This window comes from Notolabrus celidotus, chromosome 7 (assembly GCF_009762535.1).
Source record: "Notolabrus celidotus isolate fNotCel1 chromosome 7, fNotCel1.pri, whole genome shotgun sequence".
Taxonomy (NCBI): domain Eukaryota; kingdom Metazoa; phylum Chordata; class Actinopteri; order Labriformes; family Labridae; genus Notolabrus; species Notolabrus celidotus.
The window spans coordinates 8,858,181-8,930,269 of record NC_048278.1 but is presented as its reverse complement, the minus strand read 5'-3'; the positions used below and the strand labels follow the sequence as shown (position 1 = coordinate 8,930,269).

Genomic DNA, 72,089 nt, shown 5'->3' with positions numbered 1-72,089 from the left:
GCCCCTCACCACACAGATACTCACTGCACTGTTAATTGTATTTCTTGTCATTACTGTTGTTATTATTACTGTTAATTTATTTTTTTAATTATATTGCTCTCTTACCACTCCTCTTTCCCTCTCTCTCCATCTGTTTGTGTGGTTTTTATTTTTCCATTTTCTCTTTGTGTTCCTCATTTTCTGTTGTAAAGCACTTTGGATCAACTGTGTTGTGTGTAAAGTGCTATATAAATAAAGTTGATTTGATTTGATTAGATAAAAATAAATAAAACTTTTACTCATTTGATGTCCTAAATCGCCATTCATAAAACATTCAGCTTCTATCTTCAGGACATTGGTACACACTTGCCTGTGCAAAGAAAAATATTTCTTAAAAAAAAAAAAAGTATCCCAGTTGCCATAAATGTCTCAATCAGTACTGCCCTTCAAAGTCAGCACTTTATAGAGTTACTCTAATAGCATGGTGCCCTCCCCTGTGGCTATATTGTGTCTGTTTTTATGTTGCTTGTTACCTTATGATTTTAGCCACACCATTCTGACTATCACAAAAAACTCACAACATACACCTGCAAATATGCATTTTCTGAACCCATACTGTAACCACTCCCTTTGGACCTCTGTCTGAAAATAACAGCACACAGAATATTAAGGAACCATGCTTCATTTTCAGTGCAGCAATTTTTAAGAACAAAATGGGATAAGTTGCAATAGTTGTATTATCACCTGGTGGAATTTGAGTTTTTAATTTATTTTTCTATATTTTAAAGAATAAAACATATTCAAAAACCTAAATAATGGGTGACTTTAGGTTGTGCTTCTCCTGCTTCATGCTGTTCCTACAGTGTCTCATTAAAGGAAGAATCAGAGGACACAGGCTGAGATTTGGCAACTGACACGTCCCCCCCCCTGCTCCTGTCCCCCCCCTGCTCCTGCTTCTGTATTTCCCTTCTCCTCTCTCCTCTTCCCGCTAAGGGCCTCCAGTTGGCAGGTGACAGCTCGGTGGACGGGCCCCTTAGCTAGCTCCTGGATGTCCTGGGGGGAGGGTTTGGGGGTTTGCACTGAGGCGAGGGGCAGGATCGAGGGAGCTTCCCCAGCTCCCCTCACCCTAGCCCGGCCTAATGGTGTGGAGCGAGCCCCTTCACTCCCGCTGCTCTACAAGCATCAAAAGTGTGGACAGAGAGGCAGCGAGGAGCCTGTTCTCAGTTCCACTCTGCTACACAGGTGCAGGGTGTGAGCCCACGGAAAGTTTTACAACACACACACACACACACACACACACACACACACACACACACACACACACACACACACACACACACACACACACACACACACAAACACACGCACATGGGACTGCCACTTCTTGTCAAGTACATCCTGGAAGCTCTGCATGAGTTTTAGCTCCTCTGAGGGAAACACATTGTACTGTAGAGGTTGTGTTTTATGCAACTGAGTGTGTACTCACAGAGGTTTTGCGTGTTTTATGTATGTATGTGTGTGTGTGAGTGTGTTTCATATGTGTGTGTGTGTGTGTCCCTCAGAGCAGGACAAGGTTGTGATGACAGAAGTTTAATCCCTGCGGTTTTCTGGGTTTGAGTTTAAACAAGTCGAAGCAGAGTCGACCCCCTCTTACAAGTCTTTACTCGAGTGGAACTGCTGTCAAATAAAACTGTCCCAAAAAAACACACAGAGGAAGGAAGCCTGTGGCAGCGTTTCCCCCCTGCTGGGAGAAGTTTCTGAGAGGGAGCGCGGGGCTTAGAGCGGGCATCAGGCCGATGCTCCGAGCTGATATTGGCCTTTGATAAAAAATCTGTTTGGTCCAGCCGGTGTGGTCCGTCTCTGATATGATGGAGGTTCCTGCCTGACCACAGATAGTCATTTCTTTCTTATTATTTTTATATCAGATGTCAGAGCAAAAATGAAATCCAGTGTGTGTGTGTGTGTGTGTGTGTGTGTGTGTGTGTGTGTGTGTGTGTGTGTGTGTGTGTGTGTGTGTGTGTGTGTGTGTGTGTGTGTGTGTGTGTGTGTGTGTGAGGATTTAACACCACTTTCTGTGGAGAGACCTGCAGCATGCTGCTCATACCTCCTCTCCAATCCCTCTCTGACCCAGACCTCAAGGGTTGCTTTTTAGGTGGACGGTGCTACAAAACATGATTTAAGACCGGTGACAATTCAGAGCCAGAAAAAACATGTGACAGGTGTGTAGAGAGAGAGAGGGACAGAAAGTGAGTGTAGAGCTCGGGTAACACATTCAGCTTTTGTGTCACAGTGTTTGACGAAGATTGTAAGCTAAATCAGGTGTATTGTTGCCAAAGAAAGTACCTAAACTGCTGATTATTTCAAATAAAAATGATATTTCCCCTTAAGATCTCTGTTTGCAGACCTTGTTTGATAAAGATGGATCTGAGAGTTAAACTGAAATGAATTCTGAAAGCTTGCTTGGAGTAAGTTGTGACATTAGCCAAAGAAATTAATACACAGTTAGAAAACTTGCAGGAATTGTAGATCTTTCCTGATTCAAACTCCATCCAGCTCTTTTTAGGACAACCTTTTCTCAGTTTTCCATCAGATACAGAGGCCCTCACTTTTGGAACAGTTTACCCGGTCATATAACAGGTAACACAAATTTCAACTCATTCAAGAAACAAACCATACACTTTCTATTAGGTGAAATGCAAAACAACATGATACTCATTTTAATCCATATTTACAAACAAATACTCTCCCTACTTTCCTAGCTTATATATATTTTTTTTTCTTTTCTTTTCTTTTCTTTTCATCATTGTATTTAATATTATCCATCTTATTACCCTTTTTGGTTTGTTTTCAGTTGTATGTAGATATTATGTTTGAAATTGATGCTTTGTCTTTGTGTTGATGGTTTTCTTTAGGAGGGTCACTCAACAAGCCTGTTAGGGATTTTTTTGCTCCTCCTGCACATTACATGTCACTAAAGTTAGTGGTCAGTATTATTATTTTTGCAGTTTTGCAAAATAAACAGTTAACAAGTTAGTTTTGTAAAAGTATTTTAAATGACGTCAACAGAGTATTTTTTTAAACTTCAGAAGTGACTTGAAGTCTTAAAAATCCTGTGGTTAATTTTTTGAAATATGCCTACTTTTAGAGCAGATTGCAAAGCAGTTCTCACAGTGTCTTCACTTCTGTTTTTCTTTGTGATTATGTCATTTTTTGAGTGTTTAAAAAAACATTATTTCCCAGAGATCCATGCAAACAAAGTTTATATAATGCACCCAGATAATCCAGCTATTGTCTTTGCAGTTGTATTTGATTTAAATCAATGCAAAACAACTATACCCTCAAGACCTTGGAGGACAGAGCCTTGGCTGTCGCTGCCCCAACTCTCCGGAACTCTCTCCCTCCAAACATCCGCGACTCTGACTCACTTCCCTCATTTAAAAATCAACTCAAAACCTACCTCTGCGAAAAAAGCCTACAAGTGACCTCTACTCCCTCCCTATTTATCATCTCTCTTTCTGTATACCTTTATGTTTTTAGCATACCACAAAAATAATCAATCAGTTCAGTCTTATTGGTTGTCTTCTGTTATGTCTGCTTCTTGTTGTGGGAAAAAAAAAAGTTTGTGTAGTGAAATGAGACACTGAAGGATAAGGACTCACTGAGAGAGAGTAGGAGTGTGTGTCAGGCTGTGGATGGACCTTTGGCCTGATGTTGTTGTGATGTTACTGCCCCCCAGAGGCAGACATTCACAGGATCTTCACACTTTGGTGTGGGCGTTGCAATCCTTACATTCCCACTTGTCTAATTGTTATAAAATATTTCATTGGACACCAATAAGTTTGTAGTGCTGAAGTACTTTGTTGTTGATGTTGTATAAGCTCCTGTCATTTTTTCTTTTCTTACAAAAAAAATGCATTTTCTACTAATTTCAAGAAACCTTTTATTTATAAGGAATTTGCATATGTTTGTTTTTTTGAACATGTCATTTATTGAAGTTATTTTAACCAGAGCTTTTTCAGTTTACAGAAAATAAAAAAAAACAGTATTTTGAAAGCACAGTTCATCTTACTTTGTAAAAGATGAACATCACTTATTCAGAATACTCAGAATCACAGCAGTGACTCAAATAATAGAGTAGTAAACACTTGTGTCCAAGCGTTTTTTAAAAATATAAAAAAAACATGACAGGTTATAAAACTTACAGAAGAAGAAACTCACAGAATGAGGAATATGAAAGATATTTTTTACAAGAGCTGGACTGTGATAGAACGGAAAAAGCGTTCATACATCCATGATTAGAAGATGTCGAAACTACAGGCTTGACTTCTCCAGTTTCAGACAGACTAATATCACTGATCACCTAGCTGTGATTAAAAAGACACACTTTGGCTTGCAAACATAGGAATATACTGTACAAAGTTGTAGATAAATGCCCACACAACATGTTATTTGCGTCTTTATATCATGTGAAGTTTGAATTAATACAAAATAAATTAAATACAAGGAGAACATTTTTTATCACACAGGCAAACACATGAGGATATTCAATGATAATATGTTGTCCTCATTCATAGAAAAAGCCACAGGTTAAAAGCTCTCATAAACTGGATGTACACCAGCGCCTCTCAGCTTTTGATTCAGTGAACTGAAATGATCCCACCCTTCAGCTGAAGCACCTCATAAACAGTAACTCTCTGCTCAACGCAAAGAACCCTGCACTCACTCCTTACCCTCCCCGCCTGTGTCAGTGACTCTGCAGACATCCCATGAGGTCCTATGAGACGGAGACATAATGGAGTCATGCAGTAAGAATGATTTGCTCTTGATAATCAACATGACTCCTCCTCCCTCCCTCCCTCCTCCTCCTCCTTTCTGTGTCTGAGCTCGCTGTAATGACTCTGCTTAATTTCTCAGGGGACGAACAGTAATAAGTGATCATTGACAAAAGGATTTCTATGGAGACGTTCACATTATCTCTGCATGGCTGCCCGGCTCTGCACATCTGTCTGTCTCATGGTCTTCCTGTCTGTGTGTGTCTGTCTGCACTTCTTGACTAGCCACGCAGCCTCTTGATTCTGTATGTGTTGTAAATGTGTATGTTAATCCAAGTATTTCTTAACATTTGCAAAAAGATTAACCGAGGAGGCAAAAAAAGGCAGTATGAACTAAAAGTTGACTTACTGTAGACTAAAAAGTGAGTTACACCTCTTCTGAATATTGAGAATAACAGCACTCAAGCAAATCACAAGGAACTGGGAAAAAAAGGAACCTCCAAATGTATACAAGTGGTTAGAAACAGTGGAGAACTTTTACTCGATGGAAAAATTAACTTATAGATTAAATAAAAATGAAAAGCTGTTTGAAAAAATATGGATGTCTTTCAAAGCAAGGACAGGATATTAATAAATGGAATGTTATGTACCTGTATAAGTATATAAACATATAGAAGCCTATGCCTTTCTTTTTTCTTTTTGGTTATTTATGCATTTATTTTTTATCTTAGTTTTGATTATTTTTATGTTTAATTTTCTTATTTTGATTTTTTATTTAATTTTCCATCTCTTTCGATCTTAATTTTATATCTTATCTATCTTATCATCTATCCTGTCGTATTTTATATAATTTACTTTCTGATTTTGTATGGGTGGAGGGTCACAAAATTTCAGACAAAATGTTATGACAAAAAGGTTTGAACCTGTAAGAAATATACCTCATGTATGTATAATATTGACAAATTACAGTATATATGTATATATTTTTAAAAAGTTAACAAAGGCCTACTGTTAGAATGGCATATTCCTTCAGTCTGAAATTAATATTGATGTTCCTATGTATCTTAAAAAAGCAAAAAAACACCACAAGCATAAAGAGTGTTTGTTTTTATAAAGTTATCTTAATGCTAAAAAATGCTAAAGTGTGGTCGGTATCAGACAAGTGACTCACAGAACTCTGCACAAACATTTACATACACATACATTATCCACCACTACGATTTCAAAGGTTCGCAGTAAGTAAAAAATGTGATTGTTAATGTAAAGACTTTATTTTACACCACACAATTGAAAACTACTGACTCGTTTACAGGACAGGACAGCAAAAGACTTAACAGGTTCATTTTTATCAGAGGTCGCCACAATTAACACAAAGTGTAAGTTCCTCACCAGAGCTTTGTTAAAAGTCAAGTGAAGATTTACAAAAACATTATTGATTGATCCTGTAAATGTCTGTAAATTAGTCGTACATAAAAATCAGCTTGATAATACCCAAATGTAGGTTTTTTTTTTCCAGCATGGATAACATTATCATGTGAATGGTATAAAATAACAAGCAACTCAAGTTAAAAGGCATTTGTTGGTGATAAACACAGCAAGACAGAAAAATGATGGGAAAGCGCAGCCTGAACCACTGACCTTCGCCCCCACAGCCGGGGACGCCTGACCCTCACCGAGTATTAAATTACCACAAAAATACAATAAAAATTCTGCTCTGGACCTGGAAGGCCTCTCTGGACTCGTTTCTAACTCCACACTGAAGAAAAGTGACTCTCTGAGGATTTACAGACCTTTGTATTCAAAGCACAGCGGTCACAATATTACAGGATTTAGCTGCCTGTATAAACTGGGACCACTGCAGGTCCTGCTAATAGGGTCTCCCTGCAGTCCTACCAGGAGGTCTTGGGTGTGTCATGTTTACTGTTGTCAGACTGCAGCTTCACATCAGCGAGGGTCAGGATGTCGTTACTGGGAAAAAACAAGATCCAATAAATAATTTTTTGAAAGTAATGGCACTGTCAAAAAAGAAAAATCGGACACTCTTTGGCTCTTTGGATACATGTGTGTCATTCCTCATGGAGGGGATTTGGCAGAAGAAGTGAAAATTTAACAGAATAATGTGAGGTCTGTTTAAAGAGAATTCTAACTTTATTTGCAGAGGAAGAAAAAGAACCTGGCTATGAAACTCAGAGACATTATCCATAACCATAATAATATTCATCATGTTGTAGACTTTAGCCTGATGTGCAGGGGCATATACATATTTAACCCTCCTGTTATGTTGTGGGTCAAATTGACCCTTTTTAAAGTTCAAAAATCCCCCAAAAATTGTTAAAAGTATTTTTTGGTATGAAACTTCTTCTGCTTGGCTTAACAGGTGAAACCAACATATTAAAATGATTGATTTCACATATTTGCAACCGCCCCCCCCCCCCCCCCCCCCCCCCCCACCGCATGTTTATTGATATACTGTTTGTGGGCCAATTTGACCTGACAGTCAAAGTGGAGGCTAAAAGGGGTCAGAAGTGTCAAATACTAGTTGTTTCTTTGCAACTGTGTGACATATTTCACCCCACTCATACACACACACACACACACACACACACACACACACACACACACACACACACACACACACACACACATTGCACTAAATATTGATTTAAGTGGTTAGTAATGGAGTTAATAATGAGATAAAAAAAATGTTTATTGGGATTTTTTGGGGTTCTGACACTTTTGGATAATTAAATATGCCCTGCGTTAAATTGACCCAGGAACATTATTGCTGTTCCTGAGAAACGAACATAACAGCAGGGTTAAAAAATGTGCCGTTAATTCCCGTATCCACATATCCTGGACTTTTCCCAGTCTAAAAAATCTGAAGAGAAGTAGTTCAAACCTGATCCCAAAGTCTTGGCATCACCACAGAGACCTTTGACAGGACTGGAGAAGCTGACGTGTGCCCAACTTTATTTATTTAGTGCTTTGTCCTTTGCTTGCTTCTGTGTCTGACCGCCTATCAGTAGCTGAGGTACAATTTGTCCTGTTTAGGCCTTGGACAGATTCGGTCTTCAGTCACTGGCTGCAAAGAACACTTGATAAAGTGTCTTTTTTTTTATCTGGGACACTTTCAGAACCTAAAGTGACAACCATCCTCTATATTTGATGTTAAACTGTCTCTTTGTTCAGAGCCGCACAATTTGTTCTGCCTTGTTTATTTTACTGTTATTATTTATTTGAATTTTTTTATATTTAATTATTTGTTATCATCAATAACACAGTTTTTTTTCTATTACTGCTTTTATTCTAATAAATAATATAACCTGACTTCCATAATTTTATTATTTCTCACTGCAGGGTTGTTTTATTAGACTTATACAATATAGATTTCTAGCCTGTAGGTGATGATGATAATTTGGGGATGATTGAGGGGGTCACTGATGTATCATATTTCCAATGTTGATCAAGTAGTTTTCTCTGTACATTTCGTATATTTCTGATGAATACTAAAATATTCCTGAGGAAAAAAATGGCCTTTAAAAAGGCCTCCATTTTTCTTTTAAGAACTATCAAATATGTTTTTGTAACTAAGTAAGTAAAATATCAAATCCAGAGGCGCTAGTAGGCCTAGCAGTTAAAGCAGACACCACATACATAATCTATAATCTATCTATCTCCAGTTGGCTTATCAGGAATAAATAAATAAAACAATGAATTCATAAATAAAATGTCAAATCAAGCAACATCAAACTGCAAAGAAGATAGGCCTTTTTTTTCTTCCTATGGTGTATTCTTCCCAAGGTAGATTCACCTTTAATTATCTGATACTGAAGTAAAAGTCTCACTGTGTTGAGTGGCTTCCCACTCAGCTGCTCAGTAAACCCATGTGAAGAAGTGTAATGATCACACAGCAGTGTCCAACCACCTCTGCATCTGTTTGTTTCTAACAGAGGGCCAGAAAAGAGCTGCAATTTAACCCGAGCAGCTCTCACCATTAGTGGGAGTTTTCAGGTCCTTTATATCCAGACAAACTGTGAAAAGAGCTCTCATTTTCTCGATCTCATTTCTCCCCACTGTCACCGCTAATACTGAAGAGGAAGCTGCAGCTGCGCACGCACATACACACACGCTCTCCCGGTCACTCTCTGTACTTTGTGACCTGATGTGGGCTGACCCTGACATTTCCCTCTCCTCTAATGTTCTTTAAATGGGCTGCAGGGCAACTGATGTCTTGTATGGCTCCACAGGCAGCCATTATGAGGCAGAGAGCAGAACCAGAGGGCAGGCCAAGACATTACCTCTGCAGGTTTCTTCTCACATCGCTTTTTTCTCTCTCAAACACACACTCACACTCAAAGGACTGCTCATGTAATGTATGCTATTATGTAGCTCGAATTATCGAGACAGGTAGAGGTGGGAGAGGTGTTAATGTCATCATTAGAGGTCCAGACACTACAGGAGATAAAACAACCTGTTAGTCATTATGGTCAACCTTCTCTGGTCTGTTTCATACCTGCTCTTTTGCTTTGTTTGCTTGCTTCTTGCTGATGGTAAACCTTCTTAATTGCAGGTAGAAACATGTGTTTTGTATCACAGTCTGCTTATGAGTTTGATTTTTAGGCTGCTTGGTGGAAATTTGTCAACTTAAAATAATTTATAGTTTGAGCTCTGCAATAGTCTTCAGTCTGCCAGTGACTACAGTTGGGCTTTTCAAATGCTTTATGGAAAGCGTCAACTGTGTTAGCTTTTGTTACTTTTCCTCTCACCATTCGTCTTCTTCTCTGATTAGCCAAGATCTGCAGGATCCTTATTGGTCAACAGAGCTGTCAATCATGGCGTTATACCTCTTTTTATAGCATCAATAAACTCATTAAAAACTGTTTGAAATATCAGTTTCATGATTTATTTGCGCCTGTTCCTCTTTATAGATTTCTATATAAAAATAAAATGGAAAATAAGATACAGTATTTTCAGACAGCAGCTTTAAATCTTTAAAGTTTGATCAGTTTTTGTTGATATAAAATATGACATAAAAGAAAAAGTAACTCAACAGTATTTTCCTTTGCTGTTAAATTGTGATGCATTACATTAAGTAGGCGGTGTTCATCTTTTGTTGCACTGCTGAGAAAGTTAAATACATAAACAGACTTCCTGAGGTGTAGAGTAATTACGGCTTAATTGACTGATTTGCATTGCGGTGCTTTGCAGTAAGGTGGGAGGATTTTCCAGCCTCTTAGATTCAATTTGTTCTTTTTTTCTGACTGATATTTGCATTACACTTCCGTCTTTTCGATCAGATACATAATTATATATATCATAATTCTCCGTTTGCTAAATTTGAAATTAAATGACCTTTTTCAGTCTGCCTTCCTGTCGTCTCTTGATGAACTTTTACAAAACACATATTTTAATTTCACTCAGAATGATTAAAAGTGATTTTGTTTTACACTCATTTAACTGAGACAGTATTGTGGCTTAAACTACAAAACTTGGCAGCACAAAAATCCTAGCAGTCTTTTTAGCATAGAAGAAAGCAGAGGAAATGTAAAACCCTAATTCCAAAACGGTTGGGATGCCACATCCTTAGGATGGGATGTCCAACTTGTTATCAGTACACAGTTCAAAGGCCATATATATGATATTACTCATGATACTTCGTCCCCATTGAATACAAATACTTGGTGGCTATTTTTTATGAGGCTGTTGCTTGCAGTTTCTTAGCTGTCTGTCTCTCTCTTCTTTGTTCCTTCAAATAGCACTATTTGCAGCTACAAAAAGTTTTTATTTCATGTAAATAATCAATATGCATTGGTCCTGTAATGCTTCCTGTGAAGTGATATGTCCAATGGCAGGTCAGACTCTTCAATCAGACACTCATGTGCTGAGATTTTATCATTTAAGTGTCCCACTGTAACCAAAGAATATTACAGAGATATTAATAGCACAATATTTAAACACTCTGTGGGACAAAGAGAATGTGAGAGTGCATTTTTGTGAAACAAAAATCTGGTCTTTTTTATCATGTAACCTGATGTCACTCCCTTTAACTTTGTGTTGTCTATGAATAGGAAGCACTCTGCCTTCTACCGTGTGTTGAAAGTAGCAGCTTTCTCATATCAAGGACTCCTCTCAAAGTTCACATTGCTTCAGTAGATCCTCTTATTTATGGGCTACGGTTTATAAAGTTGTGCACACTGACTGAAAATAACAGCAACGTTTCTCCACATTAAGCTCCAAAACGTCGTAACATGTAGTTAAAATTTTAAAAGTCACTTTTTTTTATTACACTTAGAGGATAATTTGTAATCTTTTCTCTTTATTTTTGTTCTGACAAATATATTTAAGTTAAAATCACTGTAAAATTGAAATACTAAATATAAATTCAAATTTTAAATTTTAAATCTAAATGTTAAATCTAAAATTTAAATGCTAAATCTAAATGTTAAATTTTATATCGTAGTGTTAAATTTTGATCTGCGATCCTAAATATTTAGCTGATATTCAAATTCACACTGCCGACTAGCAGAGGTACCAAAATAAAAGCTTCATAAAGCGATGTTGCTGTCACTTTTGGTGCATTTTGTAGAGCTAGTGTTTATGTTGCTGTATAAGTCTGATACATGTGCAGATTTTTGGAAAATGTTTGTCATGGAAAATGTGCTGAAAAGTTTTAACGCTGGGAAACTCGGTCAGTGTCTTCAGAAGTAACTAACTAACCAGCCAGAGAGACACACTCCTGTTTTGAGTAAGTGATGTGTCATCACACAAAACTGCTTACCAGGGTTTTGTGGCTTCTGTGCTGTTTTCTGCTCCTGGTCAAATGTTTCAAAGTTAGTGTAATTCCACATATCGCTCTCATCACTCTCAAACTTTTAATACTGCCAGGGGATCAACTGCAACTTTCCACATCAGTGTCATTAATCCCATCTCATCCCAACTCATATCACATCCTCTTTTTTCCCAAACCCCTTTACATCCATCCATCAAACATCCATCCATCTATCCTTCGCTCTCCTCTCTCCATCAAAGTGGTGCCAGGGGTCGTGGTAATAAAAGCCAGGAGTCATGATGTAATTATTATTACATACATTCCAATTTAAATGCTAATGTATCCAGTAATTATTGGGTATATTAGACAAAACACACACACATGTACGCTCACACATACATGGGGTGTGAAAAGCCGGCAGTGCACACCCACAAATGGATGGACGGCTACACTGATTCACTCTCTCACACACACACACACACACACACACACACACACACACACACACACACACACACTTACACACACTTATTAATAATAAGATGAAATTCCCTAATTATAATGAAGTCTGTGATAGCTAGCTAGCCCTCCCAGTCATTAGTGTGAATACATTTCCCTTAGGTAATTACCAACATATTTCAACCCCGTGATTAAAAGATGATTCCTGATTTTTTTTCTTCTTCTCTTTAAGATAATGGGGCTAAAGAACAGAGTCTCAGGGGATTTACTCACTTACACTCACTGACACAACTTTATCAAGGTGAGACTGGCCCGGTGTACCTCCTGATTCACTGACCCCCCCGGTGTGGGTGTATCTCTGTCCTACATAAGAGCTCCCGCGGTTGTGAAGTACATTAGTACCTCAAGTCTGTGAGACCCTCCAGGGCCTTGAGAAGCTCATCACCAGGCTCAGATGTGCTTCAGGCTGCAGATATCTGAGTGACAGGCACTGGGGGTGAGGGAGGGTGAGTGTGTATGTGTGTGTGTGACAGTTTTGGTTTCTTCCCCAGAGGCACAGCACCTCCATCCATCACACAGAGGAGCCAATCAGAGGCCTTGATAAAACGTCAGATTGCACCTTGAAGGACATGAGACATCTATCCATGAAGTGTTGAAGTCCCTGGCGGTATCTGTGAAACTTTGGGGACCAAAAGAGGGAGCGAAGGTGCAGTAAAAGTGTTATAATTTCCCTTTTACTTATGTCCAAAGCAACATATGTCTGAGTGTAAGTAAAACAGGCAAAGATGTAGACAGGAAGGAACAAAACAAGTGCCACAAATGAGACAGCATGAACCTTGAAGGTAAGCAAATCATAGATTATGACACCCAGGCTCAGGGCAGACTTAGTGGGCATGGGAGGGGAGGTTTTGGAGGACATAGTCTGATTGCTTTACACATTAGTTTGGTCATGTTATAGTCGGCAGGTGAGGGGAAATATTGTGCACAAACCAGAAAGTCTGAGAATTTGGAAACTTTTAGAAACACAAGAAGGCATAATCAGAGGGTATTTATTAAACTCCAGTATCTTTAGATCTTAATAAGCAAGTCTGTGGGACGAAAAGGCGTGACTGTTTTACTGAAAGAATTGGATCATTCACTAAAGCATGTGTTCAAATAACACCAGTTGTAATCCCTTAAAAAGACTCTGCAGAGTCTTTAGTTTGTTTAGAGTGTAATTAACAATGTTGACTTTGAATGCACAGTTGCCAACGACATGGCCCTTTTTCTTCCAATACATGTCTATTAATGTTCTCATTACTTCCATCTTGTGCTCTGGATTCAGCTGATGAATTTTCTTCCCTTTTCTTAAAATTTGACCCAAAGACAATAAACTGTGATTGTGCAGGGGCTGACGCGGACATGAGCACCACGTACTTGTGCGTTGATGTGTCTGTGTCGCGCAGCAATTCTCTGCCAAAATGCTTGAAGGCAGTGCAGCCTCTCTGATAGCCGGTCGTCTGTTCCCAGCCCTGCTACGATCTCTGTTTACTTTTCCACAGCGATTCAGAGCGTCTAATGTTCAACTAAAGCTGATACATGTTCCTGTTTATCATACAGACATGATTACAGGGAAGAGTAGAGAGGAGGAGATGAAATTCACAGCCAATGTGTGGCTGATAAGCAGGGATCCTGGAAGTGCTCTGAATGCGGGAAATACAATGTCGCCAAGCGGACCAATCACAGGGCTTGCGGTCTGTGTCTGTTCAACGCATAGTTACATTTTGGAGGCGGTGTGTGTCAGCTAGGTGCGTAGGCCTCTGCGTAGGTACAGGAGCTACGCGGACCTCCAGCGTAGGGTACGCTGTCGATTCAACGCAGAAGTATAAATCAGGTTTAAAGGTGACATATCATGCAAAATCGACTTTTAATGGTTCTCTACCTGAAATATGTGTCCCTGGCATGTCTACAAACCCCTCGAAAATGAAAAAAAAAACATTCTGCCCTGTTCTGTTTTCTCCACCTTTCTGTAAATGTGTGCTGAAACGAGCCGTTTCTGTTTTCAGTGTTTTTCATACGTCATAACGCCATCCGGTCTGTAACGGAAGTCAGAACTCAGAGCTTGTTCAGCCCATAGACTGTATAAAATACAACTCAACTCCTCCTCCGCAAACGTGTGCTAACAAGGAGCTTAGGACGGAGGCATGCTAGTTGTAGGCTGTCTTAATAAACACAAAGGTCGGTTTTACTCCCCGCGTCTTCAGATTTGAAGATCTAGTGGAGGATTTTTATTTTTCATGGAAAAGTGCTAGCACTAGTTAGCATAGCCACATAGCTACATGTTTGTAGCTGTGTACCAAGACACACGTCAACATACTGACAAATAAAACAACAAGAAACACAAAATCTGTGACCAATCATTCAGAAAGGTCCTGCTGCAGGCGCCTCTCCGTCAGGATCAGATTCTGGATCAAATTCAGAGGGTTGAAGTAACACGGGTCTGTGAGCAGCCGTGTATATTCAGCCAACATGTAAACCTTAGATCAACGTGCTAGAGAGCCAAGGCCTCATCCACTTCCTGAGGGGGCGTGGTCAGAGAGCTCATTCTCATTTAAAGGCACAGACACAGAAAACAGCCTGTTCTGAGCAGGGCTGAAAAAGAGAGGTTTACAGGCATGCCAGAATCTGATTTCAAAGTGTTTTTTGAGCAATAAACTTTAAAGACATGTTTTGGGGACCTCTTAGATAGATAGATATTTTGATGAAAAAGAGCATAATATGTCACCGTTAAGATTCCACCAGGAGGATCTATACTGTGTCTCAATTAATAAAGTTGTGGACTTTTTCGAAACTGCAAGTGGTCAATAAAGATAGTATGAATCAGAAACTAATGGGGACATTGACACTCACAAACTGACATGTATTTAACAGTAGAGAAAATTAAAATTCACTCTGTTTTATGTGCTGTTTGAAAATTTAACAAATGAAACAGAAAATTAGCAACAAGCCTTATAAGCTGCTACATGAGTGCTCTGGGATCTGCCGTTAGAGCTAAACGAGTTCCTTTAAACTCATTTTGTCAAACAAGGTGTTAGCCTTCACAGTTGCTCACACAAACATGTTCATATATTTAGATAATATTTTGACATTATTTGAGTCAAAAACTATTGTGTTTTGTTGCCACTTTTGCTGCAACAGCAGCACACTGTGTTGCATAAAAACACACCAAAGGATAAGATTTTCATCTGATTTCTGCAAAGCAATCATGATCCTCAGCTAGAGCTCAAGTCAGCCAGACAATACCAAGCAGACTGGTGAGTATTTGTTCTGGTTATTACAGAATATCAAACACAAATTGAAAATATTGAAGTCTGATATTTTCACCATCTGCTGAACTCTGACCATGACATGCTCCAAACTCTGATGCTTTACAAATCAAAATCAAATGATTTTTTTTTTTTTTTTGAAAAATGAAAGTTTGAGTGCTCTGTAGAAAATACAAAAAGAATCAAGTTCCTTCAATTTTTCTTTGACTGATGATGAAAGCATACACACACACACACACACACACACACACACACACACACACACACACACACACACACACATAGCTGACAGCAGCCGTAATCAACTCTGGTATGTCCAGGATGAATGGTTGTTGAGGGAACAGGTAGAAAATAGAGAAGGTGGCCAGGGAACAAAGGGGATAAAGTGACCACATGTTTCTAAAAGAGGAATGTGTGTGTGTGTGTGTGTGTGTGTGTGTGTGTGTGTGTGTGTGTGTGTGTGTGTGTGTGTGTGTGTGTGTGTGTGTGTGTGTCAGTCATCTCCAGAGAGCTACTACTACGTTTCTTTGCAGCCCTGAATTGATTGAGAAAATACAGAAAGTGTTTCCAATAACCAGAAAGTCCAAACTCTGGCAAAATATTCCCAAACACGATCCATTCTGCACCTTCCAATCACACAGAACTTTCACATCTCAGCGATCAATGCTCATCCTTTACTGTAAATGCATCAATAGTATGAGGAGCCAGCTACTCCAGCGTGTATGATTCTGTATGTCTACGTGTCTGTGTGCCACACCGGGTAATATGAACCTGATCCACACTTTCACCCTGTGAGTTTGCTGCCTACACTTTGTTTGATGTGGAGTGCAAACCGTGCGCTGCAATTTCATCAAGGATTTGGGTTGAGTTAGTTTGTGTGTATATTTATTTGTAGTTTATTTTTCATGTCCATTTGATTTACCTATTGTATGAATTTGGTCAGCCCAATCCACAATTTGTTCCTGGGTCATTCATTGGTACAAAGTCTGCTGCTATGTTTAATAAAGAAGCAGCATGGGCTTGTTTTTATTCTAATGTTAGTGATACATTTGCATAGGTGCATATTGTTGATTTGAGGGTTTGTATCTAGATAGATTTTTATGAACACATGCTCTGCACGTCTCCTGTTTTTCTCCATTTCTCCCGTCTAATGAAGAGAAAACTCAAAGCTGAGTTGCAGAAATTGAAATTCAAAGATGACTTTGGGCTTTTTTCCTTTATTTTGATATGACCTTTTGAGAGCGACAGGGAATGTGGAGAGAGAGAGAAGGGAAATGACATGCACCAAATCATGCTGGGACAGGGAATCAATCCCACAACCAGTGGCCTCTGTACATATGGCGCCCACTCTACCACCAGTGCTCCACTGATGTACCTTCTTGTTTTCAAAATGAGAAGCCAATATGAAAATACTTCAACCTGTAGGGCAGTCAGAGAAGTTACGATTGCTTGAAACTTTTATGGCAACAGCAAAACATTGTTTGGCAAATGTCATCACTCCATGCAGATCTATGTATTAAATGCAGTACTTTGAGGCGTGATGAGATAATATCTTAAACCCCATAGTCGGAGCCTGCGTGTGGATGCTCAGGTGATGGTGGGGCTGAAAGTGTGAGTGCAGCACTGATGCAAGGCAGTGGTAACAATGAGAGAGCACAGGGTGTGACCAGATATCTGTCAGCTAAAATTAAGATGAAATGCTCTGATCCAATTATTGATCAAGTTATTTTATTTGGCTGTTGACATTACTCTTTAATATGATCTGTGTCAGATCAACTGCCAACTACTTTGGGTAGTCACTAAAGTATGAGATTGACAATACAAGTAGCTGAAGTTAAGTTTTCTTCGTAGGGTGATGAGGATCTGCTCTAGAGATAGGGTTTGTAGCTCAGACATCCTGAGGGATACTGAGGGGTAGATCCACTACTCCTTTGCATCAAAAGCAGCCAGCTGAGGTGGTTCGGACATCTAATACGGACCCCTGCTGGACACCTCCCTTGGGAGGTTTTCCAGTATGTCCAACTGGAAGGAGACCCAGAATGAGCTGGAAGGATCATGTATCCCATCTGGCCTGGGTACTCCTTGGAATTCCCAAGAGGGAGCTGGAAAGTGTTGCTGGGGAGAGGGATGTTTGGGGCCACTTGCTTAGCCTGCTGCCTGTGACTCAGCCCAGGATAAGTGGGAGGAAATAGATGGATGGATGGATGGATGGATGGATGGATGGATGGAGCTTCATCATAACTTGTGATTTTCAAACTGAAAGTCAGTTGTGAGTCAAACGAAGGTATAAGTGGTCAAGATAATGGATGGATGGAGTAACACAAGGAAAAAGATCAGATTTCTGTAATTTTGCCAATGCATCCTGGTACATGTAGGCAATGCCTGTATAATAATAATAATAATAATAATAATAATAATAATAATAATAATAATAATAATATGATTTAATGACTCTGTTTTCTTTAATATGTATGCACCAAGGAATTTATTGTGTTAACTTTGGATAAAAGTAATCTAACATTTGTAAGAATAGGATATATTAATGTAACACTGAGATCTTTGTTGACGAATGGATACTTTGTTTGGGATTTAGAAGTCCCACTGAGGAGAGCTTGTTTAGGATGTTAGTTTTATTTTCCATTAGAACATACTAAGGGTTCTATTTGTGCTAAAGACGTTGGAAGCGATCTAAATGAAACATGAAAGGTGTGAAATTCTGGGTATTTGTATTTGTGTGTGTTCGTGTGGCTGTGTAAATTCAGGACAATCACGCACTGAGCAGCTCATTGTACCTATTCATTCCATTCATTCAGCATCTATCTCACTCCAACCTTTACTCTCATCACAAAACACCTTAACCCCACTGCTTCTCTAAAAGGACAGGGAAACCCCAAACTACTGTGTCCAATAGGTACATAATGTTGTCCCCGCCTGTCTGCTCGATTTCCTCGGCCTCCAAAGCCAACAACAACTCCCCCAACTGTGACCAAACAATCTTGTTAGTTTCCCCCACAACGTCCTTTTTTTTTTTTTACTGTGTTACAGAGTGAACAAACCTCCTTTCTCTGTTGCTGGTTTCTCCAGAAAAAGCACGGTTGAAATGGGATTATTTCTTTTACAGACAGTGTTTACCATGTAAACCTGCACCAGCTCTCTATAAGTGTTTAACACTACACATGAAAAGATATCAAATAGTTTTACGCCTGGAGTCTTTCCACTTGTTACAATGTTACAATGTCATTTAGCAGACGCTTTTATCCAAACCAAAGTACATACGAGAACAAGAACAGCACAAACAAAGATTTAGACAAGAGGAAAGAAGATCAGTAAGAGTACCAAAGTGCTTCAAGTCAATTTGGGTGCCAGAACTGCCAAGCAGTGTAAAGGCAATGCACAAAAGTAGATAAGGATTTTTTTTTTTCACTTCAGCATTACCAGCTGATTTGTAAAGGTCACAGTTTTTGATGTAGAATGGGGTTATGATTTCAGAGATTTTTATAAATTTTAACATAGATACAGTAATTCACAAAAGTGAGTACAGCCCTCACATTTCTTCTAAAGATGAAGCACAAGAAAGTACGCAAACAATCTGATAAAGACAAGCAGACTAAGGACATGGATTACTGGAACCATGTCTTGTGGTCTGATGAGACCAAGATATACTTATTTGGTTTAGATGGTGTCAAGCGTGTGTGGCAGAAACCAGGTGAGGAGTACAAAGACAAGTGCATCTTGCCTACAGTCAAGCATGGTGGTGGGAGTGTCATGGTCTGGGTCTACATGAGTGCTGCCGGCACTAAGGAGCTACAGTTCATTGAGGGAACCATGAATGCCAACATGTACTGTGACATACTGAAGCAGAGCATGATCCCCTCCCTTCAAAAACTGGGCCGCAGGGCAGTATTCCAACATGATAATGACCACAAACACACCTCCAAGATGACCACTGACTAGCTAAAGAAGCTGAGGGTGAAGGTGATGGAGTGGCCAAGCATGTCTCCAGACCTAAACCCTATTGAGCATCTGTGGGGCATCCTCAGATGGAAGGTGGAGGAGCGCAACGTCTCTAACATCCACCAGCTCCGTGATGTCGTCATGGAGGAGTGGAAGAGGATTCCAGTGGCAACATGTGAAGCTCTGGTGAACTCCATGCCCAAGAGGGTTAAGGCAGTGCTAGTAAATAATGGTGGCCACACAAAATATTGACACTTTGGGCCCAATTTGGACATTTTCACTTAGGTGTGTGCTCACTTTTGTTGCCGGTGGTTTAGACATTAATGGCTGTGTTTTGAGTTATTTTGAGGGGACAGTAAATTTACACTGTTAAACAAGCTGTTCACTGACTGCTTTACATTATATCAAAGTGTCATTTCTTCAGTGTTGTCCCATGAAAAGATATAATTAAAAATTTGCAGAAATGCGAGGGGTGTACTCACTTTTGTGAGATACTGTACATTTTTATCTTGCCTATTCGACTTCCAAACATGACTCAGACTACGTTGTGGTGATTAACAGAGACCAAAGCCTTCTGTGGGAAACCTCTTCCTGTTCTTGTTACCTAAAAGAACTCTGACTAATTAGCCCAATTAATTGATTAGCTCAAATAATTAATTAGCTCACATCATGATCTTGTCCTAAACATAACCAAACACATTTGGGTGCTTGTATCCACAGAATTGCAAGTTCATGCTCAAAAGTACCTTGCACAAAGTTCTGTTCATGCTAAGGTTGTCAAATGCTTTACACATTTTAATACCATGTGATTTGAAGCATAGTCAGATAGTATTAAAAAGCATGGAAGCTTATAAGACACATTTTTAAAAAGCAGATCGACACTTAACTTTTTAACCAGAAGCTGCCAGGAACGAGGGAGAAAGCAGCAGTGATTATTGACAAACAGATAAAGTAAAGAGAGAAAGGTACTTACAATTATTATATACCATTTCTAACACTGATTACTACATTTTGAACCAAGTTTAAGGCCATTTAGTATTTTTGTCAGCTGCACCCAGCCACCCTTTTCACTACAATTATTGCAAATAGATGCTAAGTTTGGAGGCCAATAAATCGCCCAACGTGAGTATATATGTTCCCACAAAAAAACAAGGTATCAGCACACCTCCAAAAATTTCAGTTTACATATGTAATTTTTATTTTGTGAAAAAGTCTTAATTTACAATAAGTGTCTTCTCATCAAGGTAATCAATCTTTATGATGTGTTTTAATGATGATTTATTGCCATCGTTATTCCCTCATTGATTTTTTCTTAGACTGGTCTGATGCCTTTACTGGATGTGTCATTTCAAATCTGTTCCTGATGTGACTCTCAGACTTAGTTTTTCAGATCCTGTGGGCAGGGTTTGCAGATTTTTATTTTTTTTCCAAATATTTATACTGATTTGAAAAGTCCCTGAAATATTTATAAAAACTGGCTTTGTAGTTGTGGGCAGTTGTAACTGCATCTTCTAGTTGTTCACTATCTGCAGAGTGAAGTAATACAGTGATTGAATTGTTCTGGCACCAAAATAATTAAAAAGGTTGAGGAAAGAGATTGTGAATTTGGTTTGAATGTACAGTACTTTAAATTGTGGGGAGTTCCTGTAATGCAGATGATTCTGTGAACCTTTTATTGATGAGTTTTTTTGAGGTTGTGAGACTGTGTCGTGTTTGCATGTTTGATCAATGAATGGGAGGATTTTTATGTTGACGATAGGAACAGCTAGGGGTTTATGTTTGATTGAACAACTACTGTTTACTGCTGTTTTTTTCTGCTCCTTTAAACAGGCTACAAATGAGCTGTTTCCTTTGTTACAGAGTACTGAATGTGTGATGATTGTAGTGACTCCCCTTTATTCGAATGCTGTATGGACAACTCAGAAAATTCACGTCATTTGGAGGTTTTGTTTTCTCCAGTTTAGAGGGTTTTCATTCCTTGTTTAACATGCATTCACTTCGTGCTTCCATGGAAATTTTATATTGTTTTCTGTATTAAAACGCCTGTGCTATCACCCCCCTCTGAAACAAACAGCATTGATTTAGCATAAGTCATTGTGGCCCACTGAGAGACCCTCCAGTGAAACACACAGCCACACAAAAGACATAAAATACTCTCCTTTATTTGTATTCTTATTTATGAAAAGAGAAGTGTAATTTGGTGCATGTATTATGCATGGTGTTGTGGATTCGTCTTGACCGCCTGTTTGTTTGACTCCAGTTTTCCTTTGGGCTGCTGGAGGTTGTATCGCACATTTTCTGATGCCACTAGCCAGAAGAGTGAGCAATTATCTCTTGTATTACTCTGACTCCACTGGTGCAAATAAATGCACCCAAACATACACACAGGCTGCGTGACTGAGGCACAAAGCAGATTTAAGAACACAGCCAAGGCTGCAATTACACTTGTCATGGTGAAATTAGTTGTGATTTGTGAGGTTTTTATCGTGTTTCAGTATGGGAACATGAATATTGTAATTATACGATTTTAAAATAATGCACTGCACTTTACTGACGAGTCAATTTTCTTCTGAAAATATTGCCCAACTATTAAGAATTGTCTAGTGTTGGTTAGGACAAAAGCTACAATGGATGGATGGTTGTTATTATACAAGGGTTATATTTTATACACAAAAACACAAAGGAAACACAACCCAGCCACAAGCATACACTAATGGTGTTTAAATTCCAAATGTCCAATGACTTTAGAGGAGTAAAAACTTAAAAACAATATTCAAAGGGGAAAGCAGTGACCGTTCCAGTCCTTTTTGAAGCCTTTCACTGTTCTGTAGATTAACTTTTGTAAACACCGTCCTCTTTCTTTAAAATAAATGACACACCAACGTGTTTTCTGTTAATGTTAATGCAAAGAGGTAAGAGGATAATAGCACACACTCAGTACCAGCAGGAATCTTGCTGTTGTGATTAAGTAAACTTAAAGCTGGGGTTGGTAGTCAGATTTAGATACACTTGTTGTTATACTGGTTAAAATGATCTTTATGTCCAGATGGCAATCAATATATAATGTGTTCTTAAAAAAGAGCCAAAAAAAGCTGCTATCTACAGTCGGAGTAAACCTGTGAAAACACCAACCAATTGACGTTTTTGGGGTCCAAAATATTAAACCAATCCAATCCGATCCTGCCGTTCTGCCCGCCTCCTGCGCGCACATTTCCCCATCGTGCACTCCGAGTCCCCGTCTCCTGCCTCTGCTTCCCCTGCCTCTATTTACTGCCCCTCTTGCTCGACCTCGGGCCTGTCCCCTCTGACCCATTGAGGGACTTTGCTCAGGACTGTAAAATGTACAGTATTTCTCTGAATTGATTTTAACTCATCAACACAACCCTCAGTTTTTATTTAAAACGGTCGATCAACTTGTAAATCCAGAACCCCCTCCTGCCCCAGTTTTTAGTAACACTGACTGTGAGAAGTTTTTATCATATTTTACTGAGAAAGTGGATTTTATCAGAGCCTGGATCACTCCTGATCTTAATTACTCTGATGTCCCTACTAAATACGACGGTTTTAATCCCTTTTATCAGTTTTATCCAGTTACTTTGGTTGAACTTTTAGAAATGGTATCACATATGAGAGTGTCCTCCAGCCCTCTTGATGTGATGCCTACAAGGTTTTTACTGAAAGAAATGGATTCTGTGGGGCCTTGGCTGCTTTCCATTTTTAATAGCTCCCTGTCCAATGGTTGTGTCCCTGATTATTTTAAAAATGCCTGTGTCCATCCTTTGTTGAAAAAACCTGGACTGGATCCTTCCCTTCCCGAGAATTACAGGCCCATTTCTAAGTTACCTTTTATTTCAAAGATTTTAGAAAGATTAGTGTCCAAACAACTCCTCTCTGTGCTGGAAAATAACAAGACTTATGAAAAATTCCAGCCTGGCTTTCACAAGCATCACAGCACGGAGACAGCACTACTTAAAGTCACTAATGACCTTTTAATGGCTGCAGATCAAGGCATGTGCTCAGTCCTTGTGCTCCTGGATCTCAGCGCAGCCTTTGACACTATAGACCACAACATTTTACTGGACAGATTAGAGCATTGGGTAGGGGTTCCTGGTACGGTTTTAGAATGGTTCAAATCTTATTTTAATAGTAGAAGGTTCTGTGTGTCTGTAAATAATTTTGTTTCTGGTTTTACTGAGGTGAATTATGGTGTGCCTCAGGGGTCGGTTTTGGGTCCCATTTTATTTTCCTTGTATATGCTCCCCCTGGGGCACATCATAAGCAAGCATGGTGTTTTATTTCATTTTTATGCAGATGATTCACAGTTATACCTGCCCATCAGACACACAGACCCTGGCATGCTGAGTTCACTGAATAATTGCTTGTCAGAAATAAAGAGCTGGATGTCAAGAAACTTTTTACAATTAAACTCAAGACAGAGATCATTTTAATCGGACCACCACACATGACCAAGCAGTTACTGCCATCTGCTGGTCAAATGGCGAATCACATAAAACCTGTTGCAAAGAATCTTGGCATCTGGTTTGACAGCAATTTAACATTTGAACATCATATCACAAAACTTGTACAGTTGTGTTTTTACCACCTCAGAAACATTTCTAAAATTCAGTCCGTTTTAACTTTTAAAGACACTGAGACGATTTTACATGCTTTTATCTCATCATGCATGGACTATTGTAACAGTCTTTTTAGCAGCCTGAACAACAAATCCCTTGATCGTCTCCAGACTGTACAGAACTCAGCTGCCAGGGTTTTAACCAGAACCAGAAAATTCGACCACATCTCTCCGGTTTTAGATTCCTTGCACTGGCTCCCTGTATGTTTTAGAATTGATTTTAAGATTTTACTGATTACTTCTAAAGCCCTGCATGGTCTTGCTCCGAGCTATATAGCAGACCTTTTAACACCCTATGAGCCGACACGTACATTGAGATCCTCGGGCAGAGGTTTACTGTTCATTCCAAACACTAAAATGAAAACAAAAGGGGACAGAGCGTTCGCAGTGAGGAGTCCGACACTCTGGAACCATCTGCCCAAGGAGATCAGGTCTACTGAGTCAGTGAGCTCTTTTAAATCCCTTCTTAAAACATACTTTTATCGCAGAGCCTTCCCGGATTTCATCTGAATTTTATTTGACTTTATTTTATTTTAACCATCTTAAGAAATATATTTTGAAAGAATTTTATTCTTTTAGAGTTATTTTAAGGGAATTGTATGTCTTTTAAAATATGTTTTATTTCTTTATCTTGACTTATGTGTTTTTATGATCTGCCTGTTTTATTTTGCTGCCCATGTAAAGCACTTTGTAACCTGGTTTTGAAAGGTGCTCTACAAATGAATTATTATTATTATTATTATTATATGTACTGAAGCGTCTGTCCAGACGCTGTAGGGATGACCAGCCGATTCGTGAACACGTTGATCTTTAATAACCGGTCACTGTCGGCCGTGATCACGCCAACCAACAAAACAATCAAAGTTTGAATGAATGAAAAACTTCTCCTCTTGTCTCTCCTCTCTCTTGCTCGCACACTCTACACCTCTCCTGATGCATTCACTGACTTCAACACTGTAGGAATTAAGAACATCTACACTGAACACATTTAACAAACAGTAGAGCTGTTACAGTATTATATGTGTTATAACTTTTCTCCTGATATCCTGTCACCAGTACAACTGGATAATGCTAGCATGACAGTTGTGAGTACTAACAGCAGCCATGTTTGTTTGTTTTTAACTTTCAGTATGATAATGTTTTGGTGAGGACCGGTTTTGAATCAGTCACGTTCATATGGTCATGAATCAGCGGCGCTCGTGCATGTGAGCGGGGGCGTCGTTTTGGAGGAGCTCCGGGGGAAGGGGGGGAGGGGTTAGACGGAGTCCTGAAGACATGCTACATTCAAATTCATGCTAGTTTTCCGAGTCTACCAACCCCAGCTTTAATGTTAATTTTAAACCGTCTTAACCAATCCTTGGACCTTTTCTTTGGATCTTGCAGTTCAGGCAAATCTCTGCAACTTTTCCACAAATGTATCCAATCATCTGCAGGCTGGTTGGCTAAGCAGTTGAAGCCTGTGTACAGAGGCTACGGTCCTTGTTGCAACATTTGCTGGTTAGACTCCTGACCTTGTCATTCTTTGCTGTCTTCTCCCAAAAATGCACTAAAAATGTAACCCATCACCCTATTATCCCAGTGGGCATCTTCACCTACGTAACCAATATCAGTTATTTTATGTTCAGAATATTCATAGGTTTGCAATGTTGGGAAAACATGTAAACATGTGAATAACTATGAGGTCAGCCCAGTCTTACAAATGCAGGTTGTCAAGAGAGGTCCACCCCCGAAAATCAATTGTTCAGCTGTCCCCTGTAGTGTGTAATAGTGAACGATATTCTAGCCCAAATCTTTGACACCTCACTATCACCCAACAGAAAGTCTAACATGTTTGATTTGTTTTGTCTTCCTTCTATGATCTATTCTGTCATGTCAGCGATGTTGACCAATGAGGAAACAGAATGCTCAAAAGTCACAAGCTGTGATGCCCCTGTAGGGCCATAATCTATTGGTATCATTCTGGAGGTGTCTTACTGTTGGTTGCAGCATCTCAATCAAGGTTACTCAGCACACCTGGGCCAGCAGGTGTGCTGAGGATACTTAAAGTCCTGCACAGTAATTAACACTCTCTTTGTTTCTCCCCTTAGGTACACTTCATTTTAGTTCTGTTTGGTGCCTTTATGATGTGTCGTCAAGGGATGACCACGACAGACTGAAAAACAGAGATATTGTGGGAAATGACAAATGCACTTCAGCAACCAAGTGAGTAACTACCGTTAGCATTTCTGGGTGCCATCCAGCCAATGCTTGAATTATTATTATAATTTATTTTGTTTATTGCTTCATCAGATTTCTTTAGCCTTCACATCTTTTACAGCAACCATCCAGTGTTATTTGAGTAAATTAAATGGTATGTCAATAAAATTCATAGAATGCTTCTTCATGAAACCAGTTGACTGAATCCTTTAAAGCTATGAAGTAAGAGCAGCAGTTATTTTTGTGACCTGACTGTAAGTCAACAGCTGTCCACTCATCTCTTGCGATGCTCTGGTCAGTGCTGTGCGGCCCTGCACAATTAACTGTCAATTAGTACCAAACATGCGCTCACACACTCTGCAAACGTACAAACACACACTTCCCCTAAGAGGCTGTCTAGGTACGGTGTTATTATCCTCCCTGCACAAAGGTTGCTTGAGAAAAACAAAGAGGAAACAATAGAAGGCTGATAATTACCACAATCAGAACAAGAGGAAGAGTGCAGGCAGAGGAGAAGCTGAGGGGAGAGACGGGTGGGAGGTGGAAATGGAAAAGACGAATGTCAGAGGGAGAGAGGGAGGGAAGCATGGGTCTGGGCTTGTTAGTGTTGCTCTGAGTGCTGGACAGACGGCCAGAGGTTTTGGATCATCAGCTCAGAAAACAGTGGAGGAAATGAGTCCCGGCCAGCAGCCAAATGTTACCGCTGTGCATGGCTGTTAGCCACCATGGCAGCTAGTGGCAAAGTGCCTTCAAATAATTTCCTCCTCTAAATCCAATTTGGCAGCTCAAGTTAAATTTGGAGTCTGAGATGATTTATTTCAACACCAGTGACACTGTGGTGCCTGTTTCTGACAAATGCAATGTCAGGAGGCCTGCACAATTATCAAGTAACAGTTGTTTGATCTTTCACTATTGATCTTTATCAAAGTGGATCAGTGAGCTAATTCTGGTGCATCAAACCCATCGCACCAAAAACTCAGCCTGACAACACTCAAGCCACGCTTAAAACCTCTGCTTTGTTAGCGCCCCCTGTGGGCAAAGTGGTACCTCTTACCGCATTGCTGGTTGTCCGGTGTCCTGATTGCATGTTTAAGTTGTGTTGTATTTAGTAGGGACTTTGGACATCTGACAAAAATTAAAAGGAGTTGTTGTTTGTTATGCCCATGATCTGTTTTGCTTTCGTAGCTCATAAAGAGGCATTGCCATCCATTTCAGTCTATTCATGACCATTGTAAACCCATGTACTTTGTTGAAGTAAACATATTCTGTGAACCATAGGCTTTGTCATTATGCTATAAAACATAGTGAGAACTGCACATTTACTTTGAAGATGCACTTCCTTTAAGCTTCTCTTGTTGTCTGATTTAACTTCTGGAAATTCAAGAAAGTGGGTAAAACTGCGGTGTTTAGTGAGGCAGGAAATTCAGGCAGATGAGTGATGGAGACTGCAGCCATATGTGAGCTGCTGGTATCCTCTGATTCAGAAAGGTCCTGAAGTACTGTTGTTACTAAGCCCCACTCAGGACAGCAATAGCTCACTGGGTTCATGGACGTAGGCTCACAGTTTGCACTCCTGCACTACCAGGTAACTTGGGATAATAATAATAATAGTTCATTTTATTTATAGGCGCCTTGTGGACACCCAGGTTCACTTTACAACATAGCAATAATAAATGCAACACTCAACAATAAAAAACTACTGTACATACATTGGAATAAAGATACAATACAAGAAAAATGGAAGGGGAGGGGAAGTCATTCCAGTCCCAGGGAGATGGATTAGAGTGCGTAAGCTTGGCAGAAAAGGTGAGTTTTTAGGCGGGATTTGAAGGTGGTGGGAGAGGTGGAATTCTGTATGTCCAGGGGGAGAGAGTTCCAGAGGCGGGGGGCCGAGCGGCTGAAGGCTCTCGACCCCATGGTGGTCAAGCAAGCAGGTGGGAGGTTGAGTTGGATGTAAGAGGAGGACCTGAGACTACGGGTGGGTATTTTAGTATGGAGGAGGTCAATGAGGTACTGAGGAGCTAAGTTGTTGATGGCCTTGTAGGTTAGGAACAGAATCTTGAAAATGAGGCGGAATTTAATCGGAAGCCAGTGGAGTTGCTACAGGACAGGTGAGATGTGGCTGGTGGAGGGGGTTATGGTGATGATTCGGGCAGCGGAGTTTTGAGCGGAGGATTTTACCTACTCATCAATTAGCACATAAGTTTCTCCCTGCTTTCCTTCGGTCTGTTGAGTCTCATTCTTCCTCTGTAAACTCTGGTTCATTAAGGTGTCCTCTGGTGTACACGGTAAATGGCGGACTGAACTAGCAGACCTGAACAGCTGATCAGTGAGCTTAAATATACCAGCCAACAGCTTCCACCAGAACCTATTTGGATACTATACAATCTACTCCCGTGTTCTACACCATTGTCCGGCCGCAATGCATAAAAAGACCCATGAACAGCGGAGAGCTGCCTCCCGGTTTAAGCAGATACCTGGGTCCTGGCTGATGATGATGCTGCTTCAGGGGATATCCATCTAAATCCTGGTCTGGGAACATTGTATGTCTCCAGCACTGAACTCCATCTTAGTAGGTCTCCTGAAGAGGTGAGTGACCGACAGCATTCTCGATCTGGACTCTCCGCGACCGGACTGAACTTAATCAAAGCCGGGTATGAACATTTAGTCAAAAACATACCGCTGCTTCACTCTTGAAACTTTAACGGATCTGCTGACTGCTAATCAGAATCTTCTTCATGTCCACCTGTGTGTCGGAAACTGGCAGCGAGGAAGCAGAGAATGAAGAAGAAGGAACATCCAATTGTGGCATTCGCAAGTAAAAACAAAACTTTCGGTTCTCCGGCTGGTTTCTCAACAAAAGGAGTCAAGCTGACCAGCATCCCCAGTGGGCTAATACACTTACTATTGACAAGAAAATAATACAACCCCACTTAAAGCTGGGTTTGGTAGTCAGATTTAGATCAACTTTGTGTTATACTGGTTAAAATGATCTTTATGTCCCGATGGCAATTAATACATAATGTGTTCTTAAAAAGGAGCGAAAAAAAGCTGCTATGTACAGCCGGGGTAAACATGGGAAAACACCAATCAATCACTGATTTTGGGTCCCAAAATTTTAAACCAATCAAATCCCGTCCTGCTGTTCTGCCCGCCTCCTGCAAGTACATTTCCCCAGCGTGCACTCCGCGTCCCTGTCTCCTGCCTCTGCTGACTGCCCCTATCGCTCTACCTTGAGCCTGTCCCCTCTGACACGATGAGGTGCTTTTCTCAGGACTGTAGTCTGGATCAGAGTCTAAAAAGCTCTCACCACTGGGGCTCTGACAAGCAAAAGAATTAATGACATTTAGTAAGTCCTACAGAAAAGGTATATGTATTGTAGCGTCCATCCATCCGGACGCTGTAGGGATGACGAGCCGATTCGTGAACACGCAGATCTTTAATAACCGGTCACTGTCGCCCGTGATCATGACAACCAACAAAGCAACAATCAATGTTTGAATGAATGAAAAACTTCTCCTCTTGTCTCTCCTCTCTCCAGCTCACACACTCTACACCTCTCCTGATGCCTTAACTGACTGTCAACACTGTAGGAATTAAGAGCATCCACACTGAACACGTTTAACAAACAGTGGAGTTGTTACAGTATTATATGTGTTATAACTTTTCTCCTGATATCGTGTCACCAGTACAACTGGATAATGCTAGCATGACAGTTGTGAGTACAAACAGCAGCCATGTTTGTGAAATTGTTATGTTTATGTTTCGGTGAGGACCGGTTTTGAATCAGTCACGTTCATTTGGTCGTGAATCAGCAGCGTGCATGCAAGCGAGCGGGGGCGTCGTTTTGGAGGAGCTCTGAGGGGAGGAGGGGAGGGGTTAGACAGAGTCCTGAAGACATGCTACATTCAAATTCATGCTAGTTTTCCGAGACTATAAACCCCAGCTTTAAAGACAATAAACAAGTTATAAATGAATATATAACAAAACAATCCCTTTAGTTGTACCTCTGGAAATGCATTGCCTCAAATGTGCTGTGTGTCCATTTGGGGACAACTAATATAATATAGTGTAAAATTTCCTGTCAATTTGTAAGTGGTTACTTACCACGGTGTGTGTTCTGCTACAGTATCAACAGACTGAGCTGCAGACTGAGGTGTCAGCTAAAGCGCTCCGAGCAACCAGAGGACAAAAATCTCCTCATGGACACTTTGATTCGTATGATCTCATCCATCTCCAATCCTCCCTGCTCTCAGACTCTTATTTTTTGATGGATTGTGGAGATTTACCTTTTTCTTAAACTACTACTCTGGCCCACTTTCTCTCAGCCTTCTCGGTCTGAATCTACTCATCATCATTTCCCAGAACCACTTTCACCCGTCTCTGCAGAGAAGAGGTCTGAACTTGTTGCATTCAGCTGCTGGCTTCAAGTGTGGCTGGACAGAGGAATAATATCTCAGATAGCAGAGTGAGATTTCTCACTTTTTTCTTCTTCAGACTCTGAACAAGTTTTGTCATGGGGCTGCACTGCTTTGTGCAGGCCACTCATGTAGGGCACATTGCGCCTCTTTATCTGTGATGTATGTAATGTATTTCTTTTTTATTCTGAGGATCTGTGTCCGCTGTCGTCATAATACAGCAGTTTGAACATTCTGTGCAGCTGTGTCTGCTGAAACTATCCAAAACTGTCAACATGATCAGTTAAAGCATTCCTTATGGTGGCTCTAATGTAATTAACTGTGCATTTACATTTTACAATTAGGGATTTTTTTATTCTTTATTTAGTCAGATTTCCTGATGTATCAGTATATGATTGTCTTGCAATTTATGAACAAATATTCATTGTATTATGTTATTATCATTTTTGTCGTATACTACACTGCAAAAACTAAAAATCTTACCAAGTGAAATTGTCTAATTTTTAGTCAAAATGTCTTACCCCACTTGATTTAAGATAAATTTACTTAACAAGTAACATTTGAGCAAGATAGAGGGACTTGTCCTAAGGCATCTTAAATATCTTCTTAAGTCAAACAATCTTGAAATGATCTTGTTTTGAGTTGTAATTTAGAAGAAACAATGTTTTTTTTACATTTCATACATTTTTCAAGCTGATATCTTATTTGTAGAGGACATATAATCTTGATTTAAGACAAACACTTAACTTGATTTAAGTCAAAGCATTTTATTGGAGAATCTATCAGAAAACAGCTCCATTGATAAAAGAAAGAAAGAAAGAAAAGTTGATTTTTTTAAGGGTGGGTTACAGTTTTCAGGTACTGTTTCTTCTAAATCAGATAAAACTATACATCCTCAAACTACATGCACACAATGAAAACCTACTTTTGAGCATAGCTGGCTCATCCCAAAAACAACATGACTGAATATTAGTATATCCAGCTCACTATGAGAAGACATTATATCTCAAAATGCTCAAATTAAACTTAGTAATCTTATTACAAGTACATGATGGTCTTAAACCTAGAGACGTGCTGCTAAAATACAACTCAAACTAAGGTGAATATATCTCAAATGAAGAAGTTGACTTAAAATGTATTAGTACAGAAATCTTTTTTTGAGTGAAAAAATACTAATTGTTAGCATTCCTGTCTTATTCTGAGACACTAAGCTTTAAAATACTGGTCAAATATTGCTTATAACAAGTTTTACTGGCTAATTTTAAGATCACAGTTTTCTAAATATTACGTCTTATTTCAAAAAATCTTACGAAGCAAATTTTCACTTGTTCTATTGGCATATTTTTTTGCTTGTTTTAAGGTGAAATAGTACCTTGAAATAAGTTTTTTTCCTTGTTTTTGGTGGGGCATTTTTTCTAGTGTATCATGTCACGTCCCATTATATCGAAGGTTACCCTTTAATTTCCACACCTACTTTTTAGTGATTATTCTTCCTTCTTACTTCAAAAACGGATTATTGTTGGAAAGGTCAAACTTTATTTGATTTAACATTCACGGCCTGTGTTGTAAACAAATTATTTCGACACCATCCCATTAATGAAGCGTCTTTTACAAAGGGGGGAAGACTACAAGCATATCATAACAAACGTAATGTACATGATCATTTTGGTGTAGATAACAAAGGGGCATCTGGATTAATCAAAATGTAAACTGGACTGAACATAATTTTTATGATTGATTATTCAGATTTAAACATTTCAAAACAAACACAATTAAAATAAAATGTTTTATCTTCCAAATGATTCTCAATAATCACAAAATGAGTTTAGAATAAGGGGACATTTGAAATAAGGGGACATGTGTTCCATTCGCCACGTCAAATTCCTGTTGTGTGCAAGCTCATTTGGAAATAAAGATTTCTTGATTCTTGATTGATTCTTAATTCTTGATGCCACAGGCATTTTTTATGCTGGCTAAAGGTCATAACTTGTTTAAAGCAGTGTAGATTTTTTTTTAAAGTTTATTTTCTATGTTTTTAAAAAATATATTTCAGTTACAATTATCTGGGCTCTGTGTCTAAAGGTCTTCTTTTTGTATCAAGTTTAGATCAGCGAGTGCAATAATGATGTATTTTGACTTTACCATCATAAGATTGGACCAGATAATATCATATTGAGATAAACGTAATAAATACTGAAAATAACAAGACTGAAAATAAACGAATTTTTCTTGCACAAAAGGAAAAAAAAAGAGCAAGTGCTCAAAACGTTAGAAGAGGAACGTGTGTTATATTACAACCAACATCAGTTTGGCAGCCTCAAAAATTGAATAAAGAAAAAATGTTGTAAGTTTCTACTTTTCTTCTTCTGTTGCTGGGAAAGCCTAAAAGAAAAATGATTGTAAGGATAAATGGAGTTGGATGGATGTTGGTTTTGGCCTCGTCCGCTGGCTGAAGCCGAGTGTGGATCTCACGCTGTTCTACTACATTACAGTGTCGGACTGCAGGGCTCCTGTCTGCTGCTAATCACATCCATGAGAAATAGCCACATAACGGACTGATAGAGGAGGCAGCGGAGCGTGCACACACACCCAGACACACACATCCAGACACACACACACACATGCAGACATGAGTGCTCTAGTATCACCGCAGCCTGCAGACATGCAGTGTGATATCCTGGACACGAGGTATCGCCTACAGCTCTCTCTCTCTCTCCTGCTTTCGCTTTCTGGCTCCCTGCGTGTATCGGAGTAACAAGCAGCTGAATGTAGCCGACCGGGTGTGTGTGAAAGTGTGTCTGTGTGAATGCGTGTGTAAGTGTGTTTGAAGGTAGTTTCATCCAGAAGAGATTGCCAATGTTTTTCCGTCTGGTGCTTGTGCCCACATTCATTACCAGTTCTGATGAAGCAGCTTCATGCACACACACACACACACACACACACACACACACACACACACACACACACACACACACACACACACACACACACACACACACACACGGTCAGTTACACTCAGCTGTTGGCTGAAATAGGGTCAAGGATACCCATTTTAACACACATTCACCCAGACATGGAAAAAGGTACACTGAAATAAGTCAAGTGTGCTCCACACCAGCCTTTCTCACTTCCAATCATTAAATACACACCTTCAGTCAGAGGCCCGATGCTTCCACATCTGTCGCCATAGGAACCCCTACCGCACAGCATTATTCCTGCACTTATTCTTGTAGATCATTGGACTGATTTGGATTGCACACAGGATACTAGGACTTGACAAGAAGTGGCTTGTGAAATTTTAAAGCCACAATTTTGTTTTGAAACTACAGTTAATATGATAAAAGTTGACAATAGTGATTTATCTAGTGTGACTTTATGGTGTTGACTTAAGAGAAATAATTTGTACGACCACAAAAGACACAATGTGCAACCTTTCACAGCCGTACGTCCTACAATCAATACAGATCTTGATTTTCATGATGACATTTTGAGCATCACACACTTTGTTTCTTGTATTCTGGGGGATTTTTTTGCACCAGTTTGTCATGAAATTATCCGTATTTTTGAAGAAAAACATATTTGATTTAATGATTAATGTTTGGTACCTACAGCATGAATGTCAAATTTCACATGGTATATGATTTTGATATAATAACAGAGGTCTAGGGCCTCTATAGAGCTGGCAAACACTATGATAGTGTGACTCCTGTAAAAGAATCGCGAAGACTGAGCTTCCAGTTAAGATGCTTTAATCAGATAAGAATGTGGTATCTACAGGGAGATACAAATAAACCATTTACAACACATTTCAATGATATCTAACATCAAATTACATAGAGGAATAGCTCACATAGGCAAAGGTAAACACTGCACACATATATGTATAATCAAGAAGACACATTAACAAGCCCGCAGGATTCAGAAAAGCAGCTCTACAGAACAATAAGGGAAAATGGAACAAATGTCAAGGTCAACATGAATGATGTCATCACACTGCAAAAACTCAAAATCTTACCAAGTGAAATTGTCTAATTTTTAGTCAAAATGTCTTATCCCACTTAATTTAAGATAAAAGTACTGAACAAGTAACATTTGTGCAAGATAGAGGGACTTGTTTTAAGACATCTTAAATATCTTGTTAAGTCAAACAATCTTGAAATGATCTTGTTTTGAGTTGTAATTTAGAAGAAACAAGGTTTATTTTACATTTCATACATTTTTCAAGCTGAGATCTTATTTGTAGAAGATGGATAATATTGATTTAAGACAAACACTTAACTTGATTTAAGTCAATGCATTTTATTGGAGAATCTATCAGAAAACAGCTCCATTGATAAAAGAAAGAAAGAAAGAAAGAAAGAAAGAAAGAAAGAAAAGTTGATTTTTTTTTAAGGGTGTGTTACAGTTTTCAGGCACTGTTTCTTCTAAATCAGATACAAATATACATCCTCAAACTACATGCACACAATGAAATACCTACTTTTGAGAATAGCTGACTTATCCTAAAAAACAACATGACTGAATTAGTATATCCAGCTCACTATGAGAAGACATTATATCTCAAAATGCTCAAATTAAACGTTGTAATCTTATTTCAAGTACAAGATGGTCTTAAATCTAGATTAGTGCCGCTATAATACAACTCAAATTAAGGTGAATATATCTCAAATGAAGAAGTTGACGTGGAATGTATTAGTGCAAAAATATTTTTTTGAGTGACAAAATACTAATTGTTAGCATTCCTGTCTTATTCTGAGACACTAAGCTTTAAAATACTGGTCAAATATTGCTTATAACAAGTTTTACCTGCTAATTTTAAGATCACAGTTTTCTAAATATCACGTCTTATAATCTTACCAAGAAAATGTTCACTTGTTCTATTGGCAGATTTTTTTGCTTATTTCAAGATAAAAGTGCCTTGAAATAATTTTTTTTTATTTTTTTCAACCAAAAGCCTGGCTGCAGCATTTTGGACCAGGGACGACTGGCTGGTCCCAGTATACAGGGAGGTACAATAATCAAGCCGGGAAGAGAGAAAAGCACGGCTTACTTTTTATATGTTGCTGACAGAAAGAAAGGTTTTAACTTTGAAACCAATTATGAGTTGAAGGAAAGTATTTCTAACGGCTGTTTTCACTTGAGAGTCAAATGAAAAACCTGAGATGGAAATAAATCTGAGGTTTTTAACAGATGGTTTTATGTGAGTGGTGAGGTGAGCTGAGTTATTAGAGACTTGTCTGATGGCGTCCTGGGGACCAAAAAGCACAGCTTCAGTTTTGCTATTATTGAGTTGTAAAACTGTTGTAAAGCATTAGGTACATGCTGCTGGATTTAACCTTTTTGAGAGTGAGGAAGAGTAGCACACATGCATAGAAAGTCCATGTTGCTGTTTTTCTACCTCTCGAACCAATCTGCTGTCCTCTTACACTTAACTGTAACTCTCTCTCTCTCTCTCTCTCTCTCTCTCTCTCTCTCTCTCTCTCTCTCTCTCTCTCTTTAGCTCCCCCTCTCTCTTTAGCTCCCCCTCTCTATGTCCGGTCGGTGTTGTGTGAAATGAGGAAACATGAAAGCTGAGTCCAACAAGGCCAATGTATCCTCTCTACAGTACACTACCCCATACAGACCTGCACAGACACACACACACACACACACACACACACACACACACACACACAAACAGGCACCAGCTCAGTGATTCAAACTGAACATTCACCTCATTGAACCGTATAGAGGATTTTGCAATATATACACAGTTCTATGCTACTGCTCAACTTTAAATACTTAATTTTACTAAATATTTTATCTGATTCGTAAATGATGATACTTTTGAGTATCTTAAAAACCTCTACTCTTTATCAACATCTAACATCAGTTAAGTGTATTTAAGGCTGTGACGTACACAGCATCCTTACTTCTATAATTTAATGTATGATTATATCTTATTTAAAGGTGATTGTGTCCTTATTATTTAAATCCTTTGAACTCCCTTAAACTTCTTTTGAGTAGTGTAATTTTTTGGGGGTTAATATACGAATTATTTTAGTGCTGGTTCATCACTTGTCAGTGGTTTCTTTGCTGTGGGCTAATAAAAAAAGCTATCTGCACGCCTTCATTATTATAACCAGGTTGCATGAGTGGAACCTGCAGAGAGAGCCTCATTAGCTGTGTTTAGACACCCTCAGATTGCTCCCGGTGTCTTTGAGATTTCTCAGATGGACGTGCCTACTGAGTCCACATCAAGCCAATCTGCTCTGGAAGTTATTTGTATTGCTTGCTTGGCTTCAGTGACTAGGATATATGGTGTTTTTTGGCCTCGCATATCTTCTGCAATAGGTTGATTTTGTTGAACTCTTCCTACCAGGAAATAAGTTATCAAAAAGACTGGCCAAAATAAGTCTAATATTTAATCTATAGATCCACTTTTCTGATTTGCTTTACTGAATATTGCTCTTTTCTGCTTATTTGTTTAACTCTGTGGTTGTTTTTTGGTGGTCTTAGATGGATAGATTAGCGAGATGGCTGGATTAAAGACATCAGAAAACTACTCTTAAATATACACTAATCAGCCAATCTTAACTTTATTTATTACCCAGCTTTCTTGTGCATTACCTACCAGTGTGGAACACTTGATTCTGATTGGTCAGATCCCCACAGCAACAGTGATTAACTAACAGTAAAAGCAATGCCAGAGACAACCTCATGGCAATGGTGATGATTTGCCCAGTAGATTCTCATATTACTAGTATTTTGCTATGTGTAGGTCATCGCAGTGTGAATGTGTCTGCATATTTATTTTTTAATGTCCATCAACTTGTCTCCTTTCTCATTTCTTGACATGGGAAACTGAAATGCTTCCACACGCCAGATTTAAAAATGGCTGGAGCATCCACAATTTTAAAATTGTCTCTCTCTTCTCCCTTGCAACTAACACTGATCTCTACCATTTCTGCTGTACTAGGCGGAAAGCAGAGCAGGTGATGGGCATGCATAGGACGATGGTCTCTGTAGTTCGTTCTTCCCTGTGCTCTGCTCCACCATGGCTGAAACAGAACTACACTTCTTGCCTGGAAGACCTATCTTTTCACACCGTCAGAGGTCCACAACGGTATGAGACACTTTTGTTCTGCTGGTATCATAAATTGACAATATCCTGTGCACATGCAGGTAAACAAGCAGCTGTTGGTGAGTGTGCATAAGTGCTGTTTTATGCATGGCTGATGCAAACATACAGTACATGTAATTCCACGCAGCACATGCAGCAGATTGTGAGCATATGTACAAAACACAGGCATCTTCTTATCCCTGTGAAGAACAAATGAATATAAATCAATGGGAAAGCCCTCACAAATCTAGTAATAAGAATAGGTTTGTGTGTGTGTGTGTGTGTGTGTGTGTGTGTGTGTGTGTGTGTGTGTGTGTGTGTGTGTGTGTGTGTGTGTGTGTGTGTGTGTGTGTGTGTGTATGTGTGTGCAAAAGAGACACATTGTGCCGTGACCCATCACCATCCTGGCTGTCTTGTTAGTGGAACAGATCGGTGGCACTGATTCAAAGTGAAGCAGCCCCTAATGTTTCCGTTAGTTTTTCTTTCCCCCTCTCCCATTTGCATTACTTATTTCTTCTTCCTCTCCCCTCTCTACAACACCTGTTTCACACACGCACTTACACACACACACGCACAAGCATGCTCAGATTTAATAAGACCCCGTCTCGTACTGTAAATTTGTGATAAAACATTCAAACGGCGAAGCGCCCTTTCGAAACTGTCGGCAATTACCAATTCATCACTTCCCCTTCACGTTGCTGAAACTACCCGCACACACTCACTAACACACACAAACACACAATATGACTCCATAAGACTGGGGTTGCTAGTAAGGTGGGCATTACACAAATATGTTGACCCATCCAGAGATTATTACAGTACAAAGGTCAGTGGTCAAATTGCACACGTTCATTTCTACGACGTTTGCTGAAAGAATATTCAGTGATCTACAATCAGCTGGTCCTCACAGATATACAGAAATGAAGACATGTTTAATTTGGAATGATTTCAGTAATGTTTTACTGATTAAAAAATATTAATTTGAAATAGTTTTGAGTGACACAACAAACATTATCTCTAAAGCTTTACTGTAGTTTTCCTCTCATCCGTTCTGTCTGTCCTATGTGGGATGTTTCACCGACAGACGGGGTAAAAGAAGACAGAAGATGTTTTTGATAAGCATCCAAACAGACAAAAAATAAACTTCAAAGATAAGAAAAGTGGATTCAGACAATATCACAAGGTAAGAGCAGGATAAATGTGGAAAATGAGGGACGCCAACACTTGCTCATCTGTCTTGACAATCTGTACAAGATGAGGCTAAGCTATTTAAAGGCCTGTTCTTTATCTTTGAGGCCTCTAACGATGATCATAGTAGATAATTTGATCAGAGAGTAATACAATTCTAAGTCCCAGTGAACATTACCAGGATTTCAATACTGAAATTTAATATCTAAGACCTTATCTAAACCATTTTCAACAAACAAAAATACGCTCACAACAAAAAGGTGCCAGGGAACATTTTTTTGTTTTGTGTTTTATAAATGGTTTATTCCTGTGGTAGTTGAACTCTCGTCTCTCACAGACAGGCGTAGTTGCAATGCATTCTATTTTTCATACAAATTAATAAATACGTTGCATTATGGACTGTGTAATGTTAACAAGGTTCACAGACATATGGAGCAGAGGGAGCATGCCCTGGCACTTTGGCTGTGAAGCTCTGACTCCAGAACAACCCCTGGATGCTGATTTAGTTGATTAATATCTAAAGAACTCAGACATTTACTCTGACCTCCATGCTGATGGAAATGAGTGATAGCTTTGAGTGCAGCTGAGGCGTTTGAATCCAGCTTTCATATTTGACTGTTTTGATGGTGACTGTGATGTACTGCTCACTCGTACAATCATTGTAGCAGCTTTAGGATACATATTGTTTGATTCATTTACTCTTGAAGTTCTTTTCCAAGCATTTTTTACCCTTATATGTAGGACAGCTAAAGAGAGACAGGAAATGTGGGGAGAAGAGAAGTGGGGGAAGACATGACTGCAGTTTGACTGCTAAGGCCAAGGCACCCCAAGAGATACTTCTTGAAAATTTATGTTAACGTGTGTGAATGTGTGATGACAGAAGCAGATTTCCTGGTGAAATGTCTTACTAACAGCGGCCATTGACGTCTTTGAAATGTTTTTTCAATGGTTAAAAATTGTTCACCCTGAAATTTAACTTCTGGCAAAACAGTGGGAACATTTCTCCAAGAAAACAAAGACAAAGCTGAAAGGAAGGCAACATGAGACAGAGAGACAAAACTGAGTTTGTCAGTTCTTGTTTTTCTGCCTGTGGCATATAAACCATGTTGGACCCTGAAGACATCTGGAGCTGGCCCACTGGCTGTCTGAGTAGACACAAAAACACAATGTTTTATAATAATTTTCTTAAATGCTACAACTGGAATAGCCTCCAAAGCAATTGTAGATTTGCCCTAACTTTGAATCTAGGCATTCCTTTTTATTAGAGTCTACTGTGACCTCATGTGACTGCAACCTTGCCTTCCCTATTTTGTAAACTCAGGGCACCAAAATTCCAATCTATCAAGATGATATTGTCTCCTTTTTTTCAGCTGATTTCAGTTGTTTTGATATGGCGACCATTCTTTCTCCATCAGGTAGGCATAGCTGCAGCATTTCAATCTGTCTCCATTGACTTTCTCCGCTTCCTGCTGTGCTGCAAACAGCTCAGCCAAGACTACATCCAGAACATTATGAAACCAAAACAAGCCTCTTCTCGACAAAATCAACTCCTATTGTCTCTGAATGTGGCAGTGGAAGCAGTTCTGCATGTTTGGATACATTTTAAGTACCTGCAATCTCCACCAACCCGCATAAACACATTCAAATACAGGTCAAAGTCAGTTCCAGGACGAAATAATTTCCCCTGTTTTGTATGAAAGAAATTACTTGCCGGCATGGAGTCGAGACCTCAACCCCAAACACCAACCAGGCCTAAATACCAACAATCAATATCTCACCTGTTCGGACCACTGTGCCCGAAAAATCAGCCAACTTTGCTCTCAAGTTCCAGAAACTAACAGAAAGTCTTACACCAGAGGAAGGAGAGCTGATGAATGCAGAGAAAAATATCCATGATGGCGGATGTAGAAGAGAAAACAAACAAAATCATGCAAAGGTATTTAATTATTTGGATGATGCTGCTGAAAAACGTTGGGCTCCTTTGTCTTTTATCCCAGATTATTCAGAATTATAATACCTTTGAGTATTATACAGATAATAAATAAAACATACAAATGTACACTGCAGCTAATGTCTGGAGAGATAAAAACCAGTAGTGGGGGGTGATGGGAAAAAAATGGAAAAAACTGTATAAGTTGGAGCAAGAGTTAAGTGCTGTACATATGCAGTAGGCGCCTGTTTTATTGAACATCATGATGTGTTTCTTTATGGTTTTTAATTTGTTATCAGCTCCTCAAGGCTCTTCCATGCGATCACTTAACGACAGCACTGTGCTTATAAGGCCACTACTTTACATCCCGCTGAATCGGAAGACCACTCACAAACACACACACACAAACGCACACTCGTAAGCACAGATTTGTATGGATGGATACATATTTTCACATATAACACACTAGCATTTATACGCATTTACTTAACCACACACACACACAAACACACAAACACACATACACACACACACACACACACACACACACACACACACACACACACATCCAAACACAATATTATAGGCGACACTAATGATATAGAGAAGTATTTCAGAGCCATGCAATATGCATGCCTGGAGAGCTGTACCACTGAATAAAACTGCCTAACAATGGGAGGGAGGAACTGTCTCATTGCGGTTCACGCTTTCCCCCGGGACTCTAATGTTTGGAGCACAGCCCTATTAATGCCGGGTGTGACTCTGTATGGCCTCTCTTATTTTCTGTATTGGAAAGATGAATTTAGCTGATTCTTGTTTTCCTTCTGTTCAGCTTGCTCTTTGGGTCAGTGAGGTTTAAGATTTGTAAATGAAAACAGTAAAAAAAAAATTGGTAGACTGTTCCAGTGACCAATTTAGAGTAAATAAAAAAAAAATGTTTTTAAGATAATTCTTGTTCACAAACACATTTTAAGCAATTCACTCATGTGCATCAGCAGCAACATTGTGTTCAGGTAAAATTGCAGCATTGGAGAATACTAAGGCTCTTTGACATGGCAGACGTTACTGATGTCACAGGAACCTGCCTTGTAAAAACTACAATCTACCGTATAAGGACTACAAAACGCATGCAAATAAACCACGAAGACTGTGATAATCGATACTTCATTTGGGTTTTTACAGCTTAGGAGGCAGAATGTAAGCTCAGGACAAAGCAGCCTTTATTAACACCCACAAGCTCTGTCAAACAGACCCTTTCTGCATTATTACATCTCTGTCCTGGATTGAGAATACTGAAGCGGACCCTAACAGACCAATGGACCAACCTAATCTACATACTGATGCAGCTCTTGTTTAAACAACTGTGTATCTTAGCAATAAAGACCACACAGTATCAGGTTAAACAGCACTAAACTAAATAGGAGGCTGCAGAAGTTAGTGAATGACCCCAAGAAGGACCCAAACCATTGGCCTTCTTTTCTGCACTTCGCCTTCCTTAAAAGTTTCCCAAACTTCAACATATTTCTCTCTTATCTGATCTGATATATGGGTTGGACGTGCAAGGGCTTGTGGATCTGCTGGTTGGGAGGTCCCTTCTACCACTCCAAGTGTCAGAGAGGTAGAGCAAACTGTGATTGAGATCAGGGATCACTTGAAATACTAAAACGATGCAGAAGTTAACCTTCAGGAAAATAATACTTGATTCCACCATCAGGCTTTACAACCTGGCAATCAAGTCCTGTCTACCCTTCTTCCTCCAACAGCAAGCTCTTGACAAAAAGGCAAAGTTTGTGCACCACAACACGCAAGATGGCCCAATATGAAGCCCTTCAGCAGGAGATGAGATGACCAGGTAGACCTACCAAGTCAAGTTACTAGACACTGGAAGGAGCACCAGACTGGTTTTCCTCCGGAGTTTACATTGCATTTCACAAAGTAGGCGTTCAGAAAATTTCTTTCATGTTATTTTTAACAGACTCAGTCATTTTACAACATGCTCTGGGAAACAACCCATCCATAGGGTGCAAATATGTGGATGTGGATGTTACAATACTTGTTTTAACCATTTGATGAAGAAAAGTCTTGGGCAATATTTTTGTTTACATTCTGTGAAGGTGATGATACAGCTCAAAGTTGTACACAATATTGATCCCGACTGAGCCATCTCTCTTCTTTGCCTAGCAGGTAGAGGTACTCACTGATCCTTGCTGCTGCTGAATCATCTTGCTCTGACTTCTGTGACAGTTTCTCACTGAATCCCTCTGCATCACCTGTGTTCCCTCATACAGCAAAGATTGTACTTTTTACGTCGGCTCAGGGTGTTTGGTGTGAATCAGCAGGCTATGTTTTTTTGTTTTATCAGGCTGTAATGAAGAGTATTATTAGGTATGGGATGGCAGCATGGTACAGTAACCTCTCTATTCAGCTCAAAACCAAACTCTTGCGCCTGGTTCAGACTGCCATGAAGGTCATAGGGAAGACTGGCAACCCTTCCCTTCAAGCCATTTATGAGCAGTGTGTTCTTGGGCAGGCTCAGAGAATACTTGGAGACCCGTTGCACATCCTTTACTCTGAGTATGAACTTTTACCATCTGGAAGAAGGTACAGAGTCCCCAAATGTAATTTGAATCATTTTAAAACTCCTTTGTGCCGGTCTCCATTAGAATTTTAAATATTAAATAGCCTGTTAGGGTTGGGAGAGTGTCATTGTGCTCTCTCTTTAAGAGTATGCTGTGTGTTGTATGAATGTGTATTATTTATTGTACTTTTTCTTATTTATTTATGTGTTCTTGTGTAATTGTGGTGATTTTTGTAGGAGCAGGTTCGTATATTCGTATCGTATCAACAGAATTCTACTGGGTGGTAAAATCAATATGAGCTAAATAGATAAAAAAGACAGTTTTCCTTCAGTGCATGTTAAATAAATCTGTATCCCCAAGTTAAAATGACAGCTTTATCAGTTTTTCTGATGAGAATGAGTCAAAATTAGTGACTGTATATCAAAAGTGATCACTGACTGTGAAGCCAAAAGATTTAGAGCTCCCCCTGCTGACTTGGCAGCATTATCTCATAAACCCCACTCCTGTCATGTTAAGAGATGGGACATGGGTCAAACTAAATGTAAAATAAATGTTTCTCAAACATGGCTTATGTTGTTATAGTTAGCTCTTATCAGGCTGATGATACTATCTGTAACTGTCAGTGTCTGCTTCAAACCCACGTAAGAATCTGTGATGATTTCGATGTCATATCCTGCCACCAGAGACTCTTCTCCTGTCCCACTGGTCCTTCATGATGTGGGTGACATACATGAACAAGCAAGTTTGGAAAACTGCAGTGTTAGAGCTCCAGAAAATGTATAGAAAATTTCACGAGAGCACATTTGTAAGAGACTTACTGTATGTAGTTGAAAGAAATGTCAAAAGTGTTGCAACTCTCCCCAGTCTCCCCTAATTGCTTAAAATCAAGACCAGCAGTCAAAAAAAAAAAAAAAAGATAAGGTGTGCTATTAAATAGCAGAGAGAGAGGGAGAGAGGGAGGACAGGCTAATCTCTTCACTCCTGGGATAGTGTAACTTCTGTAGCACCTGTTAAAAGCAGAGCACGCAAAGAGTGTTCTCCCAGGATGACAACAAAGACAATAAACTGGCACTGTTGACATTTTGTGTTACTTGCAAAAACTTGCTGCGGATAAAGATGTTGTTGTTTATTTTTCTGATGGAGAAAGGGAGCAAGAGAATTGAGAGAAATAAGGTTTAAAAAGTAAGGTAAAGATAGAGAGAGAGCTGGAGAGGAGGAGGTATAGTTTGTAGGGAGAGGTAAAGTCAGGAGTGAATCGTCTCCTGGTGTCTCTGCAGCAGCTCACATTTTCAGTTTTGTGTTTTTTCTGTTCAGGTTGCTGCTCGAGCCGACGTCTGGTTCTGCCAGCTGTCTCACTGATGTCAATGCGAGCCCGGTGGACGTCAGGTGTCTCCTGGCCAGGTTCCTTTATTCTTCATCTTCTTTCTGCAGGTATATAGACTTTTTTTACTTATTTATTTGTCGGGGGAAAGTTGGAGAGCTAAATGAAGTTCCCATGCGGCAGTGAAAAAGTTTCTTCTACTCTGATATCTGCTCTGCAAAAATATCTCAACTCAAATGAGTCAAAGTTCTTCAGTGTTTGTTTTGTCTGGAGTTTGATTAGTCTTGGATGTAAGGTTTCACAATGCATGTACATGAGAAGTATAAGAATGCCAGGTTTGGTCTGACCGTGTTTAAGAAGTTCAGTGCTGCATGACTCGAGTTTTCTGTCACTTTATTAACGATAAAATGTATTTAAAAAATGGTTTTTTTTATTAAGAAATACTATTAAGTTGCATTTAATCTTTAAGGATTGAGCTACGTAACATTTGTTTAACTCTAGATGAACATTTCAGAGTCAGAATCAGAAACAGAATCAGCTTTATTGGCCAGGTATGCATGAACACACAATGAATTTGACTTTGGTAAACTTTGCTCTCTTTGTACAAAGGCATTAGAATGAGGCATACAAATAAAAATATAAATATAATAATAATAACATCAACTATAAACACAACTTATTTCAAACTAAGTTGTCTGTGCTTGGAGTAACTTAGTTTCTGTTTTTATTCCATGGTATAGTTTTTAAAGATTTCAAGTAATGGTTTCTAAACAAACATAATTTAACCGAATGTACTCCTGTGTATTCTTGACTGCACTGATGTATTGTGAAAATACAATGTTTTGAGATTTTTTAAGAAGTACTTTGAATACTGAAGTATTTTTAAAAGCAAGTACTTCAGTACTTTAACTCAAGTAATTATTTGACAGAGAAACTTTCACTAGTATTGGAGTAATATTTGACCTGGAGGATCTAAACTTTGACTAAAGTAATGAAGCTGTGTACTTTGTCCACCACTGCATAGTTGATATAAAATAAGCAAACTTCATTATTTCTCATTACTGTTTTCTACACAAAATATTCTAATTATATCTTGAGTTTACTTTGAGCATACTTTTTTATTTCTGTATGTTCTTTTTGATTGCCTTTTTTTTTTTTTTTTACACAGCTGATTTAAGACTTCTCCAAATTAAAATCCATAACTTTACATTTTAAGTCTGCGCAGATTGAGTTATTGAACACCCGTTTATTTAAGTTAAAATGAGGTTAAATGAGGAGGCTACTACAAACAGTTTCTGTATCACTGTCATTTTAGCCACAACACTTATTAGCCATGCTAATCCTAACAGTAATCAAAGCTAATTAAATAACCGTCATGTCTCCTCCTCTCTCTGTCCTCCTTACTAAATCTGTAGTTCACTCCTTCACCCAGAGGATAATTATAGGCTGTGAATGATAATTAATACAGGTTAATTTATCACACTTTACTGTGAAGGGGAAGTGCAACATTAAGCTCAGCACAGCTCTGTGTAGAACTCTGAGATTCTTTACATCAGATTACTTCAGTGTAGGATTAGAACTCAATACATCTTGTAGTAATATTCATTCCTGTATTTTTGTCTTATTTTGTTCTCTCTTTTTTTCTAACCCTATCATTCACTGACTCCAGCACTCAGCAGCCGTATTGCTCAGGGGCTCCACTCTTTCATCACTCTCAAATCAATAGGCCACATCGGGGATGACAGAGGGAGAGAAAATCAAGTTTTAGTTCAGGTTCTCATTTCCCCAAACCCTGCCCTTTCTTGTCCTCATATTGGCTTTCCATTAGCGTCTCTGCCGTGTCACTGTGTGTGTGTGTGTGTGTGTGTGTGTGTGTGTGTGTGTGTGTGTGTGTGTGTGTGTGTGTGTGTGTGTGTGTTTATATGTGTGTGCACTGAGTGGGACTCCATAAAAGCACTCTACTTTACCATGGCACTGTCACACCACCTGCACCACTGAGTTTTGCGAATCTGAAGGGTCAACGTGTCACCTTTTGGATTAACTGGTGCAAATTCAAAGCCTGAACCCCAAATTTAAACTAGCAGGATACATCACTGGGGTTCCATCTTTAAATGGAAATAGTTTTTAATGTTCTGATTATAAAGATACTTTTGCACCTTGTATCTTTGCTGCTTGCACAGTGAAAGCATCCTGTAGATTTAAATCATGACTTTAATTGATACCTTTTTCTTTACCCTACACTAAATGTTTAAAATACACTGCTAAAATCTAAAGACTTTAAGATGGCCTAAACTACATCCCACAACAAAATATCAACTCAGTTGAAGGGTCCTCATTTCTAGATTATTACTTGGCTGTGTTAAATACTTGTTTCTGATCACATTTGGTCACTAGAACATTTCCCCTCTGCCTGTTGACACTGTGGTAAAAACATTAGTGTCCGCCTCAGCGGTATTGATAGTAACAACAATGTCTATTGTTGTTAAATTAGCCTCATTTATGTTTACAAGTGATAACTGCAAAGGTCAGAGAAGAGGGAGAGCTGAATGAGGACAGAAATGTCAACATACATTCCAGCAGAAGTCAAGAGCACTCCACTCTGCATCACAGTCTTTCTCGCCCTGTTGGGATTGTAATGTGCACAACCACCTGTTCACTATAGGTTATCCATTACTTAATGTTAAAGGCTTGTAGTCATGGGCGTTTCTAGCCCATTGTTGGGAGTGCTGAAGCACCTCTAAATTGAATGTTATTTTTTTTTTAACAAGCTAGAAAAGTTTCAAAACAATACAGTACTTAGTTGAAATGTAATTTTTTAACAACAAAAATACAGCAGCTCCACAGTGTTTTACATGTTGTGCATTGCATTTCAAATGAAAGTCCAAAAAATAACTTCAATGTCAATTGTTGTTATTTTTGGTACTCACTATGGGGGGCTGGTTTACTCCAGAAACATACATACTGTTTATGTATATGTTGAGGAGCTGCTGTATCAAAATGAGTTGTCTTTCCACAGAAATTATGGCTACCATATGTTTCTTTTATGATTCCAATCCATTTCTCTTTTGCTGTGGCTCAGCATTTAAATAGCCTTTATCAGATTTGATGGTTTAGTCACAGACTTTCCCAAAAAGTGTTATATTTTTCTTTCACAAATGTGGGAATGAAATTGGATTAAAATGTACAAAACAGTGAAATGTATCTTGCCCAGCTCTCTGGGTGCTCAGCACCCCTTAACATCCGACCCTGGAATCGCCCCTGCTTGTAGTTATTATTTCAGTTATTATTTCAAGTAGTTTTGGTGCCTTAACATCTTTTAAACTGCACAGTTTGGTTAGGTTGGAGACAAAAATTGGTGGGTTTGTTTTGTTGCTCTTTTGTATTGTTTTGAGCACCATCTTTTTGTCTACGTCTAACCTGTCTTCTCCCCTCTCTTTTAAACTTTCTCCTATTCTGTCCAACAACACTTTGCCTTTCTTCCATCAGTCATTTGTCTCCTTCAGTCATCTTTCTATCTCTCTTCATCCCAACCCTCCTCTAAATCACAGGTTAAAAAAAAGTAAAAAACTGCGTTTCTAACTTAGAGAGGAGCTTTGATAAGAAAAAAGTTTTGACCAGAAGGTCAACACCTCGATCCCAGACTTGGTGAGGAAAACTACTTCCACTAAAATGTCCTTGAAGGATAAAAAAAACATGTTTTTCTCTGTCTGTCCAAAACGTAGCTATTTTTTGAGGCCTGGAAACCCTCGACCCTCAGGTTGAGAAACACAGATAACAGTGGTCAAAAAGAACATGCTAAAATGTTTGGATGTGCAACACATGAGGACAGTCAAGACCTTTGAGTGCCACTACAATCTGAGATTATCCCTACAAGCCACAGGTCTTAAAATAGGCTTTAATGTGAAGTAGCACAACACCGTATGAATGAATATGTTGTGATTATGATGTGCTAGTCAAGGCTGTGGTAACAAAATAGTGAATAACTATGCAAACTCTTCATCTTCTGAAGCCCTAAAAAACCCAAGCAGGGCTTCACTCAGAATGCTGCAACATTAAACAGCAATTAGTTATTAGTATTAGAGGTGCCTCTTACACACTGGATTTTACGGTAATCGTGTTGTGTAGCCAAATAATAAGACAAACAACACAAATCTTTTTGTTGCAAATCCCCATGAAGAGCTGCAGTTGAACGGTAATACTTTACTACTGGGGAAAAATTACAGCCTTCTAACAAAGCAAGGGAAAAGCATCAATGAGGATCACATAATCTGTTGAATTCTGACCTGTTCCACCCTGTGGCTGGACTGAGCTGTTTACAAAGACCGAAACCTCTGCTGCTTTTTCTAAATAATACACAAACCCTTTCTGAGGACATGTTCAGTATATCTGTGGGGTCATTACGTGGCCTGCTGCTGCTCTGAGCTCAGTTCACTTTAAACTATTCAAAGACCCAGAGGAAACTAAAGAAGCAGGTTTGGGCCCTCACACACACTCACATGGGATCATGTTTACAATATATCTTTGGCTGTGTAAAGGCCACTATGGACCCCTGCTGTGCACTGTGTATGTGAGTGTGTGAATTATCTGTGTGTGTAGGTGTGTGTGTGTGTGTGTGTGTGTGTGCAGAGATGGCACTTTTATGACAAGTCATAAAACAAAGACAGCAGCCCATTGCCCCGGGAGAGGTCATTTGGCTGGACGTGGCTACAAGTCACACAAACACACACACACACACACACACACACACACACACACACACACACACACACACACACACACACACACACACACATACAATCACAGTCACACACACTCACAGCAGGAGTCAACCTTAGTGGTGGCCCTTAGATGAAATAAAGGGACAGAAGACACTGGGAGAAAAGCAAACAAAAAAAATGTGAGAGAAAAATGGAGAGTGCCAAGATGGGAAGGAAACAAAACACAAGCATTTTTTTTGTTTGTAGTGTTGTTCATGTTTTTATTACTCCCTTTTTGTCCTTGTATTTTTGGTCCCCATGAGCATCCCCTGATTCTTCTTTTTCAGGCTTTATGGCGTATAACAAAGTTCCAAATATAATGACCTAAAGTACAAAAACAACACATTTTTAATCAAATGTGTCAAAATAAACACACAGTAGCTATTTTTCCAAACCCATTTGGTGTCTAGGAGCTTAACAACATTCTTCTAACACTGCATAGTGTTTTTGAATGCACTCCATTTGAAGCTTTTAAGATGTGCTCTTTTTTTGTACCACAACAGTTACTGGTTTTAACAGACGTCACCACATGTCCTTGATCTTGGTTTCCCTACATTGGCTCCAAAGATTTTACTGATCACTGATAAAGCACGTACTAGTGACGCCATATGAGCAAGCCTGCCTTACATTGTGGGTCAATTTGACCCTGCAGTCAAAGTGGAGGCTAAAAGAGGTCAGAAGTGTCAAATACTAAATGTTTCTTTGCAACTGTGTTCATAAAAATGAGTGACTTATCTTCATTGAACCATGATCTGTGCAAATTAAAGAACACCATTGCACTAAATATTGATTTAAATGGTTAGCAATGGAGTTAATAATGAGGTAAAAAAAATGTTATTGGGCTTTTTTGGGGTTCTGACACTTTTGGATCATTAAATAAGACCTGGGTCAAGTTGACCCAGGAACATTATTGCTGTCCCCTGAGAAACAAACATAACAGGAGGGTTAACCTTTATTCAGCCAGGTTAGTTCCACTGAGGTCATGGCAGCAAAAAATAAAAGAAAAAGATACATTAAATCAGTCAATCCTTATTCTTAAAGCACCAATTCACGACACATGTTATTCCAAGACACTACAGAAAAAGCAGATCCAGCCCATAACTATTTTATTTTTGAGACATCTATCATTGATGAGTTAAAATAATATAAAGACTCAGTCTTATCTTTTCCGATCTTAATCCTCCATTAGCAGAGCACTTTGCAGCATTTAGCAAGTAACAAGGATAAGGAAATATGTCCTTTAACACGCAGAACAGTCAAGAGGAAACATTTACAAGCAGAAAGCCTGCACTAAAGTAATTCCACTGAGGACATTTTAACATATTTGGGATACCTACTGTATTGGTTCAAATAAGAGACTACCCCATGACCATCCATCCATCCATCCATCCATCCATCCATCCATCCATCCATCCATCCATCCATCCATCCATTATCAGTATAGTTTAACCCATTCAATGTTGCAAACTGATCTTGTTTTGATGAAGAAAACAATTTGAAAGAAAATTATAGATAGAATAACCTGATACGTAGATAGAATGAAACTTGTTCTACTTAAGGTTGTTAAAGTTTTGCAAGTTGTCCTTTTTTACTAGAATATGAGAAACATGATAATCTACTGAAACCCAGAGGGCTTTCTCTGACATGAAAAATTGGAGGCATGGCTGTATTTGCAGCTTTTTATAAATGTGAGCCTCTCTCTGTGTGGAGAGTCGCTGATTATGAAGTCTCTGGCAGAGAAATGGTGACTCATTTAATTGAGGCAGATTTTTGCTCGGTTAGTGTCGGGGCGGAACAATGTGGACGTCGCTCCTGTTTAGCTGTTAAATCTGCTGAGAAAAACCTCCAGCAGACAGTTTATTTAACACTAATGTGTTTACCATCGTTTAATGAGCTGCCTGTGGCCTGTGGCTGTTTGCAGCATATGTACCACTCTACAGCTTCAAACCTACATTTCTTATTTACATACATTATCAGCAGAATTACCGTCAGCAGTCTGTTGATTACTAAGAAGCCAAGTGCTCCACTGCTAGTTCAATCGTTAGTGTGTCTGTATGTATATTCATATTAAATCTTATCTTTCCTGCGTGTGGGCTCGGTTGTGTTATTTAGATTTACTGCTGTGTGTGTGTGCTTGTTTGTGTTGTGATGGGGATTTGATCACCTATTATTATTATGCTTGTAAATCCTGTGGAGGATGTGCATATCAGATTGATGATTTTATCTGTTAATGTATTTTTTTAACAATTTTTTAGCCTCCTCTGTGCCTCTTCTCTGTCTCTTCTGAGATGAAAAGTGATGGGGACCGTCCTGACAATTAAAACTTGATTTGACTGAATTTTAGGAGCATATTGAGGAAGCTTAAGCAATGTATGCAAGTGTGCCACCAAGGATTTTGGGTACAACTGTAACTCTCACCAACCCTCACAACAAAGCACTGTGCATGGATATAACATTCTGCATACAGTGAGAATACCCACTAGATGGAAGACTGATGAGAAATGCGCTGAAGGCCATCTTTCACAGTTCAAATGTCACTTCAAATGAGTACAACTACAACCTCTGATAGGTTTTAAGGCTGCTGAGCGTGGAGCTGAATTTATCGGGTCTGGCATGAGGTAGCAGTGAAAAGTGATATAGTACAAACTCAGTTATGAAGTGGTGATGTCTCTGCTAACACATATTGTATTTTCAATATGCCGCAGTGCTGTGTCCTTCACTGTTTTTAACAGATTAAAATCTAAAAATGTCTTTGCTAGCCTATTTTTGATATGTATCCATGTGATGAGAAACAGAGCAAGAGATGGCTGAAGTTGATCACTTCAGTTACATTCTTAAATGACTGAAAGGGGAAACTCAAGGTTCCCTGAAGTTAGCATGAAGCTATGGGTGTAATCTGTGAACATATGCTTGTGACTGACGCATCATACACTTATATGTGTGAAGTTTGAGGTCATAAACAATAATGCAAGGCTTACTGCAAGAGCTGCAGTAAGATTCATTGTTGAGGTGTTAATGATCACAGATCACACAAAGTCAGTGCAAAAATCTGCTTTCTCCAGCAAGTAATCCTGGAGATAATCTGGGGGATGAGGATGGGGATGGGGGCAGCGGTCCCAAAGTCTGTAGGAACGTGGGTTTGAAACTGGTTCAAGTCATGTCACAGATCAAGTTTGGACATTCGGCTGGTAGCTGAAGAGGTGCCAGTTCACTTCTGGGACATCAATCTGTGCTCAGGATCAGTCAGGTTGCTCATCCATATGTAAGCTCCCCACTGTGACACCTCTCCTTTGGTGCATGTTCATAAGTTCCTGTTTGTGCAGGTTGAGTGTATTTAACCTTATGTGTGTAGCATTTTTCAACAGAGGAAAAAAAATGAATTTCCCCACAGGGAAAAATAAATTATGTAAAATGAAGAAAATGTAGCCAGCCTTATTTTCCTTCTCCTGTCTTTTTTTCTTTCCTCTCTTTCCTGGAATCCTGACTTTCCCTCAGGAAGTTGACACATGATGCTGCGGCCTGCAACGACAGTCCTCACTCATCATCAGTAGGAAGCGCTTGTGCCAGATTTCAAAGCAGGACTGAACCATTTCATGTAAAACAAAAGGGGAAGTTTAGTAAGACAGAGGCTGTCTGGTTGTTGTTTGTGCCAAAAACAAGAAAAGATGGAAACAGTCATTTAAAAAATATACTGTAAAAACATCTAATTTATATGATGAAGGTTAATAATGATGAAAAATTAACTTGTGTTATAATATTGTAAGGGCCTCTGTCAGTCATGGACCCTCAGATCGGTTCTAACCTTTCCCCCATATGGCGTCCCTGAATGCATGGACACAGATTTATAATCATTGCAGGATGAAGCTCATGCCATTAGACAGACAAAGCATATAAGAAGTGTTTTCAGTAGAGCCTGTTATGCTTCAACCCCTAGCCATCAAGCATGGGCAATTCCTAAATCAGGTTTAAGACAAATAAGTCAGATTAAGTATATCACTTGAATTTAAGGATCATTCTGCTGGATTTTCCGTGATTTAATCAGACCTATCGAGATCAGTTTGGAAGTTGCACTTTCTAAGATTATAGTAAAACATTCAAACCTTTTCAAAATTTAAGTAGCTTGTGTATAATAAGCTCTGCACCTACCTTCTTTCATGTGTGTGTGGGGGTGTGTGTGTGTGTGGGTGTGTGTGTATCCTTGGGTGGGGCAAGGCCAACAGGGTTCAGGATCATTACAGATCATTTAGACATTCATCAGTGATAACACACAGCAAGAGTGTGCTGGAGTATTACACCATAAAAGCCGTGTAATGAATGTGGTAATGTCTGATTTTGACAGTGTGTGTGTGTGTGTGTGTGTGAGTGTCTGTGTGTGTATAATGATGCACAGCTAAAAGTGGGACCAGTAATACTTGGAAGAGCACCAATCAAAGCTTTTACCAGCAAAGACAGAAAGTGAGACGGACACAGAAGAGTCGAAAAAAAGAAAGAAGTAGATGAAGGGATGAGTAGAAAAACGACTGTCAGGGAGAAAGAGAAAGATTAAAGAAACCCCAAGTAAGAGTGGGAGAGAAATAGTGAGAAGGTGTGGGCGAAAACATAAAAGAGAGGAGAAAAAGATTAAGAGAAATAATTAAGAAAAATGACGGAAAAAGGTTGGGGAACATGATGAAAAAGAGCGAGCCAGTGAGTAAGAGTCAGAGACAAAGAGGCAGAGGGAGAGAGAGTGTCCTTAATGACCACTTTAGTAGTTTGGAGGCGGTAATCTGGTTAGCCTCCGGGCTGCAGGTCATGTAACACTATCCTCGCCCGGGCAGATGATTCTGGCTTTCTGTGCGTGTGTGCATTTGCATGAGTGTGTGTGAGAGCATGTGCGCGCGCGTGTGTTTGTAAGCCAATCCCGATGTAGCCTGAATCACTTCTCTGTAGGAGTCTTGTGGAAATTGCTGCCTAAATGAAATTATGTTGTAATTTAAAAACAATTTATCAAAGACAGTTTGGTGTCACTCCCATTGGAGCCATTAGGCCTCCTCACACTCCCAGAAGCCAGGAAGACTTCCAGCTCAGAGAGAGCGGCTTCAGAGGAGGAGGAGGAGCAGAGCTCAGAGAGAGAAGGCTCAGAGAGGAAGAGGAGGAGTAGAGCACAACCAGGAGGGGAACTTCATATCTGTTACTAGAAAGCACCAGAAATAGCTGCTCTGTGGGCTTGGACTGTTATAGAGAGACATATTTTACCCTTTAGGGGAAGGTAGATTATTGAACAGTGTTTGAGGCGTCTGACATTGAAACAAGACGTTTAGCAAACAACCGCAAGGAAAGAGGAAGAGAGGAGGTAAACTGTGAGAGACGTCAAATGACACAAGGAGCTGAGTGGAAGAGAAAGAATAGACACATAGCTAATGTAAAAGTGGAGATGATATGGACTTTGGCAATGTCAGAGGGATGGTTGAGTGTAAAGAAAATGTCCACAGACTTTAAAAGTTACGTTACAGAGTTGGAATGCCTTCAGGACAAGACAAGACCCCTCTATTGGTATCACAGTCCTTTTCACCTAAAGCCACCTGCTCACTATACATTACCCCTTACTCACTGACTAAAGACCCTTGTGCTATTCAATGTGATTATTAAAACTTGTAATTGTGCTGAGTGAACACAATTAGAAGCATATTTTTTGCTAAATCTGCAGAAGAATGGTCAAATATCGCATTAACACTAGAACCTCTATATTGGTCTGACATGTTTTTAACATTTCAAATAACTCATTTTGAATAAAAGCTACAAGCCTCTCATTCCATGACTTAACCTAAATATGTGTCTTGTATGTTTTCAGAGACCTATGAGGTTCTACAATGAAACACACAAGATATCTGAGCATTTATAACAAAGGCCACCACTGCAGTCAGGCAGACAGACAGCAGCTGAAAAATTATACAGTTAGCAGGCGTGCTTTCCTGCGGCTATTGCATTTTTCTATTATTATCTCTTACAATTTCTGTCTTTATTAGTGTGCATCAACTATACAAACAAAGAGAGACAGAAATAGGGATACCTACAGATGGATAGACAGACAGACAGAATAAGCATAAAAACAAAAACTGTGAAGAAAATGTGTGTGGTGGGTGCTGTGGTGCTCTCCGAGGTGCTGATCCTGACTTTTCCTTTCTTTTTTTTGTTTGGTAACATACTTGTTTTTTTTATTTATTCATTTACTTAAGTGTTTATTTTATTTGCTTATTATAGTTTTATTTGTCCTCAAAGAGGACAGGGCAGTAACAGAGCAGTCGCAGCCTACACCTTGCTCACTACCATTGTTACACTCATGGTGTCTGAATCTTACTCTGCATAGGAGTTCTCAAAAATGATGCTGGTGATGAAAACTCTGTGAAACATGCAGTAGATTTTCCATATTGGCAGGTAAACAGGTTAACTCAGACAGATATGAGGAATGTCTGCTTTAGGCCGAGTGCTACAGACCGGGTAGAGAAGTCTAACAGTAAGGAAGGACAGCACATTGTCTGTTTCTGTCTGTTTGTGGTGTTTGTTGACAATAACATGAATAAAGAACAATAACAGCTTTATCCTTCAGATGCACTTCAAGTTGAAGCAGTGTGGATGTTACATGTTGTTGTTGTTGTTGTTGTTGTTTTCCACTGATGCTACAAGTTGTCTTTGTTGTCTGCTTCCTGGTGTGTCAGATAACAGCAGGAGCTTCAAATCCACTTTGAATCTAGGTGAAGAGGCTTTAAATAACTTACTACTATTCACTGAATTATTATATAATAATAATATAATTATAGTTGTGTTTATTATAGGTGTTAATTCTCACCTAGTGTTTGGATTATTCTTCATGTATACTGCCTATATAATTTATAAAAAAAAGCACAAGCTCTTGTTCCAGTTTGAGGAAATCTTGTGTTGCTAGTTAGAGTCTAAACATCAAATCCATGCTGGGGCTGTTAAGCACCTAACCCTGGTTTCTGATTCTTGGTACCAGCCTAAATCTCCTTTTTGAACTATTTGATTAGGTTTCACATTACCATGCAGATATAATGAGCACATTTAGTTCTAATATTTGATGCTGTACTTGATTATATTCACGGTTGCCATCTGTTGTGCTATATTTGTTAAGAATTAGACATAGCGTCACATTCACATGGATGAATTTATAGAAGGGTACCTTCAGCATCATATTTTGAGGTTTGGGGACATCTGCCATAGTTTGTACAATTACTGGTAGGAAGAAGCTAAATAGTCAACACACAGGTGCACACTTATGATCAGAAAACTGGAGACTATTACAATCGAGTTTCCCATTGTCTTTAAACGCCGCATCCTGAATAAAAAGCAGAACTGGATCCAAACTTTGAGAGGTGTGCATTAAGGTATCTATAAAGTAGAACCAATGGTGTTCCAAGAAAGTTTGTATTACCTTAAAACACACTTACACACCTGAACACCCACACGCACACACACAAATACCAAGGCCATTGATTCAGGTGTAGAAAACAGGAGAAAAAAAATACCGTACATGAAATATTCAGAGGGAAACCATGGATTAACAATCTATCTCAGAGATAAACCAACCTTTCCATCACTGCAGAAAGAGAGGGAGAGAGAGAGAGCGAAGGTGGGTGGGGTGGGGTGGGGTGGGGGGGTGAAAAACAGCCAGTAATAAAGGGAAAAAAAGCAGAGACACCCCAGGAGAAAGAATTAAAAATGAGCCATGAAAGCATGCGCTGGGTGTGGCTGTGAGGTAGAAGGCAGAAAGAAATTATCGATCAAGAATTTGAACTTCCTGCGGACGTGTTCTTGCTAAAAGCACCGGTAAGTGTGTGTATGTGTGTGTGTGAGCAGTTTGTGCAGGTATACGGCAGAACAAACAGAACCTGTGTGTCATCAGACACGCAGAGAGAGAAGAACTACAAAAAAATTCCTATAATTAGATTGGATGGGGTTTCCATTAGAGCTGCAGAGATGAAGCAGTGCATATTTTTAGCAGGGTATGTGAGTGAGCATGAATGTGTGTGTGTGGACTTGTTTACTTTTCTCTTCTACCTGCATGTGTGATACATCGGTGGATTTGTAGAGCTGATGTTCAGAATAGTAAGAGGAAGCTTAGAGCGTTCTCATCATTGTCGAGATCAGAGAGTGTGTGTGTGTGTGTGCGTTTTTTTGTGTGCAGCGTTTCCTAATATTCATTTACAAGTTCTGAGCCGACAGCCAGAACTCTGCTCTGACTTCATGAGTGTTTATTGCAGTTTTGACATCAGTAAACTGCCACCATAATGCCTCAGCGCTGTGTTATTACTGCAGCTCTCACACAGCTCTACGGGAATGTTTTACAAAGCTTGAAATTAAAAAAATATCACTCCTCAATGACAAAGTCTCGCTCTTGTACATAACTCGAACCAGCTGGCTGTGAAATTTACAGCACCTTCTTCTATTTTACTGAGCAAAAACTCCTTGATTACCAAGCAGATGTAAATAGAATCAAATCCATAAAACCCACACAGCACACAGCCATCAACACAGAGCTGTTTTTTCCTCAGTTATGATGGTGTTGGATGATTACCCTCCCTTTGCACCGATACAGAGAGTAGTGTTACCTTTAAAAAGCACAGTGCAGAGTAGGTATGTACATTAGTTAGATTTGAGTTTTCTGTGCTTCAGTTCATAATAAAAAAGAAGATATTTAACAAATAAAACACCGTAAATAACAAATGTGCATACATAGTAGTGAAGAGCATGAACATGAACTATAAATACAATTTAAAAGCTTGGGACAGGACATCCAAAATAAAAGCCAAAAAGTAAATAAAAAAGAAGACAGCAGCCTTGAGTTGTTTTTTCCTTCTTACAGATTTTAAATGTTATTTGAGTGGCACCTACACTAAACAATCCGTAACGTTGCCCAAGAACGTTTCACTCCCAAAGCCTAGTTTGTTTGACCAGTGTGAGTACTCTGCACTTCCTTTGCCCTGGCACCATTGGAAGAGCTTGGCATCAGCATGGTAAGGTTGCTAATGCATGAGAACAAGCATGGGTAGGCAACATGGACCTGACATGATGATGCAATCTCTCCTGTCACCACCTTGCATAATGTGAGGATTGTTATGTGGTGCAAAAACGAAAACTGACCAGGAAGCAAGCTGACTGAAGAAGGAGGCACAACATATGCAGCCTTGGTGACAATAGTAAACATGAAGCATATACTTAGATGGACTTCAGGAATGGGGGACCAACTTGTTAATCTGAGGCAACAACACACCACGCACAGTGTTTAGATAATGTGTCCTGTAAAATACAGTATATCATAATCAAACTGACAAGGAGAGGAGCTAAGCAAAAAAATGCTATTGTATGGGTGAACCATGCAGCAAAGCATTAGTGTGGGCGAGGCTTGAAAATGGTTCAAAATCTTAACAGATAATGAAATGGGAGAGACCCAAGCGTCAACCTCTGGCCACGACAATTGAAGCCAATGAGGAAGTGTTAAAAACTTCAGTTCCTCGAGTGTCCACTTGAGGCTGGCTCTGGAAGTACCGGAAACCACATACACACAAATTCAAAATAGCCGATCTTTACAGCAGAAATAAACATGTTTACATCCTGGTTCAAAAAAACATTGTAGTCTGGATAGCTCATTTCTTGATCAACACACAATGTACAGGGTGAAATTTTACATAACCTGGAAATCTCAAAGATATTAAGATTACGAGTTTTCCATTAAGAGAGGTAAAGCTGACTTGACTGACAGCAGTGTTCATTTTGGCGGCTATTTTAGATTTAGTCTTAGTCTTTAGACAAAAATGCCTGTTCGTTTTAGTCACATATTAGTCTTTTCAGCCCTTTACAGTTTTAGTCCAGTTTTAGTCGATGAAAACTCAAAACATTTTAGTCTTTGATTTTTGCCGAAACATCTTCACTCTTTAAATAATTCATGTAGTCGATCAGATATCGGTATCAGGGTTGTACCAAGTGTTAAAATCGTCAACATTTCACTCCTTTAACACTTTTGCTTTTGTAATATCTTAAGTTTAATAATTGAGCCTGGCCCTGCTAAAAGATCAAAAGAAAACATTCTTGATGTGACCAGTGTGACTGTATTTTGATTCTCTTGATTCACAGGAAAATGCCATGAAAGGGCTGTATTGCACATTTACGATGGTCCTTGAATGCACCTCGCAGCGACAGAGGCACTGGACAGACAGTGCACTCTGAAATGCATCAGCATCTTTGATGACAAGGAGTTGATCAAAACTTACTTAATGTGTCTGATGTATCGCCAAACTGGATTAAATCAAGCTGAAGACAAGAGCTTTTTACGGTGATGGTGGCAAAAATGGCAAAAATTAAATATTAAACAGACGTCCCCTGGTTGTGTCTTGGCATGGAGGTGGGTAGAGCTGGTTCAGACAGCACACTTGCTGCAGGTAGTGACCAAGCTAACACTGCGCCTGTCACAGGAATGCATCACTTTCATTTTTAAAGTTTAGACGCACAGCGGGGGAAACATGGACGGTCCACCACTAAAGTTTTCGTCTCGTCATCGCCTCGTCAACGAAATCAAAAGATATTTTCGTCAGAGTTTTTATTATCAGTGATGCACTTTAGCTCATCATAGTCTCGTTTTCGTCATGAAAAAATGAGTCATTGACGAACATTTATCGTCATAATTTCGTTGATGAAATTAACAGTGATTGACAGGGGGGAACACTGTAGCTATTGGCTAGGAGGCTTAAAGCTTACGTCTTTACGTCACACTTGCTCCACAGCAGTTATGTTGTGTTCAATATTTCCAATATGGCTCCTGCCGACGATTGGCCTCAAAACAGCACTTCAGAAACAGATGGGTGATGTCACGGACACTACGTCCATTTATAAAGTCTATGGAGAGACCCCACACTGTAATAATGACGAAACTGAATAATGTGTAAAATCTCTTGAAACAGGACTCAAGAGTTGAGTTGAGAAACATGGCAGACTACAGGAAGGAATAATTAGCAAAACTCCATAGAGTGCATGCTCAACTGTCCTCATGGTTCCCCCCACCCAACAGAATATCTTATTGTATATATTGGACATATTTAATCTTCAGGATTTCATATCAGTGTGACCTTAATGTTTTTTTCTGAGCAAATATGGGGAGGAAAAATGTATCTGCACATGCCTCACACCACAGGGAATTCTGACAAGCACAAATTAAAAGTCTTATGGAGTAGGTTGGGGTCAGTGGTGGACACATAGAGGGTAGGTCTGTGTCACTAAAGACTAAAAGACGTTTTAAGACAATTGTAAAATAAAGTCAGTGTCATCACTTTACATTCACTAATTGTCTGATTCTTAACAAAACCCAAAAGAACAAAGAAAAACTCTCATGTCTGGAAAACTGGTTACATGAGAAAAATTGCAATTGTGTATCTTCAAGTCTTGAACTTTCAGTCTGGGACTGATCTCCCTTTATGTACCAGCTGTTTCTGCAGTGGGTACAACAGTTATATTTTATATTCATTGCCTGTTTTTTTATTCCGCTTTCTTCAGTTCCCCATCATACATCTATGTTTCTAAAGCTGCTCATTGAGAAGCTATAAAAAACCCTGTTCCAGTACATGATGAACTGTGGTTACTGCGCTGTTTAAATGATGCCAGTCCAACAATATGCTAATGTGCACAGCAATAGAACAGTGCAAAACAGCAAAGCTTGTGCTGTGCTTTAGACATTACTTCCCCGTCTCTCTTTCTCTCTCTCTTCTCTCTTCTCACACACACACACACAAACACATGCACACACACACAAACACATGCACACGCACAGGCAGAGGCAGAGGCAGAGGCAGAGGCAGTCAGACTAATGTGTGTGACCTATGGTGCTAGCTTACGGCACTGGGAACATTAGTGGTTCAGATTGAAACAAATGAAGACAGCTCTTCACTTAGTCACAGTCAGATGGAGCTAGGCAATAATAACACAAAGAGAGTGTGTGCATGTGTGTTTGTGTGTTTCAGGAGAGATGCGTGTTGGCGTTTGTGTGTATTCAGATATTTGCACACACATGCAACTCCTGCTCAATGCGTGTGCATGTGCACGTGCACATCATGACTTAATCGAATTGTGTGCTTTTTTTGGTTTTTGTTTGCAAGAGTCTATACTTCCTTGAGTGTGTGTGTGTGTGTGTGTGTGTGTGTGTGTGTGTGTGTGTGTGTGTGTGTGTGTGTTGGTATGTTGGACAGGAATGTGTTGAGTATAAGCACTGTGTGCGTGCAAAAGTGCGTTTGTGTGTGTGTGTGTGTGTGTGTGTGTGTGTGTGTGTGTGTGTGTGTGTGTGTGTGTGTGTGTGTGTGTGTGTGTGTTTTAGTGATTAATATATTCCGTTGGAGATGATGATGAGAACCTTCAGGGCTTTTCTGATGAGAGCCATGTGAATTAAAAACTGACAATACGATTCTTACCCAAGACAAATGCTTTCTGCACGACACTCATTATTATATGGATTGCTGGCACATGCATGCTGCTAAGTGCTCTGTGGTTATTAAAATAACGCTACTGATTGTGATCTATGACGCAGTGGTAATTAAGTTTTACAGTGTTTTTCTAAACCATTTTTCTGGCCTTTAAACAGATCTGCAGGTTTCCTTCTGTCTAATCTGACCTTTTTGTTGGATCAGGTAGAGGAAAAAAAAATTCTGCACAGAGCCATGTTTAATGAGGCCTCAAATTTATGCTTCTGTAAAGTCACAACAGCAATCATTCTAAGTTAGACCTGGTAACAATTAACAGTAAGTAAGCCTCTCATTAAACCTCTGCAGCCGAACAAGGTTCAATAAACAGCCTTTCTTGAACGCTGTGTAATAAATCTTTCAATTCTTTTCCCATTTTCCTGTGATTACTGAACAATTAAACAGAGCTTTAATGCCAGCCAGCCAAACATTTAATAGAAACATAAATACAGCCTTGTGTCAAATTTTATATATTTGCCACAGAGCCATTTTGCTGTACAGGAATCCTGTAAACAAGACACATACTCCAGTGGTGCTTCTCCATTATGTTATTAAACTTTGAACTCTTTGTGAGTGGAATGAGGAACCAGCAGAAAGGGACAGGGCAACTTCTATGTTCTAAAAACTACTAACTCATACAAAACTACATGACTGAAGCTTTAAGGTAGAAATAGGCATATTTATTTGTATCTAGCAGTCTAGATTGAAATGCTCATAATATGTTAATTAACCATCTGAATTTTTTTTATTGGAGTCTGTGTGTGGCATTGAAGTGGACTTCATATCTGACAGAAAAACATTTTTTGTAAAAATCACTGGATCCTCATCCGAAAGTGCCCCCTCACATGTGGGGTTCCACAGGGCTCCGCCTTAGGTCCCCTGTTATTCACCATCTGCTCCCATTGGGCCAAATAATAAGGAAGTACAACATTTACTACCACTGCTATGCTGACGACTGTTCCCTGTTGTGCTTGAGTGACATCAAATGTTGGATGTCTAACAACTTCCTAAATCTGAATGACTAAAAAAACAGAGGTGATTATAGTCACCCCCTGTAGGCCTCAAAATGACATCACTCACTTCTGTCTCTGCCTATTAGCCAGTTATGTCAGAGACAGGGCTAGAAACCTTGGCGTCATATTTTATTCTAATCTCAGCTTTAATACTCGAAAATTGTACAGTCATGTTGCCAGCAGCTGAGACTAATCTCCAAGGATAGACCATTTCTTTTTTTTCTGATTTAGAAAACGTCATCCATGCTTTTATCACCTCAAGACTTAATTATTGTAAAGCACTCTACTCCAACATAAGGGAAAAATTGACAGGCTACAGCTCATACAAAATGCTGCTGCATGGCTTTTTAACTCCTTCTAACAGAAGTGTGCATATAACAACCTTCACTGTCTACCAGTGAGTTTTATACTTGATTTTAAGATTTTGTAACTTGTTTTAGTAGCCCTACAGGGTCAGGCACCACCATATATTTGTAACCTCTTAACTTTTTATATTCCAGATTGCTGTTATAATCCTCTGGCAGAAACTTTCTTCATGTTCCTGAATCTTGGCTTGTCATCAAAGGTGATCTGGCTTTTGCTGTTTTGGCCCCTAAGCTCTGGACCTCCCTGCCAGATGATCTAAAATTAGTTAATTCTGTGTCTTTTTTTTATTTCTATTTTATTGTAAGGCTTCCTCTGCATGAGTGTGTCATTGATATTGTATTCATTTGATTCTGGTTGTTTTAACTTCTTGGTACAACTTTTAAACCTGCTTGTTTTACCCTTGTTTTTTAATGAATGTCTGTAGGGCATCTTGTAATTTTAAGGTGCATTATAAATGTATTATTGTTAGCATTATAGTGGTCCAAAGTTTGACAGACACTCACAACCATTCTCTTTGTCTATTCCATTATTTACTGAGCAGTAAACAAAGTGAAGATAAAGTCACAGCTGAATAGATTCAGTGGTAAAGACTCAATCAGCCTGCAGGCATGTGTCTTGCTGAGGAATTGCTGAGCTACTGTAGATGCTATATCTGTCACAGGCTCAGGGTAAGCGGCCTGGGATAAGATGCTAAATGCTTAAAATGTCTAATGTATATTTAAAAGAAACATCAACATGTTGAAACAACATAGTGGAAAATTATTAGGATCACAATGTTTGTAGTCCCAGCACTGTTGGCCATTCAGGTTTCAGCAGGCGTTGGTGTCTTCAGGAAAAACAGTCTGTCTGGAGAGCAAAAGCAGGCGTAAAGAAATCCACCCCAATGACTCTCATCAGCTGTAATCTGAGAATGATTTCATTATCTCTATAATCAAATATCTTCTTATAACTGCAGCTAACAATCTGTTCTTGTTCAAACACTAAAACTGAAACACAAATCTGCTTGATGCTGTGTTACTACAGCCAGATGTTTCTCTTGGGATTGCAATGAAATTTTCACTTCACTGGTATATTGACAGTGCACCTCCATCTCTTACCATTGAAAGATGTGTAGCCAAATTACAGACTGAATAGGCACTTACATCTTGCGCTGGTGCAGCCAAAGTATTCTTAGTAGCTACTGGCTAATAGAGCCACAGGATAGATATCATGCCGCTTCCACTGACCAAAAAACACTTGATAATAAAATGTACAAGCTTCCTCAGGTGGGTACAGTCCACAACAGACTCTTGAGTAGGTTAGAAGCAGACACTCAGTTGTGGAAAGGTCAATAGCTCTTGTGTTAGTGTTTGTTTCCTTTCATCATTCCTCCTCTATTCTGATAATCAGATGCACACTGCAGGAACCTCGTTTGTCAACAGAGATGTCAATCAGTCATCTTTTTGATATCAAAAAATAAATTACTAATCATCATGATAAGAATTAACTATAGCAGAAACCATGTGGTGAAAAATGTATAGGACGTGCATTTTGATTTTTTAAATTGACACATAATCTGTTAACATGGAGGAGGTGGGCTTCAGGGTATATACTGCAGGCTGTCCCCAGGGCAAGCTCTTAATGTCATGGCTTCACAGTGGGGAAAGCTGTTGTTAAACTGCATCTTTGTAAGCTCAAAGTAGTCAGTTAGATGAGGTATGGTGAGATTTCAAAAGGTGAAACTTGTAGGGCTGATACTCAGCATGTGTCTCCAGCTCTCTGCACCCCTGTGTGTTTACCACCTGTAGCTTTTGCTGATGTTTTTCATCTGCTAAAATTAGGTTAGGGGGTGTGTACAAAAGTAGTCCAGACTGCTCTCTTCCTGATCAGAGAACCTTAAAGCAATTACAGTGGGGACATGATCTCATTAGCTCCAAATCAAGGCTCAAGAGATCAAATGTGTAATTAACTTTGTCATCGCACAGATTCAAGACGCACCTGTACAGAACAAGGGCAACTAGCCCCTGTTTTAAAAATAGTTTATGTTGTGATCCAATCTGCATTGAATGGATTAAAGATAGTGCATATGGGAATGATGATTAAATGTCATATTTTGAAGACACATCTGGTACCTCAGATATTAAAACTCAGATGTTTAAAAAAGTGCTCTAGGAATAAATTAAATGTATTCCGCATAAGATAATGGATTTATGCATTTGTCAGTCATTGCAAAGGTGTTTCTTCTTCTCTCTTTGGATGTAATCAAAACCATTTACAAGGACAAATCTTATCAGAGAGCAGTTTCAATCAGCCCCATTTCTCTTCTCATTTCATTCTCAGTTGTTGATAGACAGAGCGCTCCTTTTGTCTGTCTGTGACCTTCGTTAAACCCTCGCTAATGTGAGTCGACGACCATCTAATCACTTTAATCTATCAGTGTCTCGTCTGAAACAGAAGTTTCACACATCCTTCAGGACAGAGGTGAGTGTGTGTGTAGAGCATGGCCCATGTGTGAGTGTTATCCTTGGACTCCCTTTGAGTGGAGCTGTGGAGTTCGAATTATCACCTCTAACCTGAGCTTGGTTTGATTTGCACATACGTCTGTATGTCGCTTTGGATAAAAGCGTCTGCTAAATGACATTGTAACATTGTAACATTGTAACATACACACATGTAGATACTGCTGCCAGAGCATGAGCATGAACTCCTTTCAGACTCACTGGAAAAAGGATTGTTGTTACTTTCAACCTTGCATCCAAACAATGACACTTGGACAAATGATTTGGAATAAGGTAAAAACATGCATCTAAAATATATTGGCACACACGTGCTTGTTTCGACTTCAAGAAAGTGCAAAATCTGGTTGTCTTGCAAGGTCACGTTTTACAAGTCTTCAAGAGCAAGATTATCAAGATATTTTTCAACATGCTCCTGGTTGTCATTTACAAGCAAATACACAAATTACAGGGGAGAAACAGGGGCATATTTTTTATCCAGTTTTTTATCAGCTTATAAAGCAGAGGAATGTGCAAAGAGCTTTTGGTGACTTAAGAGGCACTGCAAATAACAAATGCCTAGATCAAACTTGGCTTTGCTTACCTCGCTGTGATTCATTTTAAATTCCATGACACTGATCCAGAGATATGCTTAAAAGAAGTACGCACTGAAAAGACATAATAGACTCCAAATATATTGATACTTTTTGTTAAGGGCCTGTGATAGCGCCAATGATATCAATTTCAGATCATTTCTCACAGCACTTCCTGTCACCATGTTTGTTACCAAAGTTCTGCAACTGCACTTCTGCTGATTGTGTTTGTTAGTTAGTTAGTGAGTTTGTTTTTTAAAGACATTAAATTATATAAGTATGGTTGTTTGGCTAAAGTCAGATGGCCATAATTGCAGACCAAAACAACTACCATCTCTCCATCACAGGGTCCACTACATGTGATCCAAACATGGTGAGGATGACTTTACATTTTTGGCTGGAAGTGCTTAGACTTGGGGGATACAGGGTACTCTTGAATACAGAATAAAGGTCTACCTGTTAACCTTTGATTCTATTTCATTTTCAATGAAAAAAAAGCTTTTTTATGTTTTAGTTTGAGTGTTTCTTTCATTAATTTATTGTTCTTCAATCATTTTCTTTCTGATTTTGCTCTACTTTGTGAACAACTTTAGGTTGCCTTTGGGTACAACTTACTGACTTGTCTTACCTACTGTCCGATCACTCAGTGAATATGGACATGTTATGTGGATGATAAAACGATATTACATCTCTCAACTCTTAAGTAAACCTTTAACATTCACCAACAAAAGAAGATGAGGTAGAGCCTGTGAGCACCCTGTAACCTCTGGAGATCAGTGAGGAGAAATGAGTGTCAGACACATTGTTATCACCTCTCTTTATGGCATCACACAGGAGAGACAGCAGCTGCTTGTCAATGTGTGTGAGAGGAACAAGTGCCTGTGTCCTCCATATATCAATGTCAAATCATAAAGGCTATATATGACTTTGAGGCAATTATCACTTAGGACAGAGCCTTGTGTAGTCTTAAAGTGTGACTGAGAGTCAATTATCGCTTTGTGACTGCTTAATTTTCACTCTTGGTCTGACCTGACTTTTCACCGTGTGGGAGAAGAAGTAAGTTAAAGAAAGTGATGCAGGGATGAGGACAGCTCTGTAACTTAGAAGTAGTTTGAGTGCAGAATTTGTTGGTAACCCTCTATGTTTGTTTCAAATATATAAGGTGTTCCATTTTGAGCATCTTGGATTTTTCATGTAAAAAAAACCAAAACAAAATAAACTCAATCTGCAACATAAGGGTCAAAATAAGCTTTGAACGTACCAGGAGTAGAGCTGCTTCTGATGTATACAGTAAACGTCACCTGTTGAAATTCCATACCTATCATGCAAAGTTGGTTGTAACCTTATGATAGCTACTTTGTGTCATTCATTGTTGGTGTCATGATGTCATTACATTGTGTTGTGGAGTGTTTGTTACACAGCTGTGCTAAGGGTGTTGTTTGGTTACATGCTTCCAGTGTTAATTTCGTCAACGAAATTATGACAATAAATGTTCGTCAACGACTCATTTTATCATGACGAAAACGAGACTATGATGAGCTAATGTGCTTCCCTGATAATAAAAACTCAGATGAAAATATGTTTTGATTTCTTTGACGAGACGATGACGAGACAAAAACTTTAGTGGGGGATCGTCGGACATTCAGAATCCATATTTCCCCCCCGCTGTGCATCTAATCTTTAGAAATAGAAGAATTCATACCTGTGACAGGCTGAGTTATTATCTGAAGGGCGCAGTGTTCGCTTGGTCTCTACCTGCAGCAGGTGTGCTTTATGAACCAGCTCTCCCCGCCTCCATGCATCTGTCTTATCTTCACTGATGATTTTTAACCCCGGTGTGCGTTAGTAACAAAGACACAACCAGGAGTCGTCTGTTTACTATTTGATGTTTGCCGTTGTTGCCGCGATCATTGTAAAAAGCTCCTCATCTACAGCTTGGTTTAATCCAGTTTGGTGAAACATCAGACACATTTAGTAAGTTTTGATCAACTCCTCGTCATCAAAGATGCTGATGCATTTCAGAGTGCCGTGAACTGACTGTCTGTCCAGCCTGTCACTGCAGGTGCATTCAAGGACCGCCGTAAAAGTGCAATACAGCCCTTTCATGGCATTTTCCTGTAAATCAAGAGGATCAAAATACAGTCACACTGGTCACATCAAGAATGTTTTCTTTTGACTTTTTAGCCGGGCCAGGCTGAATTATTAAACTTAAGATATTACACAAGCAAAAGTGTTAAAGGAGTGAAATGTTGACGATTTTAACACTTGGTACAACCCTGATACCGATATCTGATCGACTACATGAATTATTTAAAGAGTGAAGATGTTTCGGCAAAAATCAAAGCCAAAAAGGTTTGGGTTTCCGTCGACTAAAACTAGACTAAAACTATAAAGGGCTGAAAAAACTAATATGTGACTAAAACGAACAGGCATTTTTGTCTGAAGACTGAGACTAAGACTAAATCTAAAATAGTCGCCAAAATTAACACTGCATGCTTCTTGAGATTAGAATTATTAGTCTTGGTGGTGGACACAGTTTTCCTTCATGCACATAGACAGCAGCTCACCACTCGTTCTTTACCTCAAGATGGGATGAACAGTGCTGTAATTCACAGAGAGAAGGCTCACACCTGACTGATCAACAGCCATTGTGTGTTTACTGTGCTGGATCTTCTTTCTCCCTGGATGTGCCAAGGTATGCACAACCTCACCCACCAAGCTGGATGATAATTCTTATGTATTACCCGGCTCTTATTCATCTTCCGGCTGTGTAAGATGCTTGATTCTGATTGGTCAAAACCCCTTGACAACCCCCTGACAATGGTTATTAACTTTCAATAACATGAGCAAAAACATAGGCAAACTGATCACACATCATGTTAAATCAGAGAAAACCAGAGACCGTAAAGTGGGATAAAACAGGTACTTTCTGTTCGCATCAAAACAATGCGGCTAAAACGTTAGATTTCTGTTAGCATGCTAAATCGACTATGCAACTGGGTCTTGTCTCACCCTCTTAACCATACATTATTCCTAAGGTAGTTTTTGGCTATTTGACTTAATAAGTAGCAAGGTCTTTGAAGTGTCTGTAATTCTAAAAATGTTACTTAATTCAAAATGTAACAAGGTTAACTACGTGCTACTTGGGGGTGGAAATCGAAAACTGGATCCAACTTAGAACCGGTTCCAATTGATCAATTCCATTGGAATTGTACACCTCAAATGATATCAATTCTTCTTAACGATTCATTTCCCAGCATGATGTTACGTCACAGTACGTTGCATTACGTCACACACTCTGCGACGCAGAAATCCTAGGTGCAAATACCTCAAATATGCTGAAGCATTTATCGACTCGGCCTCGAAGCTTGGGGTTCGCGTCGGGCTGAAGAGGAGAAGGGTTCCATGTGAAAATGTTCGTATCTGGGAGGTGAACCCCCGCCTACTTCTCCCCTTCGGAGTCGGACGCTTTCCCTCCGGCTTGAGGGGCCACGTCCGGACTCATGCGGCCGAAAATGAGGCACTGTGAGCGGGTAAAGTACCTCCGCGATGACCCCAGGAGGAAAACAGTTTTTCCTCTTCAAATTCAAAGTCATTTTCTCCAGGCTTGAGGGGCCACGTCCGGACTCATGCGGACAAGAATGAGGTCAACCTGTTGTTCAGTTTGTTCAAGTTGAATATGTTCATGTTCAGTCTTGCAGACATAATTTTAGAAAAAATAATATGGTTCCTTTTGGTGCGGAAGACTGTGTAGAATTACTTTTTTCCCCCTCAAAAAATACTCAGAAATTGTTAGGAGAAATGATAAGGAATTGGATTGATAAGCAGAATCGACAATGGCATTGACATCGATAAAATCTTATCAATTCCCACCCCTACTGTTACTGCACATAGTGGAAGAGTTAAACCGATGGCAATAACAGCTAAGTTAGCCCATTTAAAGAAACAACTTAATTACCTCATATTAAGAAGGCTACAGAGCTAACTGTTCCTATGGATGCAGCTCAAACTGTGAGTGTAACACACTATTTTCAATAGAAGTGATGATATTATTTTCAAATAAATTAATTCATGTACCAATCTATATATGGCATGAAATGATTGGATTCTTAGTAAGTATGTGTAATGTCTAGTGAGAGGGTTAGTATATCAAACCCTCACTATACATTATCCTTTACATATTTTTTTGAGTGGAGACACATGGGTATCATTTTTCAGACCAGGATGCAATGCACACTTCTATCATTCAGTCTATGTTAGTAAAAGATCAAAAACTGACAGAAGATGAAAAACTATACCTCCACATCTCACTTCAGATTGATCAACACTATGTTGCTGCACAAGGATAAAATCAGAAGCAGAAACTTAAGAATATATAAAGCCTCATCGCATATACATATATATATATTTATATTTTTGGTGTGATGTACAGTAAGTTTTCAGAGAGTCAATTATCCTCTGCTGGATCAAATCAGAAGTCCCCAGTTCATTCTGCTCTTGTTGGAAATAGATTAGCAGAAGCAGTCCAAGGTATAAGACTGAAAGAGAATAACATCTCTTTGGTCAGATATATGCACAGAAACTGCGAGAACCAAATATACTGAAGCTCTTTTGGCACATTTTATAAAAATAAAATCAGCCAAAACCTCAAATGACCCCAGTATCCGTGCTCAGTGAGTTAAACCTGATTATCACAGCACCTTTAATGCCACTCTGTGCATGCAGTCTCTCAATATCTGCAATGCATCACAATTTTTAGATTATAATCGGAGATCAGGGAGAGGCAAATGCAAAGTGTGGTTTAAAGGATATGGACCAGAATATATGTAAATATACTTAACAATATGTTGCAAAGTTTTAAGGAATCAGTTGTCATTTGGCAGCTGCATAGTACATGTAGAAAAGTCCTATTCAAGTGTCCAGAGACAGTTGAATACTTCACAACATTCAGACGATTTTTATAGATTGTATTATTTCATAGTAAAAGTTTGGAGAAGTCTTAATATTTAATCTTTTTTTTTATTATTATTTTAACAAACACCTTTTTCACTATTTAACTTCTGTCTGTCTGTTAGCCTCGCTTCACAGACTACACAGACCTGCAGCCTATACAGACAATACCCTGCTGACTGAAGGTATAGGGGTTGGATGTTTGAGGTGGATAGCAATTTATTTTACACAGCACACACACACACACACACACACACACACACACACACACACACACACACACTCACACTCACACACACACACACACACACACACACACTCACACTCTCACACACACACACACACACACACACACACTCACACTTCACAAGTAAAAGACAGAAACTGCTGCAGACACTTGATTTAACTCACCTTCAGACTGTGTGTGTGTGAGAGAGAGAGAGAGAGAGAGAGAGAGAGAGAGAGAGAGAGAGAGAGAGAGAGAGAGAGAGAGAGAGAGAGAGAGAGAGAGATTGTGTGTGCATTTGTTTGAAAAAGAAATAGTGAGCCAGGTAACTGTTTATTACTTGAATATATTATACTTTATTTTACCATACCATAATATTGCTACTGCTATATTAAGACATAAACATATTTACACTGCTTTATTCTTACCTCCAAACTACACATATTGCTGCACAAATGGATGATAATTGCTATCATTGTTGGATTGGTGACAGCACACATTACCTAAATGGAGCTATGTCTGCAAGCTAGTACAGACAGGCACCTCCAGCTTCACTGATTTCACACTTGACATGTGTCATTCTCACAGTCACCTGGTAAATGTATCCT

The 72,089-nt window shown here is 39.3% G+C and overlaps 1 long non-coding RNA gene across 2 annotated transcripts; it reads left to right on the top strand.

Moving 5' to 3' along the window:
* Positions 1–12,586: 12,586 nt before the first annotated feature.
* LOC117816389 lies at positions 12,587–63,541 on the top strand. Of its 2 annotated transcripts, none has more exons than XR_004631943.1 (5): positions 12,587–12,685; positions 25,959–26,073; positions 37,444–37,590; positions 44,599–44,715; positions 63,373–63,541. It is a non-coding gene; the product is annotated as an uncharacterized LOC117816389 (long non-coding RNA). The 2 variants fall into 2 exon arrangements; XR_004631942.1 differs by lacking the exon at positions 63,373–63,541 and adding an exon at positions 45,774–45,804.
* Positions 63,542–72,089: the final 8,548 nt, after the last annotated feature.